Source organism: Panicum virgatum, chromosome 1N (assembly GCF_016808335.1).
Source record: "Panicum virgatum strain AP13 chromosome 1N, P.virgatum_v5, whole genome shotgun sequence".
Lineage (NCBI taxonomy): Eukaryota > Viridiplantae > Streptophyta > Magnoliopsida > Poales > Poaceae > Panicum > Panicum virgatum.
The window spans coordinates 65,694,138-65,762,794 of NC_053145.1; the positions used below are offsets into that span (position 1 = coordinate 65,694,138).

The 68,657-nt window shown below is 45.6% G+C and overlaps 6 protein-coding genes and 1 long non-coding RNA gene across 16 annotated transcripts; 4 read left to right on the forward strand and 3 right to left on the reverse strand.

Annotated features, from left to right (window-relative positions):
- The first annotated feature begins 6,075 nt into the window (after nt 1-6,075).
- LOC120657605 (CLIP-associated protein-like) lies at nt 6,076-18,318 on the forward strand. Of its 3 annotated transcripts, none has more exons than XM_039935962.1 (18): nt 6,076-6,466; nt 9,570-9,735; nt 10,127-10,288; nt 10,406-10,503; nt 10,750-10,824; nt 10,920-10,988; nt 11,065-11,150; nt 11,224-11,341; nt 13,214-13,312; nt 13,416-13,713; nt 13,829-15,600; nt 15,720-15,809; nt 15,940-16,044; nt 16,157-16,231; nt 16,320-16,388; nt 16,557-16,625; nt 16,873-16,974; nt 17,805-18,318. In XM_039935962.1, the coding sequence occupies exons 1-18, from the start codon at nt 6,173-6,175 to the stop codon at nt 17,952-17,954; spliced, it is 3,897 nt and encodes a 1,298-aa protein (XP_039791896.1). In that variant the 5' UTR covers nt 6,076-6,172; the 3' UTR covers nt 17,955-18,318. The 3 variants fall into 3 exon arrangements, with proteins under 3 accessions (XP_039791896.1, XP_039791897.1, XP_039791899.1); XM_039935963.1 differs by having other exon boundaries at nt 6,077-6,466; nt 15,750-15,809; XM_039935965.1 differs by lacking the exons at nt 6,076-6,466; nt 9,570-9,735 and having other exon boundaries at nt 10,121-10,206.
- Nucleotides 18,319-23,941: 5,623 nt separating this feature from the next.
- On the forward strand, nt 23,942-29,335 carry LOC120657606. 8 transcript variants are annotated; one of them, XM_039935970.1, is made up of 8 exons: nt 23,942-24,235; nt 24,484-24,682; nt 24,796-24,948; nt 25,884-26,050; nt 26,204-26,293; nt 26,387-28,138; nt 28,216-28,369; nt 28,457-29,335. In XM_039935970.1, the coding sequence occupies exons 4-8, from the start codon at nt 26,003-26,005 to the stop codon at nt 29,101-29,103; spliced, it is 2,691 nt and encodes an 896-aa protein (XP_039791904.1). In that variant the 5' UTR covers nt 23,942-24,235; nt 24,484-24,682; nt 24,796-24,948; nt 25,884-26,002; the 3' UTR covers nt 29,104-29,335. The 8 variants fall into 8 exon arrangements, with proteins under 8 accessions (XP_039791904.1, XP_039791903.1, XP_039791905.1 ...); XM_039935967.1 differs by having other exon boundaries at nt 23,943-24,235; nt 26,217-26,293; XM_039935969.1 differs by lacking the exon at nt 24,796-24,948.
- Nucleotides 29,336-34,612: 5,277 nt separating this feature from the next.
- On the reverse strand, nt 34,613-35,788 carry LOC120657612. Its single transcript, XR_005668245.1, has 2 exons — nt 35,654-35,788; nt 34,613-35,087 (listed from the first exon to the last, which is right to left on the reverse strand). It is a non-coding gene; the product is annotated as an uncharacterized LOC120657612 (long non-coding RNA).
- Nucleotides 35,771-37,582, forward strand: LOC120657611 (tubulin-folding cofactor A-like). The gene is made up of 4 exons (XM_039935977.1): nt 35,771-36,125; nt 36,318-36,471; nt 37,148-37,234; nt 37,314-37,582. The coding sequence occupies exons 2-4, from the start codon at nt 36,319-36,321 to the stop codon at nt 37,410-37,412; spliced, it is 339 nt and encodes a 112-aa protein (XP_039791911.1). The 5' UTR covers nt 35,771-36,125; nt 36,318; the 3' UTR covers nt 37,413-37,582.
- Nucleotides 37,583-38,163: 581 nt separating this feature from the next.
- On the reverse strand, nt 38,164-42,579 carry LOC120657607 (uncharacterized protein sll0005-like). Its single transcript, XM_039935974.1, has 13 exons — nt 42,201-42,579; nt 41,955-42,104; nt 41,597-41,773; nt 41,350-41,493; nt 41,118-41,223; nt 40,882-41,030; nt 40,672-40,797; nt 40,373-40,516; nt 40,172-40,259; nt 39,398-39,771; nt 38,875-39,201; nt 38,531-38,746; nt 38,164-38,445 (listed from the first exon to the last, which is right to left on the reverse strand). Exons 1-13 carry the CDS (start codon nt 42,399-42,401, stop codon nt 38,311-38,313), a joined length of 2,337 nt encoding a protein of 778 aa, XP_039791908.1. The 5' UTR covers nt 42,402-42,579; the 3' UTR covers nt 38,164-38,310.
- Nucleotides 42,580-43,094: 515 nt separating this feature from the next.
- On the reverse strand, nt 43,095-45,228 carry LOC120657610. Its single transcript, XM_039935976.1, has 4 exons — nt 44,952-45,228; nt 44,454-44,524; nt 44,211-44,343; nt 43,095-43,448 (listed from the first exon to the last, which is right to left on the reverse strand). Exons 1-4 carry the CDS (start codon nt 45,115-45,117, stop codon nt 43,360-43,362), a joined length of 459 nt encoding a protein of 152 aa, XP_039791910.1. The 5' UTR covers nt 45,118-45,228; the 3' UTR covers nt 43,095-43,359.
- Nucleotides 45,229-45,381: 153 nt separating this feature from the next.
- On the forward strand, nt 45,382-49,771 carry LOC120657609 (NADH dehydrogenase [ubiquinone] 1 alpha subcomplex subunit 9, mitochondrial-like). Its single transcript, XM_039935975.1, has 12 exons — nt 45,382-45,616; nt 45,682-45,790; nt 46,858-46,922; nt 47,000-47,085; nt 47,164-47,248; nt 47,331-47,401; nt 48,167-48,298; nt 48,449-48,564; nt 48,699-48,822; nt 48,918-48,986; nt 49,074-49,194; nt 49,280-49,771. The coding sequence occupies exons 1-12, from the start codon at nt 45,505-45,507 to the stop codon at nt 49,414-49,416; spliced, it is 1,227 nt and encodes a 408-aa protein (XP_039791909.1). The 5' UTR covers nt 45,382-45,504; the 3' UTR covers nt 49,417-49,771.
- Nucleotides 49,772-68,657: the final 18,886 nt, after the last annotated feature.

Here is a 68,657-nt window from a genome sequence, read left to right on the forward strand (position 1 = left end):
CGGCGATCCATCCCATTTCCACAGCATGATGCATGCTGCAGGTGGCCAACAGCGATGGGTCTCGAGGCTTCCAATCTCTGTTTTGATGGATCATCCTTTGTTTAATCGTACGACGTTGTTGCAATTGAGAGGGCAGAGGTTGATCGCGGGTCGCTGTCACTGTCACTGATCTGATCTGAGAGCGATGCCAGTCGGTGTAGCAGAAGCCTGAAGCCATCAGAGAGCGATCTGATTTGCTCTGACAAGGGGGATTAAGAGGAAGTAGCATTGATCAATGATCGATCGCCGCTGTCATGAGTTGGTGGAGGGGATTCAGTTTGTAGTACATACAGTGTCAAGCCAAGCGAGCACTTCTGAAAGTGCCTCTGATTCTGTTTCTTAAAAAGGTTAAACACTAGGGAAGCTAGCCGTGGAATTAATTAGGAGAAACTGACATGGACCTGAGGAAACAGGGCATCTTCTTTTACCTTGGCAACAAGTAAGCCTAGGTGCGTGGGGTCGTGCGTGGAGACCAGGTGCTGGTGGAAGGCGAGCGAGCATACCCGTTTCACCGGCTATTTATGGGCGGTGCCGGCGGTACGGCGGCGCGGTGAGAGTCCTGTCCTTCTCCTGCGGCCGGCGGCGAATTCTTGCCTCGCTGCTGCTGGGGCCTTGGTGCCCTGCTCTGTGCTCTGCTCCGTAGATGGATTCATCGACCCACCGGCAGCCGAGTAATTGCGGAGACACGCCGCGCCTCGGTTCGCCTCCCTCGAGTGACCACTGACCTCACACCAGGGGCCCAGTCGTCGATGAGCTGACTCCTCTCCCGGTGGTCGGTGGATGGGAAATTTTGAATCGAATCTATTTTCTAATCTATTGTATTCTTTTTCGAGAATGCCAACACTCTGACTCGAACCGAAATGCTCGAGCACCGCTTCCTAAGAGCAGCGTGTCTACCAATTTCACCATGGCGGCTAACATCAAATAATAGTTAACTTAAATGGCGAATGGCCGACACCGGTAGAAGCCATAGAATTTAGGAGCATTAGAATTTCATCATTAAGTACAAAGAATTTTATATTTTAGAAAAAATTATAGAATAAAAGGCTTTACGCTCTTATTAATATGATTTACCAGTCCTAAAGTCATTTATGGGAATTTTGGATAAAATAGGTAGAAATTGTAAGTCCTATTGCAAGAATAGTCTACTTTTGGTAGTGGGATCCTCATATTTTTTATGAGAATTCCATTACCAAAAAAAAAGTTCCTTATAGATGCCTAGATGGATCCATATGCTGGGGCCACTGCTCAGATGCAGGAAAGGCATAGTCGCGTCGCGGGCCGTCCCTGCCAAAATGATCCGGGGCGGCTTTGCCTTTTGGGCTCACATCTGAGACCAGCCCAGGTAGTTGTTGCGCCCAGCAACATATGCAGTCTGCGCATACATACTCCAATACCCCATCAACTGCAGAGCAGCAATTCCTTTTTTATATCTTTGTACATACAAGTCCAAGTATAATCAAGCACAGTGCGTATTTCTGTCCTCCTTCCCTTTACCATTATGTTGTTGCATCATTTGACTAGGAGGCGGCAGGCCGGCTTGACCTGACCCCATTTTCTAATTTCTTTTTCCACTATAAACTACAGCTGTATGTACAGCTGTGCTTCAGACTAGCTAGTTTCACCGGCGACCCAACTACATACTCCGCTCAGTTTTTAGCACTCACGAGCAGTTGGATGGATGTATGGATCATTTCTTTAATTTGGTTCCTTTAACACCAGATACCACAAAACAGAGCTGACGAGCCAGCCAAGGAGTAGACTAGCTAGCTATATACATGCAGGTACAGACGACACTGCTAGCAAACCAGTATTTATTCACCTGTATACTAGTACTGGTAGTAGCTAGCCATACATCACCTGCTCGACGCTCGGCCCCCCGGCCCGTATTATGTTTATATATACTCCATCGGTTCGGCCAAGTTGCTATATATATAACATATATATAAAGCCAATGTCAAATGCAAAATATGACTTGCAGCGGTGAAAGAAACCGCCGTTGATGTCAACATACCAACGCCATACAGGGGTACGGTGGGTGCAGAATTCTGAACTAGGGATGCTCATTACCCCCCTCTTCTACCTCCATCTTCTTCTTTTTTCTCTTCCTCCTTATTTTCTTCTTCATCTTCTCTTATCTATGGCTGAAAATTGTTAGGAAACTTTGGAGGTTTCATGGGCACGTTTGGATGCATGTTTGGATATTAATTATTTGGATGTGCTGAAGTTGAGTCCTAAATTCTAGCATCTATATATATATATTAGCGCTCGTACGTACTCTTGCTAATAAAACACTCCCGTCTGGATATACTAGTGCTAATAAACTTCAGCACTTTTGGATATTACCACTTGGATCAAACACCACATAATAAAATAAAATGTATAAATCAACTAGTGCAGTGCATGCAGGGAGATAAGTGTCACCGTCTATCATCGGATGTTATCATTCGCCCAGTGTCACCGTCCCTAAATTAACTTTATATGGGTGCTGAGAGAAGTGCTTCAATTAATCATCCTTGTACTGCTACAAAAAGAAGACAATCAAGGTTGTTAATCCATCACAAGGACGAATATATATGGAGCATATAGAACATGAGAATGTAGACTGATGACTTTTGGCTTGGCTAGCTAAGCTCTTATTACATCCATCCAACAAAATAGTAGTACATCTGATGTGCATTTTGCAACGATCGATGCATGACCGCCCATGCTGTTCTGAAAGGGACATATATACCTACCTTTAATTTCTCTAGCTAGTTTTATTTACCACCGCCCCCGCCGGGTGAAAATTATTAATTAGGTGTATGAATACTCCAGCAAATTAAATACGCTGGCAAGGGATATTATATATTATTTAGGTTTTCAGAACATTTTATCTCATTGCAGTTAATTAACTCTTCAATAAAAAGCTAGCCTTCTTAAGAGCAAGTATATATTATGGGTGGCAATGAGTTTGCCGAATCCGACGTGGAAGAGAGATAAGGGATGAGAGAGAAGGATGCGAGTTCATGGCTTTTCCTCCCGTTCCTGGCTCATATTGGTGGCTGCTGCCGCAGAGTTCATGGAAAGCATTAAATTATGACGGATCCACACCAGTCTTCTCTTACCGCCGATAGCCAGTGAAATTATAATCCTTGCTCTAATAATGCGTAGTACTCCGTATTCGATAAAAATAAGCTAGCTAGCTAGTATTCCGTCCTGGCTAAGCTACTAGTTGCTTGGTTGTTGGGGACGGAGTAGACTTGTATCACAACGTTCTGAAAACAACGCAAGGAAACCGGCAGCTAGATGTTCAATGTATTCTTCATTCGATCGTCTGGCGTATTATACAATATTGCAAAGGACAAGCAGACAATCTCATTTGGTAGCACATGACGCATAAAAATACCAGTATAAGACCCGAGACCAAAGGCCGCGCTGACGCACAGGAGCTTTCAGGCCTTGAGCTTCGTCTGTTGATCGAGGAGGATGCATCACACACAGACACTAACAAAGACAGAAGCAGCTAGCAGCTGTCCCGCCCGTGTTCCACACCACCCAACCACCGCACACTACTCTCTGAAACTGAACAGGTCGATCGATCGTAGCCGCAGCTGATGCATCGGCAGATCGATCATATCTAGCTGGCCGCCGTTGTATCGTCTTTCGTAGTACTACAAATAAAAGATCATCTATCGAATGAGATAACGAAGACGATGCAGCGCCAATGTGCCATGTATGCATGCTGCCGTGGAGCTGGTACTGTACCATCGCCGGCGACTGGGGTGGGATAGATATATCGACAAGCTAAGTGCGTGCGTGCTAGCTCTCTGCCTGTGCTCGAAAAGAATATCGTTTTGGACAAAGTTTGGGTCAAACATCGGGAACATAAATCATGAATAACTTTTAAATTATTGAGTTTCAAAATACAAAAATCATATAATTAGATTTGTCTTGAAATTCATAAAAGTATAAATATATCACTTTGCGATAAATATTTTTATAAAAATAAGAAGTCAAAGTTAAGCTTTTGAGACCGTGTCGCTGTCCAAAACGACATTCTTTTCAAGTATGAAGGGAGTATATCTGTATGGCCTTATCCTCACTGGCCAGTAGCATGCAGCATCTCGATCGAGTTACGTTGCCAACTTGCCATGGAAAATGGGATAGACTAAAGACGGCAGTAATGTAGCGATCGATCGATATGCAAGCATGACAACGCGCGTGATGAGAGTGTGTAGTCTCGTGCATCATGCATGCATGTCTCTGTGCGCGCTCTCCTGCATGCATGCATATGTGTTAGTGTGTGCATGTGCTATATCACAGGTCATATGCGTACGCCATCAGCTGATCGAGTAGAGGAACTAGCTAGCTGCTCCTCCGTTCCAAATTATAAGTCATCCCAAAAATTTTAGAGAGTTAAAATTTTTCAAGTTTGACCAAATTTATACAATAAGATAATAATATTTATGATACCAATTAAGTATCATTAGATTTTTAATTTGTTAGTTATATTTTCATAATATACCTATTTGATGTTATAAATCTTTGTGTTTCTCTCTATAATTTTGGTCAAACTTTGAGATGGTTTGACTCTCCAAGATTCTTGGAATGACTTATAATTTGGAATGGAGGGAGTACTTGCGTGCTGATCGAACGACGACTTTTTTAGGCTTCCACAGTATTATTATCTCGCTCTGCACGCTTGCACTCTCGCTCTGACCTGATGAAAGTTAGCTTGTTGCCCTCAACAAAACCAACCACAATCATGAACCGATCGAACGCGTTTTTTCCGATCCCTCTTCTGTATAGTTCCTACGTACTACCACTTTGACAAGATTCAGACTACGTGCTTTAGTTCAATTTGTAGCTACATATACACATACTGTCTCTGATGATCTGTCCCTTCATTTTAAATTCTGACGCCGGAGCTGATAAGCGTTGGATAGTTCTTTTTCTTCTTTAGTTTCATTTCCTCTTCTTCTTCAGAACGCCAAAATATTGTATCTAGAGAATAATGCTGCTCAGCTGCTGAACTACCTTCAAGCACGACGTAGCTAGCATTAGCTTCTCCGTCACGCCCCAGCTACTAGCTGGCACACATACTACTACTACACGAACAATGAGACAGCAGCCGGGCCGAATGATCGAGCTAGCAGTGCTGTGACGGATGAACAACTAAGACTAACAGACGTGTCGTCATTGCATTGTAGACGGCTTGCTCTGATGAAAGGAACAGTGAAACAACCATCATCGGAAGATCGAGTCATGTATGTGTTCCAAATTAAGGGAAAGCACTTAAGCAGGGCATCTACGGAAGATATCACACGCAGACAGATTATTCTGGGAATTTCATCGGACGAGTGGTTGCGCAGTCCGCACCACGTGTACGTTCCCGTGTCAGCCTTGTGACTACTTTATTTAATTTATTCGAGGAGAGAGAGACAGCTAGTCTGGCAGTAGAAATGACATGGGATGCATGTTTAGCTAAAAACCGGCCCAACAACACTGTATGTCTGTGTAGTAGAAGAAGACCGGCTGACTCTACTATGACACAACCTAACAGCGATGCTGCAACTAGATCTGTTGTGCAACGGCCACGAGTTGAGTTCAACTGATGAAACCAGTGGTACTTATTAACTAACCACCAGCGTTTCTACACCTTTCCATTGCTTCACACAATTTGACAAAGCTTCGTTCCATTAGTGATAGGCCATGGAGGCATTGACAAATATATAATAGCAACAATAATTTCAACCCTCAGTTTGGTTGACTAAAAATGCTAAACCAATCACATACAGTTCTTGAACCTCCATACAGCATGAGCTTGCTGCTCGCCAATGCCAAGTTAAGTTGAAATTAGAACAAATTGAATGTATACGGTGAAAATTAGATCTAATTATTATTTTTATAAAATTTCGTGAGTACATAGACACCTCTAATTTGTAACAACCTTAGCTTTGCCCTGCCAAGTAGGGGTAGAGTAGCTAATAATCCCGGTCAAAGCCATTTCCAAACCGCGCCTATAAAACCACCGCCCTCCAAAACCCGCACCTCGCTTGGTCGCTCCGCGTCCTCTCCTCCCTCGCGCCGAATCGCCGATCGCTTCTCCTCTCCTCTCCGCTCCAGAGCTCCACCACCACCCCATCAAACCATGGCTTCCTCCGCCGCGGTGGCCCGGCTGCGGGAGCTGGCGACGGCTCCCGGGACGGGGCTCGACGGCCCCGGCGCGGCCGCGCTCGCCGAGTGCTGCGCGGAACTCCTGCGCCCCGGCGGCGGCGACGCCGAGGCCGCGCGCGAGGCGCTCGAGGCGCTTTGCGCCGCAGGCGGAGGGGACGCGATGCGGCGCCACGCCGACGGGCTCGCCCCGCTGGTCGTGGCGCGCCTTGGGGACGGCGACGCGGCCGTGCGGGAGGCCGCTAGGAGGTTCCTCGTGCTGCTCATGGAGGTAACCCGTCCTGGCGTCCGATTCTGTACTGGTGCTGCTGCGACTCCCAAATGATTAATCGAGCTACTAGTTGTTTACGTTTGTAGCCGTGAGGGTTTTGGGTTAATTGTTCCAAATTAGCCCAAACTAGTAGTGATATAATATAAGCATAAACAAAGGATTTATGGGGGAAACCATTTTGGCATGGAGAATTTCGCATGGCGATAAGATTTTCGTACAGTGCCTAAACAGTACGTTATGCAATTTATTATCTTCAGGTCATACTTACAGTTAATATCTAACTATTATTTAATTCACTTATTACAATGTATCTTAGGGCATGTACAATGGTTAGACGTAGCTGCCGTCTGTATGTCTCTAGAATAGCGCACGCAGCCGACAGAATAGACAACATGTACAATGGTGTGTCTGTATGGCTGTCTGCAATCTATTTAATACATGGCTAGGCACATAAAACATGGTGATCAAACATGTGAAATGGATCTGTGTATTGGTTTGTGGCATACATGGAAGAATCATTTGTGAATGCAAATAAATCACATAGATATTCCCTTATCTATATGTATCAATCGATACAGCGGCTGAAATATGCTTAATATATTTCCTTATCTAAAAAAATAAATCACATGGATATTTTTAAGAGATGATAATATATATGCAAAATAAATCACACGCAAATAAAATCATTTGTGCCTGATAGAATGTAGTGTATTTCCTGGGATCTTTGTTTCATAGTCGAGTTGCATCCCTGCTAAAGATCAAGAATTAACAGGCAACTATCAACAGGCTGTCCAATTTCAGAATCGGCAACAGAATACTCAAACTAAACCAACACAGATACCAGTAAGTTGGTACTGATACTGCAATGTTTAAGCCTTGACTTGACCTGCAATTTGTACAGATGCTTGTGCTAGGTGACAGAACAGGAGAACCCCAGGCGGCAGGACATATGGATGCAAATTGAGATGCATACCTTTGTCATCTTTTTCAGATGCCGATGACATTTTCTTCCTTGAGTTACTTGCTTAAGATGCCGATGAGAAATAAAACACATAGGCGCCAGGATGTGCTTCTATATATATATACACAGGCGACAAGTAACTTGCCTGAGTTACTTTAGTTTCAAAATGTGAAAGTCCACATGCAGCAATTCACATTCATACAGCCCCCATTCACACTGCAGTTACCTATTCACATTTCACAAATCAGAGACCTATTCAAATAGATAGCCTGTTCACATTCACAAATAGCTTCAGTTTGAATTAGAACATGCTTGACTACTCATTTTCAGATACAACTCAATTTTTGATTAATGACATAAACAAGTCTCAATTTTTTAGCAATGACAAACTAACAACAGAGCCTCCTATCTCTTCAGGCAGTGTATCATTTTGCTCAAATTTTGCCTTCCTTCTTGTACCTGTAAGGCACATTGAATTGTTGTCAGTTCAGGAGCACAAATAATGCAACTAAAAGGTCAAGCATAGATGATGGCGATACTGACCTTGCAACAACATAAGCACCATAGGTGAAACAATATAACCTGAAAAAGGTCAGGTCAGTCAAAAGTTTAAGAAAGCATGGTTCAAATACAGATCTACCATTAAGTGAAAAGTGGTGCTTTCAGGGGGAAAAAAATTGTACACATGTCCAATATCTCTTGGGATCTGCTTATACATAATAATGCAGGAGCAAAGAAAAAAATTCAATATTCTTAGCTTTTTCCAGAAAATGTCTGTAACAGTTCAAGAGCAAAAATGCCTATAACATTTCAGGCTTATGCACATGAAAGACCTTGCAAAGCTCCAGAAATTCAGGCTGCCCAAATATTGTTCTGTGCATACAGAGCAAAAAACAGATCTTGCATTGGTCCAAATGTAGACCAATGAACTAAATCTTAGGCAATTTCACTAATATTCATGCTAGTGTCATGTACACAACATTCAGAAAATAGTTCACTGATTATACTATTTAACACTTGGCACTAACAAAATTTATACACTAACTAGATCCCACTTTCAGGCAAACAGGCAAACATCCCTGCATAGTAAGACCAAATTCCACAACAACATTCACTTAGAAAAAAAAATCAATCTCATTCAGCTTCACCCATTAATAGTTTGACAATCTCACATTCAGCTCGCATGCAAAACTAGTAGGCATCAGACAATCTCACATTCAGAAACAGGAGGGGGCAGGAATATGGCTACCATTCTCTCGGATCAGCATAAGTCAGTGATTCATGCCTGGCCATGGTTGAGGACGTCAAGCTGGGGCTGCCGGACAAGTTGATGCCGCTATTGGACCTTGGGGTGGCCGTGAAGATCCTGCCGCCGCGTGGAGGGGCCGCAAAGCTTGGGCTAGTGCTGAATCGGCCATAGGCAAGGGTAAGGCCGGCGAACCTTGGCCATAGTCACAGACTTGTCGCCGCGCACCGCTGCCGCCTTCCTCCCATGCGCCGCCATCGCAGCCGCCGTAGTCTTCTCGCCCCGCACCGCCGTCGCCTTTGTCCCGAGCTTTCGACCCCGTGCCGGTGCCGCAAGCTCCTTCTGTTCGCACGCCATGGACGCAGCCGCGGCTGCCGGTTGCTGCTCCGACCCCATGGCCCCGCTGCATCCGCCGATTGCTGCTGTTGTTGGAGGATATGTTGGGAACATATGGAAAAAAGGGGGGGGGGAAGGGAATGCGTGCCTGCGGAGTTTGCCGCCATGGGGATTTCGCGCGCGCTTCTGCCCGCCAAAACCGGCACGGGGAGCAGCGGATCAGGGCCTTCGTCGCTGAGTCGCCGCCGCGCTCGTACAGCGGTCGCCGAGGAGTTGCTTCGCGCTCGGGCCACGAGCCGAAGTCGCCCTCTCGTGAGACGACGATAGCTCCCGGTTTAGCAATAACTCTCCATCGGTAATCAAAATAAACCGTTCGTAGACGAGGAATTTATTGCCATTGTACATGCCCTTATGTTCCAAATTCATAAAAGGCAGTTTGGTCATACTAAAACAATTAATAGAAACTACAAGGACTTTCCGTAAGACCCATAAAACAGGAGTTATGCAGTGAATTGCGTGTTCAGAAATTGATGGGCCTGCTTTGGTTGTTGATGTTGCAGATGAAGGAGATGAATGCAAGAACGGAAAGTACACAACCAAATTCTTGCATGTCAGACTCAGATGACCAACACGTTCATTGTGTGACAATCAAGATGGAACCTTGCAGTCAAGTAAGAAAAGGCTCCAAAGAAAAGATTAGCACAAGAGATATCTCACTTCTTGCAGGTACTTTGGGCTTACATTCAGTTTTTTTTTCAGGCTATTCAGCGTGAAAATGTAGTTTGTTTATATATCCAATAGGAGCCTTGTATGAATTGATAAATCAGAAATTAGTATATCACATTATCCCCAAATATTTTTTTACTAAATCCATGATATTATTTGTTTCTCTGAGTAGTATTAAAGTTACAGACCCAGTGCTGGTAGCTCCCACGTGAGTGGGGTCTGAGGAAGGAATAACCAATGTTTGGTCTGTCCCTTTTTTATTAGTAGAATTAAAGTTACGGAGGATATATACCCCATGTTGGACTAACAGTGCACTTCTGTAGCTAGTTTTCTATCTTACCATATCAGTTCCTGATTATTGGGGTATCATATATCATCCTTTTTGTTGCAGGAGAAGGAGACATAACAAAGAAATTAGTTGAACCTATAAAGGTTTTCTCTGAGAAGGACCTACTAAGGGAAATAGAAAAGGTAGTATATACTTTGCAGCCAGATAATGAGTGGTCGATCCGGATAACTGCAATGCAAAGAGTGGAAGGCTTAGTGCTCGGAGGTTACTAATTGTTTCTTTTTGGCGCTGGCTAAATTTACTGCACACATTAATAAAATGTTTAAATTTCTCAGTTGAAGAAGTCTTCTGAGGGCTTTTTGTATTGGACATTTATGCCAGGTGCTGCAGACTATTCAGCCTTCCCCATGCTCCTAAAACAGCTCGTGACCCCTCTAATAACTCAGCTTCTGGATAGGAGATCAAGCGTTGCAAAACAGGTTTGGTCATTTTTGGTATCATGCTTGCAACCTAACTTCCTTTAATTGTTTGAGGAAAGAGAACTCTACTTACATGTACCGCAAATTGACAAAATTGCCATGTTGGTACCTTATTAGATTTGCGTGACCCCACAAAAAAAAGACATGATGTGTGATTGTCAAATATTCGAGTGAACAGAACATGACATATTTCGTCCATTTTTAGGAACTTGCTGAATTGCTATTTTCTATTTTGGTTACATGCAGGCATGCCATTTACTAAACTTCCTATCGAAGGAGCTACTACGTGACTTTGAACCATATGCAGAGCTGCTCATCCCGGTATGCTGTTGCTTTCTTTCTCTAAGCATCCACTGTTAACAACTATCAGTGTCAGCCTCATATATCTGAATCCACCGTATTACTTAAACCCACAGGTCCTTCTTAAGAATGTCGTAATCACCATTCTCGTTATTGCTGACTCTGCTGATAACTGTATAAAAGAGGTATACATCATGCTGGAGAGTTTGCTGTAACCATTTTGATTTCTTGTCGTTTGATAATTGCTCTCTCTGTGCACAGATGCTAAGGAACTGCAAGGTGGCTCGTATATTACCAAGGATTATTGAATTTGCAAAGAATGATAGAAGTGCCGTTCTTCGTGCCAGGTAAGAAGCACCAAACTGGTATAGCGATAGTACTTGAGGGAACCTAAGCTTAAAAAGGTTTTCCCAATTGCAGGTGTTGCGAATATGCAATACTAATGCTAGAGTACTGGGTTGATACTCCAGAAATACAGAGATCAGCTGATCTGTACGAAGACCTTATCAAGTGTTGTATAGCAGATGCAACTAGCGAGGTATTTAAATTCTGCCATTTGCACATCTACATTGCTGTTTTGTTTATGAGAAATGCCAGTTAGAATTTTTTTTCTCGAACGCGCAGGAGAACTGCACGTCGTTGTATTAATAGATAGAAAGAGCGGTCCAAATTACATTGCCGAAACCACGGCCTGGGTTAGTTTTTTTGTTACATGCGCGCCTAATAAGAGCTAAACAACCACATCCAAAACACTGCAGCATTCCAACTATGGCAGCAGCTCCCCCAACGCTTTTGCCCCCGCCAGCTTCCACAAGTTTGCCTGCTCATGTATCTCCTGCAGCACGGGACCGGCGTCCGGCTGGCAGCCATCAAACATGCACCGGTTGCGCATCTTCCAGATGGACCAAGCCGTGAGGATTACCAGGGAGTTCATGCCTTTCCTAGCAGCCTTCGGCGCCCTTCGTGCTGCCCATCTCCTCCAATCTTTGAAGGTGTCGAACTCCAAAGTGGGGGCCAGGTGCTGTAGGCCTACCCTCCCAAGGACGGTCGTCCAAACCTGTCTTGCGAAAACGCAAGATGTGAGAATGTGTTGGACTGTCTCCTCTTGATCGCAAAGGAGGCACTTGTCTGGGTGTTGGAGACCCCGACGGGCTAGCCGATCCGCTGTCCAGCACCTATTGAGCATGGCCAACCAGAGGAATATCTTGCACCGAAGGGGCGCCCAAGACTTCCATAGGCGCTTGTACGGCTCGAAACCAGAAGAGCCCACGAAGAACCTGGCATAAGCTGATCGAGCGGAGTAAGCACCCGAGCTCTCCGGTGCCCAAAGATGTTGGTCCGGCTGGTTCTCGAGCAACTGAACATTCTGCAAGGTATCCCAAAGCTCCAGGTAGTCCACGATTGCCGGCACCGACAACCCTCCTGCAATGTCGCCCACCCAGCGCAAATCCTGCATGGCCTCATTAACAGTCCTCCGAGATCACGCTCGCTTGTTCACAAAAGGAACTAGAGCCGGAGCAAGCTCCTCGATGGACTTGCCGTGCAGCCAACGATCCTTCCAGAAGAGGGTCGTTCTTCCATCTCCCACCAAGGAGGAAACCGAAATGGCGAACATGGCTGTGACGTTGGGGTGCACCTTGATGTTGAATGCCGCCCAAGGTCGCCCAGGGTCCATCTTACTAAGCCATAGCCAACGCATTCGGAGTGCCCACCCTAACTTCTCCTCAGGAGGATAGATGGGGCGATTCAGTCTTTCTCTCGAGTCCTATACTCTTCCTCTGGATGCTACCATCAGGATAGATCTGTGGGTCTCCAGGTTATGGATACCTAGCCCTCCAAGCTCCTCCGGGCGGCACGCCCGCTCCCACGCCACAGGACAGTGTCCGCCATTCACCTGGCCAGTTAGAATTTCAACTGGGATACCGGATACCACAAGGTCATTTCTTCCTCCTGTTCATTTGAAGCACGTTTTTGTGCTTTTCTTAATAAAATCATTAGATGTGGCACATAGATAATAGATTCAGTAAATTATACGGTGAACTTATGAGTAGCCTGTTGCCTTCAAGTCATATTACTGTCAATATGTGCTCTACATTGAACAGAAAAGAGGAAAAGGAAGACCTGGACCGTTACAGTTCCTTCTTAGCTGCAGATCTTCAATCACTCTACAAGAGAGAACTATTGTCTACAATTTTTGCATTTGTTCCCCTCAAAAAATAAAAAAGTGCATTTGTTTCTATGAGCTTTTTTTTATTGTCATGGGTTATGGAGATTGTCAACTTGAAGATGCCTGTGAAGAATCTATAATTCTCTGCTCTGGTTCTCAACTTCTGATTCTGGCCTGTTGGTTTCAAGTTTTCTTCTTGGTGTAGAAATCCTCTGATTTATTCAGCTCTTTTTCAATTTCAAGGTTCGGTCAAGCGCTAGGGCATGCTACAGGATGTTCTCAAGGATATGGCCTAAGCGTTCACGCCAGTTGTACTCATCTTTTGAACCATCTAGACAGAAAGTATCTCCCCGTAAAACATATCTTTCATTTGTAAGGAATTTATCAGACATATTTGTCTGATTGATCATCTAATATAACTTGATTTTTTTTAAAAAAATTGTAGATGATAAATGATGAAGATGCTGAGACACATCAAAGGCATCTGCCTCTAGCAGAAAGTGTTAAACTAAAGCAACCTCAACCTAGTTCTTGCACTCCAGCTGTAACGGACAAGGTTGTTAAGGTTGATTCTAGGACATCATTTTCTGTTGGAGACTTGCAACCATCACAGATACTATGCCTCGAGTATGATGATATGACCTCGACATGCCAAGATCAAGGCAGTAAGGATGACACTTCGGCAGTTGGAAGTTCTTGTGAAGATAAGGTCACACTGGGAAAGGAAGAAATTACAAACAGAGGTACTTGTCATTGAAAAACAATTCTGCCATTCCCTGTAAAAGGAAACATTTGTTATTTTTGTTTGTTTAACTGGAAAGATTAGGCTCCACTGACCAATTTCTTCCATAAATTCAGACAACAATGCAGGTTTCAATTCATCGTCTTGTGACCTACCATCTGGTACTCCCGTTGCAACAGGGGCACCTTCAGAGATGTCATTAAACGATGCAGCTGTTGTAACAATTGTTCAAGATAAGGCTGAATGCGTTCCAAATGATGAACAGATAACTTCTCATCAAGTTCAAGGACCAGAAGATCCTTTTGAGTTGACGGGCATGTCACCTGCCGATAGCTTTAGAGGATCAGGGAACTTGCTAGAGCAAAATCCTATTGAAGTAAGCTCTGATGCCGGATCAGGCGGAAAACTAAACCCTCAGCAGGAGTGGAAGCATTGTATTGGTACCCCTAAGAAGACTACTGTTTCTAAGGAGCCACGTAATAGTTACACTCCTAACTTCCGGCGACCACTGTTGAGTAAGCAGATGACAAATTGGTTTTACGCCAGCACCAAAAGTGATTTAGATGAGAAGAAACTCATTTTAGGTGAAATGATCAGCAACATGGATGTGCCCTCATCTCTCACAGAGGCACTTTCTTTAGGTCTTAACCCAAGGTCAGATTGGATGATGAAGGTATATGCATTTGATTTCTTAAGACAGTGTTTGTTAGAACGTGGACCAAAAGGCATTCAGGACGTTGCACAAAATTTTGAGAAGGTCATGAGGCTTGTTTGTCGATATCTGGATGATCCCCATCACAAAGTGGCACAGGCTGCTCTCTCATCACTCGCTGAGATCATGCCATCTTTTAAGAAACCTTTTGAGCATTATCTCGACAAGACACTGCCCCATATTTTCTCTCGGTTAAATGATCCAAAGGAATCAATTAAGAAGCAGTGCTTGGCAATTTTGAAACTTGCAAATGAACTTTATTCCATTGATTCTTTCTTGCCCGCCTTACTTCGTTCGCTAGATGAGCAGAAATCCCCGAAGTCAAAACTGGCAGCTCTCGAGTTTGCAAATGCCTCTTTTGTAAAATGCACAATCAATTCTGACAGCTATTCTAGCAGCAGTTTCCTTAAGCCGTGGTTTGGAAAACTTGCCCTTTTGTTTAAGGATAAAAGCAAAAAACTGAAGGAGGCTGCGCTGGTTGGTTTCTCATCAATTTATTCCCATTATGATCCTGCATCAATGTTAAGCTTTTTGGTCAGCTTGTCAATGGAAGAACAGAAGCGGCTAAGACGGGCAATGAAGCAACTAATACCAACAATAGAAAGTGATTTAGAAGAGTTCTTGCAGCAAAGGAGACATAAGCAAAATGCTTCATCTTTTGATATCTTTACTGCAAAATCACCGCTTCATCCTGCATCTCAATCTGCTAAATCACCGATGCATCCTGCATCTCGATCTGCTAAATCACCGATTCATCCCACATACCAATATGCTAAATCCCCGCTACATCCCACATACCAATCTGCTAAATCACCGATGCATCCAGCACATTCATCTAATTCTGTTAAGACTGATGATTGTTTCAGTTCTGCACTCCAGTGTCTCCCAAATATGTCTTTGGAAGTGCAGGAGCGCCGTACTGAGAGGATCGAGTTTGAATCCAGTAACGAATATTACGGTCACAAAGCTGAAATGATGGATAAGAAGTCTAGTACCATGAGGCCAAGGAACGGTATCCAGAGAAGAATTGACTTCAGTATGATATCAGATAACACATTCCAGAATGCAAGCAGGGACAGTCAGAATATGATGGTATTTGATAAACTGAATGCAAGTGAACTGAGCACGAATATCAGAAGTGATGAAATCACGGGGAATGACTGCCAGGATCATAAGGTAAGCATTTTCCAGTTAGCTTCTCTCTCCATATATAACATCATAAATTCTAACGACACCACCAATCTGCTGATGTTCTGTTGGAAAACTACTTTTGCCTTTTTTCATCTCTGCAACAGTTGGCAACAGATTTTATTTTCTATTTACAGGAGGCAGTGAGGCAATTGGAAGAAGTTTCGGAGACGAACAGACATCGTGTTCCCACCAAGGTTAGATTAGACTGCACTTTTCTTGTTTTGTATGGTGTGTCACCTTGATGGTAATTTTTCAGGGTATTTGTTGTCCACTGGTTACTTTGTTGGCTGTGACTCTGTGACCTCATCTTGAACTCATTTTCAGAATTTAGACCACATGTCTTCTTCACTTCTTGAGATGCTTGATGATCCAGATTTACCCACCAGAGAGCTAGCCCTTTCTCTATTGGTTGAAATTCTTGAAAAGCACGTAGGTGTTCCTGAAATTCCTTAACAGTGACTACTTGTTTCCTACATGTATGTGACATTATTGAATGTCATCTTCCATGAAAGTGACCCCTGTCTTGCCTTTTTCCGTCCAGAGAAAGGCAATGGAGAGCTGCGTCGAAATTCTCATAGTTAAATTACTGCATGCAACCAAAGACGCTGCCTTGAAGGTAATACACTTAATGCTTGTTTCAGCTCGCATTTGCTGATGCAACCATAATGCTGGCCTCTGAAGCCTTTAAGTCATTGTCACTGCAGGTTGTAAATCAGGCCCATATCTGCTTGACAACAGTGGTCACACAATTTGACCCACTGAGATGCCTTGGGGTACGCTTGTTTTGCATTTTTGTTATGTGTTATTATATCTGTGAATATCTTTTGAACTAAACCTGGTGGAAAAGGGCCTCGAACAACTTGTTGCTTGTCTTTTCCCCCACTTCAATTGTTCTTTTAGTTTGTTTCTAAGTATTATTGTCTCCTCTTGTAAATATGCAGGCCATATCTTCTCAATTAGCCTGCCAGGATGAGAAAATTCTTATTATCAGCATCAATAGTTTGAGCAAGGTAATCAGCCCACCAAGTTTCCTACGTTTCTCATGTCTGCAACCAGTTTAAAGCTGCACTACGCCACTACAAGCCTCAATTTGGCATTTGTATATTCATGGATAGGACTGGGAGTCAAGTAGTATTTAGCTGCACGTGTACAGCTCATTGTCTTGCTTTGACCCGTGTTATGAGTTGGGTGAGGCGTACAACTGCCTAATCTTTCCCATATCGCATAATGCTAATCTTTGTTCTTCCTTATTTGCAGCTTGTGAATCGATTGTCACAGGAAAACCTCATGGCTCATTTGTCAACATTTCTTCCTGCACTTCTGAATGCTTTTGAAAGCCACAGCCCATATGTCCGCAAGGTTGTTAATCCACTCCCCCTTTGTTCTACAGTTTTTTTAATAAGGCACTATCTTTTTTGGCACCTGTTGTTATTGTACTTCATCTCCTCGAATTTACCTATAGCAAAAGGTCGTAGGAACAATTAAGGGGTCAATTATTTAGGCCATAAAGGAGCATGATATGTAGAAGTTGGACTAACCATTAGCTTGAGCTCAAACATTTGTCAACTGGAGTCTGTTCGTTCATTGAAAGGTCCACGGTAAGAAGACCCTAACTGAACTATGCTGACGAAACATCATATAAAAATTATGGTTAGAACCTTGAGCAACTCCCAGTAGCCTTGCTAGCACACACTATTCAATGTGTTCATGGAACCAGAAAATTCAGTAGCATTTCTTCGGCACATGTTTGGTCTGTTCCCTTCAGTTAGCCGGGCCGTATCCATATTTACTGAACACAGCTCAGGCTATGGGGTAACTTTATTCGGATCCAGTCAACATAGAAGTCATGGATGTAAGCACGGAATTGGTGGACCCTGGTCATTTCTCACGCATTCAGTGTGCATCCTGACACTACTCCCACACATAAGCATGCTTTCTTCGCATACACATGACTGAACTTTGGATCTGAATCTGAATCCACCGAGAGAAGAAACAAGAGACGATCATCAACTAGGGCCCGCAGTAGCATTTACCTGTTGCAGCATTGTACTTGCTTCGAATCATACGTGCAAGTATTTGCTGGAGAGAGATGATATAAAAGAAAAGAAAAAGAAAGAAGAGCTGATGCCTACCATTCCATCCAACCGCTTACCCTGTGCTGCATTTGCATTGGCACGTCTGCCCTGCAGGCTGTGATGGTGTGCGTGGTGGACACGTACCTGAAGCTGGGGCCGTCGCTGCTGCCGTATCTGGAGGGCCTGGACAGCGCGCAGCTGCAGCTCGTAACCACCTACGCCAGCCGGCTGTCCCAGGCAAGATTCATTGCGGCGGACGGCTGATGCAGGAGGATGTCTCGCGGCACGGGCCGGCAAGGGTACCACCACTCCACTCGCCCTCTCATAAACGCCCGTGGCCGCACCACCGGAAGAAGGGGAAGAACAGCAAGCGAGGGCTTCTCTTTCCTGTCTCCTCTGCGCTCCCAATGAATTTATGAGGATAAGATTTGGGCAATAATTTCCCTGCATCCGGATGGAAATGTGCAGCGTTGTACGAGTCCTGTGCGGAGTAATGGTTGCGTTTGGTTTTTTCCTTCCCCGTGGCTGTTGTGATTTAAAGGGGGAAAATAAAGGGTGTGCATGCAGTTCCTGGGATGTACTGTGTGAGAGTGATGAACTTGCGAAGAGAAATCTGGTTGTCCAGACAGAGGCTCCTGTGCCCGTACTGCCCTCATGGTGGTCTGCCGCTGCATGTGCACCATATCTCGTCGCTGATTGATCGATCGATCAATCGATCGGGCTGGGCTGGCTCTGTTTTCTGTTCTGACCACCCTGCACGTCCGTCCGTATGTAATCTGCATATCTGATCGCCGGCCGTCAGTTGGTTATCAGGCAGCACAAATGGGCCATCATCTTTCATCTCATGTCAACTAGCAGCTGCGTTCTGAATGGATGGATCTTCAGGCATGATGTTGCGCTATGCATGTAGAGAAGAGCTTTCGCTATGCAGGTCTTTCTGTTTCTACACAAGTCAAAAATGGTAGTACTGTAATTCAATTCTTGGATTGAAATCCAAGAAGAAGCCTGCTACCACTGCTGGCTGGTCTGGGACTGGGTGGCTGCAAGTTGGAAGTCGCCGAAATGATGCCCGTACACGGCATGGCAATTGGCGAGGCAGGTAGGCGTGTGCTATGATCGGCGACGACAGCGGCGGCGGCAGGATGCATGCCCGACGGGCCATGGCTCATGAGCACGCGCACCACCCGGGCGGGGCACGGCCGGGCTGTCGAGGCAGAAAGGGTGGGCACGGCACACATCAAGGGTGATTGGTGATCAAATAAACTTTTTTTTTACAAGCAAGCACTCACTGAGCGCAGCACACGGGTGCCTGTAATTACTGTGACTGCTGTGCGTGTCCCGGACCGGCCAGGGCGGAGGTTTTTTGCTTGGGGCATCGGGCAGCAGAGGCAGCGGCCATGAATGCGCAGCGCAGGTGCTGCAGCGCCCTGTCGTGGCGCTGCTCCTGGAGCGGACGAACGACGACGTGCCGTGCCGTGCCGTGCCCATCCATCCGGAAACTCACGAGAGCAGCAAGAGAAGGAAGGTTCTCCGTGGCAACGCATGCCATGCGATGGATAAAAAGTTGTCCCTATGGAAATCTGGTGTTGGTGGAGAGGGTTGCCGGGGGAGGCCGAGGGTGATATCCGCCGGAGCGAGACATCACCGGCATCAGGGCAGGGGAGAGTGGCGACTGGATTGACTGCGGACGATCAATAGCCACCGCCGGCACGCAATGCAACGATCAATCAGTGCGTAGGGTGGACGGAGAACGTACAAAGGGAAGGTCGGTCCAGTCAGTTAGGCTTGCGGCTGGCGAGGGAGCGCACTGTGAGCGCACATGCGCGTAACGCCAAGTTGCCAGTGCCACTGCCCAGGCCCAGGCCCAGCCCATCCAAGTCTCTCGTCTCGGCTCGTGACCAAGCAGCAACCTCTGCAAGGCAAGCGCACAGCGCACTTGGTTCTGTGCCGGCACATGCGGAGGGAGCCCATGCCCATGCATGAGTCCATCCATCCATCCTCCCAGTGGATAATGAGTTAGGCCAATAAGATAATACTACTACTAAGCCTGCCTAGGATAATGAGTTAGAACAATGAGCAGATGGGATGGACGGGATCGAGGAAAAGAAAACATCCCCCCGCCCGTCCCCGAGCACGAGGCCGGCCGAGGCCCAAGGCCAGCGACCCAGCAGCAAGGCGGTTTTTTCTTTTTTATATTAAAAAAAAAATTAAAATTTCAAAAATATATGTCGGTTTTGGAAAATTTCAAAAATATACCCCGGTCGCCCTATGGGGGGCGACAGGGCTCAAATGTAATTTTTTTTCTTCAAATTTGCAACGAAGTCCCTGGAGAAAAAAAAGAGGGGGCCTGTCGCCCCCCCCAACGGGCGACAGGCCCCTGTCGCCCACCCCAGGGGCGACAGGCCAGTGGGCCCGCCAGGGGGGCCGGTCGCCCCTTCTGCGGGCGACAGGGGGGCCTGTCGCCCCCCCCCCCCCCCCACGGGCGACCGGGTCAGCCTCCCTATATAAGGCCCCCTCATTCCCTCCTCTCATTCCCTCCTCTCATTTGACCTCAAAAAATCCAAAAAAATCCAGAAAAAAGAGAGGGGTGAGAAGAAGGGAAGCGGCGAAGCTCTGCCGAATTCCGCACTTGTGATCTACCGGTAACTTTCGTATAAATTCGTTGATATTGTATAACAATTTAATTTAATTAGCAGATTAGCTGAATTAGATTTGGTGCTTTAGAACACTGGTTTAGTATTACAATTTGAGTACTATTACAGACTTTTTCAAATAAAATAATTATACATTAGAATAGAATTATGATAGTACCTTATTGATATTGTAGTATAAGACAATAGAATTATAACAGTACCTATATTTTCACGCATCGATTTGGTATACGATATGTGCATTGCTTAAATTATGGTTTGTTATTTGGCGCACCACACTATAGCGCCAATGTCTTCGTCAGGATCAACCTACATTCCGTGGAGCAAGTGTAAAGCCACCGTAACCAAAGGAATTAATGTGCCAATGTGCTTCTGCGGTTCGTTATGCAAGTTCATGCAATCTGAGGTTTTAGGAGATGACTACGGCATGAGGTTCTTTATGTGTGAGAACTACGAATATGATCCACCTAAGCGATATGGCAAAGACCCGGCCAAGGTAGCAGGATAACATACGCTATTTTTCTATATGACCTAACATTGAATTATGATTCTAACTTGTGTTGGACAAAGTCTCCTCCGCCTCTTTGTGATTTTATGCAGTGGTTCGACACCGTGCAGTCGCAGCAGGCAAAGGACATTGTGGAACAAAAAGCAAGATGGGTTGCAGAACGTTGGCGCCGAATGAAGCACGAGGAGCAGCAAGAGGAGAAGCGCAACAAAGAGCAAGAAGAGATCCGCAAGAGGATGGAGGAGGTGGATCGTAAGGCGGCAGCCGAACGTGAAGCTGACAGGGAGAGAAAGCGAGAGAGGGCACGCCGTGCGAAGGAAGCCGGGCCCGAAGCAATTAGGAAGGGCAAATATCCTAGGTGCACTCAGTAGAATAGTACCATGTAATCCCGGCATTTTACATTCCATAAGGCATGGTAGGTTTAGATGCAACAAGAAATTATCTTGTCGCGTGCACATGCCACTGCAATTAGTTGTTTATGTTTTAAGTTAAGAGCTTAACTCTGTGTGTTGTAGCCTTTACCATTAATTTGCAGTTGTAGTCGGGAGTCTATGAAATCTTTGAACTTTTCCTTAATATTTTCGGAGCTTTTCATGTCACTAGAATACTAAAAAACACACATTAATATAACGATAAGAATTAAGAACTAAGAAATACATCAGGGTCTGCTGCTAAAAAGCTCAGCACGGCGATCACAGGTTTCCCAAATGTCGCATTGTTTGCCTAGACATACGTGACAAAAGACGACAACCTAATAGCAGTGCTCTTCCAACATTTCAAAAAGATGTGACAACACGGCAACCACACCAGCTCACCTTCAAAGCATTCTCTCTGGCGAGGACGACGGACCTGTCATTCTACAGCGAAGGTCTGTGGCGTGTAGTGGGGAAGGCGGCATCTAGGCGCGATCGACCGAGCGGCAGTAATGCAGTGCTGTGAGTCTGCATGCACAGAGATGCATCGACTAGTGAAATTATGACGATTAGGCCGGTGCCCTGCAGTGTTCCGGGCGATGGGATATGTCGGGGCAGTGCAATAATCACGAGTGAGCGCTGTAGAGCGTGCAAGTGCTGAAGTCATGAGCAGTGAGACGTCGTGTCGTTGTTTAAAGTGGGAGGAGTGAGCGGTGTTGAGCTTACGAGGGTACAAATCAAGAGCAACGAGAGGTCGTGTCCGTGTTTAAAGTGGTACGAGTGAGCGCTGTGGAGCGTGCGAATACTATAGGCTTTTCATGTTCATTTACACTCCACACTCCGGTTATCAGACCTTTGTGCGCCTATAAATACTCACCAGTTTGTGAACTCCCAGCACCACTCAAACACCAAAGCTTATTGTATACCCAATGTCTGGAGGTGGGTCTAGCGGGAAGAATTACTATGGTTTTGGGAAAGGAAAAGGGGAAGAAAGGGAGACCCCATAATATGGGAGGGGCCTCTTGGACCTGATTCCTTTCCGGAACCAGTGTTTGAGTTTCCGCCACAGCACAAGAGTGAATTCACCAATGAAACTCCTCTTCGACAATACGATAACCGTAGAGAACCGTGGCCAAAATGCAGACATGGTGACGACTGCTTAGTGCAGATGTGCACCGACGGGATGGATGGCGGTCGTCGTTTCTTTAAATGTCTACACGCATGGGTAATACTTGGTTGTTTCATTTCTTTATCTTCAATGAGACACCTTATCTGGAATTTGTTTTGCAGTCTTCCGATGCTCCAGAAAACTGTGGTTTTACTAGGTGGGTAGATCCTGCACCAATTGATTCTGTTCAGGAGTTCATCGAGTACCTCCAGATAAAGATCTTTGATCTGGAATGTAAGGTGAACCATTATGAGGAAGTGAGCGAGGGTAACAAAGACGACGAAGTTGATGATACCAGCAATGCAGCCGGTTCACAGGATGAACCATGCACTATTCCTTACTGCAACTGCCCTTGTCACAAGAAGAAGGGCCATGCGCCTCCGGCACCACCGCTTGCTCCACCTGCAATGGGTGGATACTGCGGAGAAGACTCAACGCAGTTTGCTACGTGGGGGTACGGCTACTAGGACTACCCTAGTACTAGTGACATGCTGCATCATTGTGTTTATTCTGTTTTTTTAAATTACCTAAGGCATGTTAGGTTAGTCCGGAATCTGTTTACCGTAGTTTGCAATGGGTTCTGACATGCCACTGCATGTGTGTCGTGTGTTTCATTATCGTTGTATTATGATGTAAAATTTGGTGGTTCACATTATTACTTCTCGTCACCCCTCTCTTTTTTTTGAATTTTTAGTCTCAAATGACATAGGGAATGGCGGCGAATGGTGGCCAGGGTTTAAGCAATAACGAAAGCAGCAGCAATTAGTGGATTCATGTTGAGTTCCTCGTGTCAAAAAAAAAAACAGAAATGGTTAAGGATAAAATCAACCAAGAAATTATTACTTCGAACTTCTAAGCTCTATTGGTAGAAGTAACTAATAAGTACAAATAAATGATAATCGAAATCGTCTGAATTGCTTCGAGATCTCGTTTTTAGTTTCTAATCATTATAGGTTTGTGAAATCTGCATCTACCAGACATCCGCGCTGATAAAAAAGTTTATAGTTCGAAATCACATGAAAAGTAGTTTATCTAGTGTCATCCTTTAGAGGCCGCATCGCCCACCAAAATTGACAGGACCCTGTCGGCCCCCCCACGGGCGACAGGGGCCTTCGCCCCTGGGGTGGGCGACAGGGGCCTGTCGCCCGTTGGGGGGGCGACAGGCTCCCTCTTTTTTTTTCCAGGGACTTCGTTGCAAATTTGAAGAAAAAAAATTATATTTGAGCTCTGTCGCCCTCATAGGACGACCGGTGTATATTTTTGAAATTTTCCAAAACCGACATATATTTTTAAAATTTTAATTTTTTAAATATAAAAAAGAAAAAACCGCAGCAGCAAACGCCGCCGCCGCCGGCTTGAGTCCATCGGGGGCTTCACGTGAATGTGTGTGTGCCGCGGCCCATTAATGGGGCTGTACGTGACCTGCCACGCCCCCACCGCCGCCCTCCTATAACTCGCTAACCTCTTCCCCCTTCCTGCCGTGTGCTGCCGGTGCGTGCGCCATTGCGACCCGGCGTCTCACCCGTTGCTGCCTCCTCTCTCTCTCTCTCTCTCTCTCTCTCTCTCCCACATCTCCCTCTCCTCCTCGCTCACTAGCTGCCATTTGTTGCCGCCCTCTCTGCTCTACCACAGCACCTTGTCTGACGGGACGGGCGTGCTCGCCGGTTCCTGACGGTCCCGCCCCGGCCGGCTGCCGGAATCCGGCGCTGGCTGGCCGCGGCCGCGGGAGCTCCACTCGCCCTCGCCGCGGAATAGGCGCGCGGGGAATCCTAGATCCGCGCGCCTGGCTTGCCGCTGCATTGCAGGTCCGTGCTCCTGCTCCCTCTCCCTCCCTCTCCCTTTGGCGGTGGTGGGTTTTGCCATTTTTGGGTCGGGGGCGGTGGGGAGGTGACCGTTCGTTCGTCCGTTCCTTGGCTTTCGCTTTCGCCTTTTCAGCCGATGGGGAAGTGCTTTGCTCCTCCACTTTTTAATCCCATCTACTCTACGGATCGTGCCACCTCCATCCAGTGATTAATGCGCACTTACTTCTCCTAACCTTGTCGCCTAATCCCAGCCGGCCGCATCCATGGGGACCATCGCCATCTCCACCGCGCTCATTGCCATTGGCCGCCACCGTCACTCGCCACTGCCGCTGCCCCTTCTTCTCCACGCCGCGCGACGTAGAGGGGGATAACCCACGAACGACCGCGTCATTTCCTCGCGTCTCCGCCAACCCCCGATTCGGTGGTTGCCGGCTCCGTTCCGCCGACCAGGTAACATGCCGCCCGTCCCAATCACGCCATTTCTGCCGCTCGTCTCTCCCTCTCTCTTCTCTGTAATTTATTCGTTTCACCGATGGGTCTTGTTATCTTATTGCGTCCGTCAGTTCGGGCAACAAAGGCCGGTGCCTTTCTTCTGCGCCGCGCTCCTCCTGCCGTCGCAGCTTCCTTGGCGCGTTTGCGGGACAAGGGACCCTTTCGTCTGGATTTTCTCGGTTGGACTCGCACCGCAAGCCTCTGCGACACAAACCTCGATCTGGGTAGGAAATCGCCCCACCTTTCGCCGCGTGGTTGCGACATTCGCAAGCCTCTTCCCGCTGCATTTGCGTGCCAGTTCCTACTAATGCAAGTAGGAGATTGCCCGAGCTACCGCATCCAAGGTTTTTGTTTTCCTTCCTTGCAGCCGAGCGAACGAGAGAGGCACAAGGGAGAAAGAGCTTTTCTCCCCGCGCATTTTTTCTTCTTCTCTTCTTTTATCTCCGTTCGTCTCTTGCGGGCTGCTCCTGTGGCCTTTTCCGGGGCCGACGAAATGTGATGATGAGTTCTTGTGGCATCGATCTGTTCTCTGCGCTTTGTTCTCCTCGGGGGCGAGCTGGGGGATCGCGCTTCACGTGTTGATTCCTCGCTCCCCCCACTGCCGCCTCGTCGGATTTCGTGATGTGGAGGGAGCTTTTTGGACGCAGTTGTTTTTTGTTCCGTTCTTGAGCTCTTGTCCTGTCCGGTTCCTCTCTCTCCTCTCTCTTCAGGCCGTGTTTAGTTCGTGAGGCCTGTAAAGTCACAAAATTTTTTTTGCATCAGAATCTTCCCAATTTGAAGTAGTAAATGAAGTCTATTTACAAAATTTTTTGCATGGATGGACTGTAAATCTCGAGACGAATCTAATAATGCTAATCAATTCATGATTAATCAATAATTAGCAGTTGGTTACTGTAGTATCACTGTTGCAATCATGGATTAATTAGTCTCATTAGATTCGTCTTGCGATTTACAGTCCATCCATGCAAAAAGTTTTGTAAATAGACTTCATTTAGTACTTCAAATTAGCAAGATTCCTTCGCAAAATTTTGCGTTTACGGCTTTTTTGCGTTTACGGGGTGGAACTAAACAGTGCCTTAATCAAACTTTGAAACCTCTGCTTGTAAGTATGATGCTGATATGATTACGGCGTCTGATGTATTGTAGCTCTTTATGGCAGGAGGACGGTGTGAATGAAAGGGGTTCAGGATAGAAGGCACAAAACGAAGCAGGACCTCCAGGTTCTCGCCCCCTTCCCGGGATGCCTGGGGAGGATGATCAACATGTTCGACCTCAGCAATGGTGTGGTTGCGACCAAGATGCTCACGGAGAAGGCACATAGAGATGGTACATATTTCTCTTACCCTTTTCTTCTGTTCCCTGTGGGTTTCAAATCCATTAGAGTGGCTATTTTTTATGCTGGTTTGCCAAAACGTAAGGCAACCCTCCTCCTTTACCCGGGCTTTACCCGGGCTTGGGACCGGCTCTGATGCAGTGTAGCATACGTTTGCAGTTTCTCCTGCCGGGAGAGACCGGAGCAACACTTTCAAGATGGCAATTAACCCCCCAGCTCAGACTGAAGATAAACAAGTATGTCGGTAGTTTTCTTTCTTCATCGAGTGAAAGTAAAACTTGGAGTAACCTGAAGTTACACGATTTGTTTGTTCTCTAATTTACCCGCAGAGAGATAGTCAGGCAAGAAGGAGTTCACCTACTAAAAGATCAAACTCACCTACTAAAAGATCTGGTGGGACGCCGGTTAAGATGCTTATGGAACAGGACATGTGGAAAGAAGGGGTGCCTGATGAGGAGCCACTGAATGTTGTTGCACGATTAATGGGTCTACATGATGCTCCGGTTCAACAATCTAATTTCGTATTAGGAAGCCAATTGGATAAGGAATATCAGTCTGGCAGATTTGAGGAGAACTACCGGAATATCAAGACGAAGAAGGAAAGCAAATGCCATCAAAACCGAAAAGCAGGACCACGCCATCAGCATCCATGGAGTGGTTTTGGTGATCAACCTTCAAGAATCAATAGCAGCCAGAGCAGGCTCCAAGGGAATGAGCCTTGCTGTGAGAACAGAATGTCACTTGTTCGTGAAAAATTTGCTGAAGCTAAGCGTCTAGCCACAGATGAGAAGCTTCTTCATTCAAAGGAGTTCCAAGATGCACTGCAGTTTTTAAGCTCAAATAGAGACCTATTCTTGGAGTTCCTTGATGAGCCAAATCCACTGTTATCAAGCAACCGCTATGAGTTCCAACCTGCTGCACCACCTTCTGAAGTAAAGCAAATAACCATACTGAAGCCATCGGAACCAACAAAGAGAAGAGGCAGTGTTCTTGTGGGGAGACAACTATTTTCAGATGGAGATGAAATTGAACGTAACAGGTACAGACGTCATCAGAGCTTAGATGTTTCCCCAGCAAACTCAAATTTGTCTGAGCCAACGAAAATTGTAGTACTAAAGCCAGGGCTTGCAAATTCTCATGATGCCAGAATTGCAAGGTCTCCATTATCATCTGCAGAAGAAAGCGAAGATGAAAGTATGATGACAGTTGATGAAACAGTATCTTCAAGAAGGTTGGCAAAGGAGATCACTTGGCAGATGAAGATGCGGCTCAAAGACAAGCAAGACGAAGAAAGCATGCTATCATGTGAATATCCTGATTTTTATATCGGAGATGACTCTTTCAGTAAATCGGAAGTTGAGATTGCAAAAGAAATGTCTGGTGAAACAAGTGAGGATTTGGAGTTTGGCACTCCAACGTCTGGCCGTTCTTGGGATTTTCTGAGCAGGAGTGGAAGTCCTTACTCTGCATCATGCTCTAGTCAGACATCCCATAGAAGGGAACCGTCAGTAGTTAGGGAAGGGAAGAAGAAGATTTTAGAGAGATTGTCTATGGTATCATCAACAGTCAGTAGTGAGGAAGAAATGGAAGGTCGTAGAAGTATGGGCACACTAGGTGACATGCTCACGATTCAAAAAGTCAAGGTCAAGGAAGAAATAGAGGGTGAAACACTGGAGAGCCAAGCATCTGAGCTGGAAGCTGAAGAACCTTTCTCATGTTTGCCAAGGTCTCGATCTCTTCCAGTTTCTTTGTCAGGCGTCGAGTCAAATGGTGTAGCCTCTGGCACTCAGGTAGCTCAAAAGGAAAGAATCAGGAAGTCATCATCATTTAGGGAAAAAGTTTCTAGCCTGTTCTATAAAAATAAGAAATCAACTCGGGAGAAGGTAGATCCACCTGCCAACAACAGACTCCAGCATGGAGGTGCTGTGACTAATGGTGATGTGAGGGAAGGCTGGAACCATCTTGTGCTAGACAATTGTCAGAAACAAAATATTTGCCTTAAGACAGATGAGAAGAACACTATGCAAGGACTAGTGACTAGTTCTTGTCATACTAACGGTACAGCTAACATCCCTTCCAAGGTAATTTAAAATTTTGTGCAACTAATTGTTTCGCCTGGTGAAGTTCAAAATATGAATAGTTATCTTTACTTCCTCAGGATATTTCTTCTATGTCAAGTCTTAGCACCCCAGGAATCATTGGTGACCCTCAGGACCAACCAAGTCCTGTATCTGTACTAGACGGACCATTTATATCTGATACCAATAGGAGGCTACTATACTCATGTGAAAATTTCATCGCTTCATCCCCACGTAAGCCTGGAAACCCATTTCATCAAACTTTTACCAGATGAAACTTTTGTCATCTATATGCAATGACATTTCTACATGTATGTGCAGAAGCTTTGTCGAGGTCTCCCCTTATTGGATCATTTTCATGGTCCCTATCATGGGAGGATCCGCCGCTGGAAGTCATGTCGCCGAATTCTTTGAGACTCTCAAGGCTTTTCTCAAAGGCTGATGAAGATCTAGATTCGCTAACGTTTATCCAAAAGCTGGTCCACTCTTGTAGCATGGATAGAGAAGGCTGCATATTAGCTGAACCTTTGGACCCAAAATTGCTTGAGCAGTTTTCAGATTACCAAGAGGAGGGAGTTAAGTTGGGGAAAAGGCGGTCAAAACAGAGGCTTCTTTTTGACGCCGTAAATGAAGCACTCACTGAGCTTGCTTCGATGGCAGAACTGGCTGCATACCCTTGGGGTAGATCTTGCTCTTTGGAGCAAAGGGATTGCAAGAATGGTTCCAGTAGTTCAGCGGCTGAGGAAATTTGGCGAGTCATAAGAAACTGGTCGATACTTGAGAAGTATCCTCCGGGCGAAGCTATTGAAAGAAATATATTGCTGGAAATGATACTCAAGAGGGAGGTGGCAGAGGCTGCCAGCACTGACACGACTCGGTTAGAGATATTTGAGCTCAACACGACAGTTTGCACAATGGTTTTGGAGGACCTGGTTGAGGAGACATTATTAGATCTGACTAACAACTAGTGAGGTACCTCTGCCCTCTAACCAATAATTTTACCTCTGCTCCCTAGTGTTGGTGTTCAAGTGATACTTGCTGCTGTAACTATTTGTTCGTGTTACTTGCAGAAATGTGATGCCATGTGCCTTTGCCTTGTTTGCGTTTCTCTTTATCTCTTCTCTGATATTTGCCCTCTCTTGTAATTAGTAAATAGCTTTTCATTTTTTTGGTAATAAAATTACGCCCATGTTATGTCTATAACTGTTTCACATACAACAGAAAGACAAAAACAATGAATTGCATGGCTCCACTAGGTTGTTGATGTTGCCTGTAGTTGAGATTGTCTCACCCAAAGAATGGAGAAAAGGAGAGTAGACACAAGAGAAAATAGCAGTGCACTGTCTCCTTTGTGGGGGAGAGGGGGACCTATTTTCTTGGACCCATAATCAGTTGAATTGCATGATCTGATGCAAAAGACATGAAACCATGCACATGGCATCTTGGAGCCTGTCCTGTCCACACAACTCACAAGGCAGCAAGATGATCATGTTAGGATGCATGTCAACTGCCATTCGTTTATTTATTTGCTTGTTTTGAGGACCCCTTTTGCTTAGTTTAATCCAATCTTAGAGCCTATGGCACTAGCCTTAAACTTAGTACACGTTTAGCAGTAAGACAAATGTTGCCTGCCCATTGGCATGATTTGGTGGAGGAATCAGATAGACAAACTACCCTGTCATGGCCTCGAGATTAGCACATTTCTGGGGTCTTGCATAAACAAAAGCTACCATGAGATTCTGGTGATGCTGGATATCAATGTTACAAGTGGGGAAGAGCAGTTTTGAGGTGAATCTGAAAGCACGGCGTCAAACATGGAGCCGTGCCCTGGTGTCTCGTGCCATTCCACCAGTTAAACAATTTGACCCCCAGCATGTTACTTCTACTTGTTGCTGTAACTTTAAGAAAGGATATGTGCTGCTGCTGCCGTCTTGGATAAATTGGATTGGGTTTTGTGCCTGCGGGTCGGCTTGTCACTGCCATGTGGGGCCACAGTAGCTCCAAGTGGGCATGCCACGGGGGGGGGGCCACATGCCAGGCAGATATTGGCTGATAGATACCGGGGGCGGGTCTGCTACAGGTGACTGGGGACCTGGAGGAGGGCCAAGCTGCCAACACCCAACAACAGGCCATGGCCAAAGCCGGCCAGGTCTGCTGCCGGCTTAGCCCTGTTTATCTTTTCAGGTCCAGCATGCATGTGAATTTCTCTGGGGCATCAGCAGTGAAAGTTCGCCATCCTCCTGAGACACCCTGCTTTGGCTGGCCTGGCCCCAAGCAGTCGCCACTGCTTTCTCAGTTGCTCCCTACAGGAACAGCCCTCTTTGACCGTGTTTGGTTTTTTTTCGTGGAATTACTGTAGTATCACTGTAGCAAATCATCGATTAATTATCGTCATTAGATTCGTTTCGAAAAATTATACTCATTCCTGAAAAATTTTGCAAATAGACTTCATTTAGTACTCCATGCATGCGAGATTCTCTTCTCGGAAATCGTGCCGGTAAAAAACCAAACACGGCCTTTATTTGTTTTCTAGGGCGAGCTGTGACTGTTGTTGCATTGTCCTGTCTCTGCAGTAACAATTTATTAGTGGCAGTTGCATTGCACAGGAGCTGTAGTTGCAGGGTGGTAATTGGTAAAGAAATGCAGTGTTGTGCCTGTGGCTCTCTGCTTCAGGATGCAATCAGACTCGTGCCTTTTCCGCTTGCCAGTATCAACTTTTTCTGGTGCCTGTGTGTGAACGATAGCAGTTGATTGATGCAGAGTATTGCATACTGATTCCACACACCCACGGGGGAAAAAAAGAAATAATAATCAAGATAGGAGTTGTTGTGCTACCAAGAGCTGAGGTGGTGCGTGTGAAGCTATGAACAGTGGTGAGGTGGTGCTGGGAGATGCGTGATCATGCTATGCGTTTGCAGTTGTCTCTTGCCCATGCCATTCGCTGGGTTTGGCGAGCAAGCAGGGAATGCGTGAGTTGCGACGCGACGGGCGATGAGGATGAGGACAATAAATGCGGCTGCAGGAGCAGGTTGTGTTTGATATCGGCCATTCCTTATTTCAAAAGAAAAAATAGAAGAAAATAAAAAAAAAATCTGTCCTTTCCCTTCATCCGCTGGTGCCAAAATTGCTGCAATAGGTTTTGTGTGATGAATATTAATGATGGAAGCCTCATGCATGGCCCCCCTCGAGCTGCTTGTTGATGAGCAGGGTAGGTGTTTGCAGCTGCTGCGTGCTGGTTGGTTCTTTCTTTCTTTCTTCAAATTGCAGTGTATACAGTGTACAGTGATTTACAGGTGTGAAGAAACAGGGCATGCATCATGCATGGCAGGTTTATTTTTCAAAAAAAAATATATATCATGCATGGCAGGCCGTTGGAAGGCTGGTTCTCATTTATTGGGGCTGGTCTGGCCTGCCACAACGGTCACTGGCCAGGCTCTCAAAAGTGCGATTGCTTTTGCGATCTGGCAATGCATGCAGTCGGCAGTACGGGGCAGTGTAGTGCAACCCCCATGCATGTTGTTTAACTAGTGATTTCCCTAGCTGTTGGTAGTAACAGTGATTTCCCTATCGTTATTCCTGGCGATGATGCAATATGCAAGCTTCATCATCTCATCTGTGAGCAATTGAGCATCAGTATGTACACGTATGTATCTACACATGGCATGCATCATGCATAAGTGCATGTAGCTGCACGTATGAGCAGTAGTACTTTACAGCTAGCTAGCTATGTGCATCTCGTGAGCGCAGTCGATCGATGTCTACAACGGAAGGTAGTACAAGCAAAAGTACGCATGCAGCGGAGTTGGCTGCATGCCACGCCAAAGGTTAATAAGAGAGGGGCTAGCACCTGAAATGCATGTAGTCTCAACGACGTTTAAGGTCAATCTCAATGGAAGTGTTATAGGAGTGTCACGAGCATTAAATTTGTTGACTTGACAGAAGAGAGAAGGAAGAGTGTCATAGGATGTGAGAGGAGTGTCATCACCAGGACACTCGGTTGTTATCTAGTTCACAGTCTTGATAATTGTATGTGCGATAATACTCCCCACTGAGATTGGCATTATTAGCAGAGGGCAGCTTAATTAGCACGGCAGAAGCTAACATAAAGACACATCTAGATATATATATCATGTCTAGGTACATAGTAAAATCAATGAATCTAGAAAAGTCAAAACAACTAACATATCTTTATTTGCTGCTAAAGCACCTGCTTCTGGTCGATGCAGCATGTGCATGCTTTGCGTATCGCACCAAATAAAACATGTCACGTGTGAGATGAGTAAATGAACAGGTGTGCGTGCATGTAAACAATCATTCATGCATGCATGCGTTAGTTATATGTGGTACGGTAGCAGCAGCAGCACGTACCCACCGTCCCCCACCCTTGCGTTGCGCCCACTACTGTAGTAGTAGCAGAGCAGCACAGCCAGCTAGCTACTGCAAGGACTCCTAGATAGTCGCCCCCCACACACGCAGACACGGCGACACATGCCTACGTACGGAGCAACGACTTGGCTGTCCCGTCGTATCACAGTCACATATCTATCTCAAGTCCAATTCTAATAAGTAGTGTCAACGTATGTAAAAGCTAGACTAAGGCCCTGTTTGGTTGCGCGTTTGGTTGTGCGTTGTAAAATTTTTGAAAAGACATCTTTCTACATTTAAAATATTAAACATACACTAATTATAAAAATAATTACAGAACTCGTCTGTAAATCGCGAGACGAATCTAATGATCCTAATTAATACGTCATTAGAGGTTATTTACTGTAGCAATTTAGCATCTAATTACAGCCTAATTAGGTTCATTAGATTCGTCTCGCCATTTACAGGCAGCAGTTGCAATGCGTTTTTTATTTCATCTAGATTTAAGTCTCCATGCAGGTGCCGGAAATTTTTTTGGAATTTTGATTTTTGCATCTAAACACGGGCTAAGGCCGTGTTTCGTTTGGGGGTGTAAAAAATTTCGCGGAAACTTTTGGCACCTTTGACCGTTAATTTAGAGTATTAAATAAACTCTAATTACAAAACAACCTCAACAACTCCCCGTGTAAATCGCGAGACGAATCTAATGAGGCCTTTGACCGCATAATTAGAGGATAATTGCTGTAGCATCACTGTAGTACATCATGAATTAATTACTGTCATTAGACTCGTCCCGAAAAGTTACACCCATCTCTGAAAAGTTTTTGCAAATAGACTTCATTTAGTACTCCATGCGGACAAGATTCTCTTTTCGCGAAATAGTTACTGTTGTAACCAAACACGACCTAAATGTGTTAATTAGTTTGCCTCAGCTCGCAAGAGCTAGCAACAACAAGCTTCAACGACTTCGTTCAAACACTAGTACATACAAGATGAATAGAAAAAAAAATAGCTTGGATGCATATAGGTCTGCGAGATGCACTTTACCTCGTCAATTCGTCATCAGTTAAGGTAGTTCGGAGATATATTAATTGTTTGCATCTTAATTGGTGGTAGGTCTTGGCCTGCTCTTATTCAACAATGTCTACTAAGTACTACCTCAATGTGCAACTGTCCAATGAATCACGTATATTATTAGCCGCAATCTTAGAGCACCAAGCAATGCAAGCGGACAGATCGATATATATATATATATATATATATATATATATATATATATATATATATGTGTGTGTGTGTGTGTGTGTGTGTGTGTGTGTGTGTGTGTGTGTGTGTGTGTGTGTGTGTGTGTGTGTGTGGGGTCTCAATCTCAATAATGCAGATGCAGGCACACACACTTGCATTGGGCGCTACTACTGTAGGTACTCCATGCATCTACAGAGGCAGCCACATCAGATCACTACGTATGTACGCTATTATTACACAGCTAGCAGGACCACACCACTGCTCATACCAAACCTTATTCACGAGCCTGGCTATAGCTACTTTGCTTCTATACACAAGCAAGCAAGCAAGCTACTTGCATGCATCTCGATCGGTACACAGCAATGCATCATATATATGGAGTGGTAGGTAATAATATATAATACACCAATTGATCGAGCTCATAATTATATTCCAGGCTCTTAGTGCGCATGCTATCTGGTGTCTGCCAAAATGAGCACTGTTTTCTTTCATAATTTTTCGCAACACACATGCACGGCCCTGAACCCAAGACAGCATGGCAGAGTGGTGGTGGCATAAAGCAGATTGCTATAGGTTACGACGACCATTCAGAGAGATGGCGCAAGCCCCTGTGATTTATTATATTAATTAGTTAGGTGATACCGGCCGGCAACATGGCAGATTTTCCTAAGCAGCAGCCACATGAACTAATAAGATCTTTAAATACTCCAACTGCCTGTCTGTCAGATAGGATGGAATCCTTTCCGCCTATTTGGGCCATTTTTAACAATATATGCATGCACTCTAATAACAAATCAGCACTGGCAGAAACGATCGAATCAATACGAAGAAAGAAGCTGACAGGCCTCTCTGACAGGGAATCAGGGATATACTAGTATTATTGTCAAATTTCGGTTAAAATTAAAATTATGTCATGCAAATATGTATACAAAACTAGCTTGTGAGCTGATACTGGGTTTAATAATTTGTCATGCGGCCTATATATAATTGTCGGTACCTCAGCTCACGCAGGCGCGATGTGAGGTCCTGGATCTTGATTAATTGTCCTCGATCATCACCAAGATAGCCTAGCTAGTAGCTCAGTACAATGCCTACTTAAGCTATGGCTTTACGGATACATATAGCTACATACATGTGATGGGCGAAAATTAACCTACATGAACGAATTAATAGCAGGCTGACATGCATTCTGAACTGACTCGATCTGCTGTCTCGATCTGCATGAATAAGCCAAACATGCATGTACAATTTGCTAGCTGCTAAAGCAATGTTCCAAAGCTATAAATGGTATCAACAAATAAATGGATCGGATACACTCGCCGGCATAAAACTTCGTACGCCCCTGGACCAATAGTTATTAGCAGCAAAGTTCAGTTGTTAATATATATACAAAGTTGTAAAAAAAAGATTATTATATATATTTATGCCGACACACAACAGCAGGCTGAATAAATTCAGGTCCCATGCATAGGAGACTACTAGCTTGCTGTTGGATTTAAAGTACACCCAAGTGAGCAGACCAACCACCCCCTGGCTGAATCGGCGGGTACCTGCTGATGATTCACGGGCGGAGCCATCGCATCGCATGCAGCACCAGAGATTCATAATTAACTCGCTTGCGATTACTTGTGAACAGTGGTCTAAACCCCAATGGTCATGCGCAGGCACATGTGAGACAGCATCCCCCCGTACTCAACCGTTAACATGAATCAATTCAGACATGCTTACGACCAACAACCGATTCACTGATTAAGCAGACAACTAGGCCTCATACCAACCAAAAATCAGGGAGCTAGGCCACGAACCAAGCAGACCGCAAATGCATACCAACCATCGAAAGGAAAGGAACGGATAGGAAGAGAAGGCGTGGCTGTGCGGCCCATGTAGTGCTTGAGTTAGGCTGCTCACCTCCCTGCCGCTGCTGCTCTTTCCGCCACTCCAGTAGCCCCGTACGCCGCCGCGAGACGGATAGGAGAGAAGGCACGGGGGGTACCGGAGCCGCACTTGGACGCCAAGCCGGGGAGAGTGGAGGAGGCAGCGCCACCGCCGCCGTGGCCGCCCGAGTCTCGGAGACCAACGCCAAAAGGGAGACGACGAGGAAGGCGGCGTTTAGCATATTCGGCCCATGAGCTCAACCGGCCCAGTCAGGTCAGAAGAAGACGTGGCTGTCTGGCCCATGTAGTACTTGGGTTGGAATGGGCCGAGCGGGAGAGGGAATCACTGGCCCGACGGGTGGTATCCTTTCCACCAACCAACCCAAGTAGCCGCCCTCCTCTCTCCGCCACTCCAGTAGGCAGCGCCCCCCGCACGCCGCCGCCGCGAGACGTCGCCGGAGAAGAATCCGCCGCCGCCGCGAGACGTCGCAGGAAAGTACCCTTAGGTATGCAGTTCATCGCCTTTCTGACCCCTCAGTCTTAATCTTCGCCTCTTCCTTGCCCCGATCTCACGATCAACAAGGATCAGATCCATTTCAGATTCACTGTGTCTCTTAGCTAGGGTTGTCCTCGCGGTCCTGTTTCCCGGATCCCCATGCTTCGAGTGCCTCATATTATTTCAATTTGTTGCATCCTAGGATGGCGACCCTGAGGAACTTGAAGATCAAGACGTCGACGTGCAAGAGGATGGTCAAGGAGCTGCGCTCGTACGAGAAGGAGGTGGAGAAGGAGGCGGCAAAGACCGCCGACATGAAGGACAAGGGCGCCGATCCCTACGATCTCAAGCAGCAGGTGACAATGCTCAAAGTTTTCTTCCTTTTCTCGACCAAGTTATTAACCTCCATGCGACCCTGCACTACCGAGATTAACTTGGGATTATAAAATGTTGTACTCTTTGTTCACTAAGATCATAAAATGTTTCGATATTTTTTTTTTAAAAATAGTTGCAGTATCATTGTTCGCTGGTTTTTGAATGAGGCATCGAGTTTGCTTGCTTACAATTGTTATGCGATAATTGGTTCAGTTTAGACTTGGGAAAATAGGAAGGTTCATTACTGAGAATTTTTGTGTCTTTCTACTGAGAGGAGATATTTTGTTTGATTATAATGAAGTGTTTCTGAAAATTATATTTTGATCAAAGTATATGAGCATCTGTTCCCTTTGAGGCTGTAAGGATAGGAGGATTAATTTGACTGTTGACTGATGCGTTGCTCTTTTTTTTCTTTGTTCTTGGACGGGAGAAGATTCATTGAGATTAAATTTCATCCTAGTTTGTCTTTTGGTGGCCTAGAATTAAAATCTTGCACTAAACAGATTTTCCATTTCTAAACTGCATTGCATTTGTCAGGCCACATGAAGTGGCTGAAGTGTTTTTCCCCATTTCCATGTAATTGAGGTTGTGAAAGGCCATGTTGAAATTGTCTGATGGTCTAAAGAAATCACTGAATCTCAAACTTCACCTCTGCAGGAGAATGTTTTAGCCGAGTCAAGGATGATGGTCCCAGACTGCCACAAGCGCCTTGAAACTGCACTGGCAGACTTGAAAGCAACGCTGGTACTCTAAAAAATATCCATATCTGGATCCAGAAATTGTGCAGCTTTGTCCATCTATTGCTACAATTGTTTCATTGCAGGCTGAACTGAAGGAGTCAAATGAACAAGGCGCTGAGATCGGAGAAGCCGAGAGTACAATTGCAGAGGTCGAAGCTGTGGTCAAGCCAACAGAAGAATGAATTCTGAACTCCCAAGTCTCAATTGCTGAACTACTAGCAAGCATCCTTATTGATCTCGTTGAGACCTTGTGAGCTCGTTAGTAAGATGTGTTTGATGTAAACTCATGTACCAGTATCTTGACTTGGAAATTCTAAGACTGCGCACGGAATTGTGTTTGCTCATATGCTTATACGTGGGATGGCCCAGGAGAGCACCTTCTTTTGACCGAACAGCAAGGGTGAGGCCCTGCTCAGATTTTTATATTTATACAAAAAAATAAAATGAAATGGAAAGACTATGTACAAGTGCATGGTCCTGGACCAAAGAAAAACTCTAATACACGTACTATGAGAAATTGCTCGGCCAATTTTCTGGAGGCACCTGCACTGATGGTGTTACCCTTGAACAAGTAGGGCAATGCCTTTGAACGATCTCTTCCTCTATAGACAAGAAAAGAGTTCCAGGATGAAAGATGATACTGTTACGGTGGCACCAAATGGTCCAGCTTGCCAGGATGATGGATGATGACACCCTCTCTGAAGATGGTGGAACCAAATCTGCAAATAGCACAATGTTTCCTCCATATACGCTGGCAAATAACACGATAGTGGTCATCTAACACGCGCTTGGCAAAGAAAAGCAGTCATCTACAACGGGTCTTCTTCAGGATGTTCCTTGTGTTCACCTCAACAAGGTCTCTACATCCATTTGAAGAGTAAATCTTGTGTGCAAGAAAAAAAAAAGCGAAACAGTACAGCAGCAGAGACAGAATTGCCGGCTAAACTTTGGTTAATTTGCATAGATATAAATTATATACATCGTACTGCTGTACAATTTTCTATCATTATGTGTGTGTTGTTTGGGTAGGTAGGTATAACTAATTATACTTTGCTGTTAGAAAGAAAAAGAACCAAAACTTCACAAAAATGCATCTCTGATCAACCGTGCAAATACTCTTGATGACAACCGGCTCAAGACATCCGGTAGGATCTTCGATGAGATGCCCGGCAACACAGGAAGAAGTTCTTGGACTACAGACACCATGTTTACATCCTGCCAACAACGAAATGATATCAGAAACCTTCAACATCCTTTCTTTGTTGATACACAAAAATAAAAGGCAGCTTAGGACCCATACCCCGTTCATGGTTGTAGTTGCAGTCCCAGATGTTAGGAATTTCACAACCTTCTCGACATTGTTCAAGATGACTCTGTCTTCCTCTGTGATTGTTGGAAGCAATGCTCTGGCCCTAACAGGAACCATGCTAAAAACAGGGGTTGCATTCCCTACCCCGAAAGATGCAGCAATCTGTATTAATTGCTCCCTTGAAACTGCATCAATGGCTTTGACAATCTGCAAGGAACAGAATAAGGTTTTATATGTTAGAAGTTCTTCTAAGCACATCTATCCATATCTAGTAAATTAATGTGCCAAGTACAAGTCCTGGTTCTTGCTGTGTAACTTTCAACACGAGAGCTCACCTCATCAAGAATGAACTCCCGAAAGAAGTTCCCCCTCTCAGAGAGTAGAAAAGCAAGAGCTGCACGGGTTTTAACTGGCTGCTCAGGCTGGGCTATGGCCATTGGAAATACAGGAACCAAACTGGTGCTAGGTTGAGCTCCTATATCAGCCAGCTCGGCCATGTTTCCCTTCAAGTTCTCCCCACCACCGCTCTTTGCTGCACGAATAAAATTCTCGAAGGCTTGCATAACATCAATGAACCTTTCTGCATCGAAAACACCAGTTTTGCCATATATTGTGTAACGCAAGGCACTCCTTAGCCGAGGTGATTCATCTGTTAGTAGCCTCTAATATCATCAAATAAAAACCACATATTAGTAATATAGAACCTTAAAATCAAACTCCCATTAGAACATCTATGTGCATCTTTTTTGAGTTTCTTTGATAGAAAATGAGGAAAATTTTAGTTGTGATTGCAATAGTGTCCACGCATAGACTATAGAGTAGAAAAATATGAGGAGGATGTGCAGGTTGAATGCTGACCTGTGCAATATATGGGTATGCTTCATCCACAATGGCAAATTCAGGATCTCCCACCAAAGCTATACCTTCAAGTACCCCAATTGCTCTAATAATCAAAGCAAAGTACGGAGGTATCCTGAATGGATAATCAAAAGTTATCTGTGCAAGATCCGCTGCCAATTCTTGAAAGTTAATATTCTTAGCACCGCCTCCTTCAAGTGCCTGATCAAAAACCTTGGCCAGTACAGGCAAGATTGGATCCAAGTTAACTCCCTCAGGGATGAAACCAAGCTTCACAAAGTCCTTCACAATTGCATCATAATCACGATGAATAAGGTGAGCAATTGCTTCGATCATTCCATACTTCTGATCATCTGTCAGTTTTGTTACAAGCCCTAGAAAGAAAAAGGATACAATTTTTATTGGATGTTCATGAGCACAGGCTGGTAGAGAAGCTAATGACACAACTAATTATTTTTAAATTTCAGTCAGCAGAGTTCTTGCTAAAAAGCAATACAAACGACCTATTAAATGATACTGAAAAGGAGGATTGCACTTGTCATGGTTTAATCTAGTGTGCGCGGCGGTAGTTAGTAATGCATAGTTACAGAAAACTGCCAGAATGCACGCGATTGTACGAATAGTAAAGCATAGCCATCTGCACCACAGATTAGGTATGGAGCATTTGTTACAATTTTATTGAAGTAATATAATGTAGCTTTTAGTTTTTTTAGTAGCAAAATAACATAGTTGAACGTGAGAGTCATCTATGGATTTCCAAGCAAGTTGACTAACCAAAATCAAGAATGGCCAGCTTTCCATCAGGTGTTCTAATCATATTGCCTGGATGTGGATCAGCGTGGAAGAATCCGGTATCAAGCAACTGCAAATAACAAAAAATATAACATGAAAAGTGACTCAAGCAAAGAACGCAATTGAAAAACTATCCTGGGAATAGTATGGATAAGATGTACATAAAATGATTGACAAACTAACCTGTTTCAGATAGCATATGACACCAACACTGACCAATGATCCAACATCATCCTCTGTACTTTGTGACAGCTTCTCTCCCTCTATCCATTGTGTGGTAAGAACTTTTCTAGATGTGTATTTATGGTATGTCTTTGGTACAACAACCTGGAAGAATGTTGATAAATTGTAAATCCATAAGTGAACAGATTGACAGAGAAATTAACATGTACATGCTGTATTCAGTAACATTATAAAGTCATAAACCATATTGATAGTTTGTTACACCACACGCTCCTACAAGGCAAATACAAAGCAATTACCTGTGGCAGATCTTCTTTCATCATTTCAGCAAAGTAGGTGCCATTTTCCCCTTCATTTACATAATCAAGTTCTTCAAAAAATCGAGCAGCCCACTCATCTACCAGGCCAACAACATCAATGGAGACCTGACAGTATTCAGCAGTGTTTCAGTTAAAATTAACAAAGGTAATATCGCCATCTATTCTTCTCAAGTAGATGAAAATCTATACCTGTGGAAATCTCCTGAGTACCAAACCCAAGTTTCTAATGATGAATAAATCGATGGTGACAGTCTCAAGTACAAATGGTCTCTGCACTTTGACAGCTACCAGTTCTCCAGTTTCTTTCAAGCGGCCTTTATATACCTGTCCCAGAGATGCTGCAATACAATGCATAAGACAAGTTTAGTCCAGGAACAGCGATTAGTGCAGCACACAGAGAATACATAGTCCTTTAGTATAATTACCTGCAGCAATTGGGGAGGGGGATAACTCAGAGTAGATTGCTTGCCAAGGCTGACCAAGCTCTTCTTCCAGAAGAGCCATTGCTATATCATCTGGGAATGAAGGAACCTTGACATAGAAGTAGAAAGCCCAATTCAGTTAAAAAATTAGAAAGCCCAATCAGCAAATAGGTATGCGTTACATGTCATAGCAAGGGAAACGTAATGAACTTAAAGATAGCAATATTTACTTTACCTTATCACATAATTTTTGCAACTCAGTCATTGCTGCAGGGGACAGAATATCCGGCCGTATACTTAGCGCTTGCCCAAGCTTGATGTAAGCAGGACCCAGAGATGTTACAATTTCCCTCAGTTCGATAGCGCGAGCTACTTCATTCTACAGATGAATGTTTGACAGCAATGGAAGAATATATTGTGGTTAGCGAATGCATTTCGTAGTTCTAGAGAAGGCAACGCAGGTGCAGGAATATGGTACCAACCTCCTTGAGTTTCTTGTTAATAAGATCGGATATGAGAGAAGAGATGAAACCACCAGCAACAGACAGTAATTGCACCACACGAGTGGCGACAGCCCTTGGACGCTTTCCCCAGTATGCTGATATGATTTCAGGACTATAAACAAGAGGCAGCCCCTCATTGTTATCCGCAGATTCTACCTTGAACCGAGGAAGAAAAACAACAGAATCAATAACAACCTACTATATATTAATGTTCGGCAGGAAGCGATTGTGCTTTTATCGGGGAAAAACATTTGTTCTGCTGGAAACGTTTGTGTCATCAGCGATCAGCGTGTGTGAGAGGTTAACGGAAGTGGATCAAGGGGGTTGCAGTTTGGACCTCGACGAGGCGAAGGCGGACATTGTCATCAGCGAACTGCTCGTCGCGGAGGTTCTGGCCGCGGAGGCCACGCATGAGCGTGGAGAGCTGCTCGTCCTGCTCCATCTGCTTGCGCACGCGCTGGATCTCCTTGGACACTCCTCCGAACCTCTGCGCCATCCACAGGCAAGCAAACCATATCAGCAAGGTCACAGCGACAGTTGGGGGGGGGGGGGGGGGAGCAACGCTGGAGTGGCCTGAACTTACGGTGTTGGAGAGATCATTACGGCTCCTGGGCCTGGGGCGAGAGGAGGAGGAGGTGGACGGCTTCGGCTCTGTGGCGACGGCGCGGACGCGGGGGAGCTGCTGTCCTCGGCGGCGGCGGCGACCGGGGAGCGCCGGGAGGTGCGCGACGCGGCCAAAGCCGCCGCAGTGCAGGAGATGCGGCGCCGCCGCCGCGGCCTCCATGCTCAGCTGCGCTAATGAAGGGCCCCGAGGGCTTGGCCGCAGCTGGAACCCGCCGCCGCGTCTCTGGTGGGTTGTGAAGCGAAGCCGGGCAGCCGGCGTAGGACGCGTGCAGAGGGAAATTAAGGCGGGGAAGAAGGTAACTGTACCGAGCGAACAAGTGCGAAGTGGTGGTTGGGGAAGAAGTGTTGGGGCCGGTCGGTCAATGGGTGGTGGGAGCGGAGGCAGGCAGGCGGCACCCACCCAGCGCCGGGGAGTGGGGCGGCTGGCTCGCGCGCGGCCACGAGTGCGAGGCGCCTGTGCTTGACTGCTTGTGGTTGGTGCTCGCGCTCCCGCCGCATGAGGCCCGCGTGCGCGGGAGCGCATGGGCGGCGCCGAGGCGGACACCGCGGCCGACGACGACGACCCCATCGTGTGCAGAGTGGGCGGGCCTCACGCTTGCGATGGTGCGATGTGTCCGCGCCCCATTCGAACGTTCAGCCAACCACAAAGCTACCAAGCTGCCTGCTGATCGATAGCATTCGCCCAGTGAACGGGTGACCGGCAATTCAACGACAGATGAAGATAGCTGCAGGATCAAACAGGGTCACTCGTCTGAACTGTTCTTTTTTTTTCTTATTGATATGTGTGGTGGGAATTGTTTCAGATGAAAACAGTTCAACTCTGCCAAAGTTTGATTTCCCATAACTACAAGGATACAGTGTGAAGCAATTTTTTGCACCTCTTCACACGACTTGAAACAATAAAATCTTGCTGTATATCTTTAATTATTACGTGAGCAGGGGAAAGGAAGCCATTTTTTACAACGAAAATCGATACTGATACATTGTAATTTACAAGCATGGGAGACACGGAGACCACAGCTTCTCTCAACTAGGCTGAACAGACAGAGTTGAATGCATACCACAGCAACTCCAAACCTCTAACATAATCCCTTGTGCTGAATAATACTTCTCTTGCTTCATAGTGTTTTTGCACTGGATGTCCCATTCTTTTCTATTGCTCGCTGCCTTGCACGCTCCATCTTCCGTTTACGCCATTCTTCAAGAGCTGAAGATGTTGATAAAACATCACGTTAGATAACTTCACAGGAAGAGCGACAGGGAGAAAAATCTGCCAGCTGCTGTAGCAAAGGACTAACACCACTTACAAATCACCATTCAAGAGCAACAAGTTACAAACTGCATTCTGTTGCATACACTGGAAACAAAAGCTTATTTTCCACATATGCTGACTTCAGAGCTGACAACGCTATCATTTCTTTTTTTTTCTGCTCTATCCGTGTGCTGACATACATGTTCAAGTTAGTTGACTCTACCTACATCTGGTGTTCTGTTCCTGGGAGGATATTCTTAAACCATAGAACAAAACTACGGGCAATCGATTACAGCTGCCACGGTATGCAACATTGAGTTGTAAATACATCTAGATATATTTCAGCAAGATGTTCGAGTAAAATATATTTCGACAAGAAAAGAATCATCTTTTTCTGCCAATCCAGTTGAAACAAAACAACTGGTTAAATTGTTTTCACAAGTGAGGAAGTAGTAGTAGAATCTGTCAGCCTTGATAATGTATTCATTTAAAAACTGTGGGCCACAAATTGACAGTAGTATGGCATCATTACAAAGATTATGATGCTTTAGCCATGTATGAAAGCAAATGGTGACAGATTATCTATGATTTGTTCTGATAAATGTACCATGTTTATCAAATCCTCACACATACTGCAGAAAATAAATAAATTGATCCAATTATGCTTTCCCCAAAATCTGCAGGAAGTAAAGGACTGAGCAGTGGGTGGAAGAAAACCTTTTTGGCTGCTGCCATCGTTCCCTGCCCTTAAATCTTTCAGCCTATTTGATAAATCAACAGCAGCAGTCTGCTTAGGATCTTGTGTTGCCATGCCGTGGTCACCATAAGCTTCTTGCTCAATTTCCTTCACCTATGTAACAATCAATGAGAATTGTCAAAAATAAAATTTTCTATGCAGCAACTGGTGTGCATCCCCATTTCTTTCTCAAATCACTATAAGCAAAGCGCGTGGAAACATACTCTTCTAATCAAATCCACTGGTTCCATAGCACGACGCAACTCTTCTGATTCCCATATATACCGAAGCTGAGCTGCATAATAGTAGTATCCAGTACTTAGGATGAATTCAGTTATCAAAGAATGGAAGTGAAGTGCACCACCTCAATCCAAGAAGGACCCTGGTAAAATTGCAACATTTATATACTGATACAGACCACACAGGCAGACACAGCAGCGAAATGGCTACAAGGACTAACAGTTGAGCAGAGAATGCTAAACACAGGGTAACAGATAACCTTAACAGCGTCCTTTCTTGACAAAGCATGATCTTAGGTTCATGTGGATTCTCTAGATTTAGTTCGCTAACCAGAAAAGGACGCTTGTGCTGGGCTGTATAATCAGAAGTTCGCACCCCACGTTTACTAAAATGGGAGCAAACCGAACACATCTCTCCATCGAAATAACCATAGTAAAACAAAAACTTAGGGCGAGTACGAGCAAGAGATTACGGTAGCATACCAGAATCGAACTGGTCGCCGCCTGGGATGCCCGCCCAGGACGAGTAGTTGTTGTGAAGGAGGAGGGCAGAAACGAGAAGGTTAAAGGCGCACACGGCGATGGTGGCGTTCTTGTACGAGATCCTCGACGCCGCCATCCCCGCTCTCCAATTAGACTGGGCGTCCATCCCCTCGACGGCGCCGCCGTAGAGCTCGCCGGAGAAGACGATGAAGCCGACGAGCAAATCAGCCAGGGTGAGCCGGATCTGCCCAGCTGCAACCTGCAGCGTGCAGCCTGACCAGCAGCCCAGTCCATATCATCTGAACCGTCCACCTCCTCTCATCCAACGGACCAGATTAACGTCCGAAGCTCGCATGGAAATGGGCCTGGCCCAGTAATGGGCTGGCATTGATTTGGGCCTCGGGTTGGCAGATTCGGACACCCCCAAGGCCAAGGGCCCCCAACCCTACCTTCCTTTCTCTCTGTCTCGCCGTGCTCGTCGTCGTTGTCGCCACCACCACTCGCCTCCCCCGCCGACCACCACCACCGTCCACCGGCGACAAGGACAGCGACGATGCAGTCGGCGGCGTGGAGGCGTCACCTCCTCGACCACCACCTCTCCCCTTCCACCTCGGCCGCCATCGCTGCCTTCAGATCCGCCTCACAGCCCGGGCTCACTCCCCAAGGTAGCTACCATTTCCCTCGGCGCGCGTGCCCCTCCGGGTAGATCTTAGAGGCAATTTCCTTCCAGGGTTGTGTGGAGCGGATGGCGCGAGGTACATGTCGTCCGCGAGGGCGCCGGCGGTCAAGGGATCGGGGCATCTCGTCCGCAAGGGCACCGGAGGGAGGTCTTCTGTCAGGTGAAGAATCATCTCCTTTTTCTCTCTCTCAATTGATTGTTCTTAAATTGAATGGCCACAAGTGTTGCGGCAGTGTATCCGGGTCTGTCCTTGAAGGCGATTTAGTCTATTGTGAGTGAGATTCATCTAATGTCGTGATCTGTTTGAACTGCCAAACATTGATGGGGTGCCTAGACATGACCTTTCTGATGCTCATACATGTAATTCATACTGTTAAAACACTTGGCAATATGTGCATCAAAATTTAGTTAATTGATTGATTGGTGTAGTAGCTGTTGTTTGAAACGTGTGTCCCATTAACTTTTCCTGCTATGAAACATACTGATGACTCTATAATGTGTAACCTGGAAAATTCTGAAGTACAGTTTTGCTCATTATTAGAGTTGCCAAAGCTTGCGGTGTGATATATATATTAAAACTTGAGACAATCTTAGGAGTGCTACTTGCAGATTTGTTATGCTTTTTTTGTTGATTTTTCTTCGCAAATGTTTGGCTACTGAAAAATTATGGCTTTAGCTTCTTGGTCTACTTCATGCGCCAAATTAGCAACCCCTTTTCGCATTTCGATTTTCGAGTGCTCTGCTAGCACTGTCTCACCAGCAGGTGGATACTTATGTTAATATGTGAACATAGCTTTACCTTGTTTGTTATACTGTTAGCCTCTATAAGCATGTGCGAGACTATGTAGATGCATTGATCCATGTAGCTTTTGAAGTTTTGGGAATTTTTAGTCTGGATCCTAACATTGTAGATGGATCCTAACATTGCTTGGTTTGGTTTCGCACAGAATCTGAACAGTTGCAATATAGTCTGGGCTGCTTTTCATATTTTGCAATGCTACAGTGACATTCATCTTGTGCACTGCAATGCAGTAAAGACTTGAATTAGGGATTCAGGTTAGAGTATGTATGTGCGATGTGCTGATATAATTTGGTCCAGCACGATTACTCCATCATTGCATCTGCCATATCGGCAGGCGAAGGCCAGAGTTTTTCAGTCATAGTTTGAAGCTGCCTTAATCATAATCTTTGTTTGTACTGAGCAGATGTTATTTTGGCCTTTTACAGTGGGATTGTAGCTACGGTGTTCGGAGCTACTGGGTTTCTTGGGCGTTATCTTGTGCACCAGCTTGGTGAGATGATAAGACTATGATGCTATATAAATTGAGTTATAAATTGAGGGGTTACTCAAACACTAAATTTTATTCAGCCAAGATGGGTTCTCAAGTGCTTGTCCCATTCAGAGGTTCTGAGGATTGTCACCGGCACCTGAAGATTATGGGTGACTTGGGTCAGGTAAAATATTAATAAGTAGCTTCAGCAATTAACTCATTTTTCTATATATTTATTTTCCATCATTTTAACCTCTGGCAGATTGTGCCGATGAAATACCATCCAAGAGATGTTGATTCTATTAAGGCTGTTATGGCCAAGTCAAATGTGGTTGTTAACCTCATAGGTTTGTTTTACTTGAGATGCATATTGTATTCAGCTTTTCATGATCAAATCTTATTCTGACTTTGTTAACTCCACGTTAACAGGACGAGAGTATGAAACAAGAAACTACAGCTTCGAAGAAGTAAACCATCATATGGCTGAACAGCTTGCTATGGTATGCTCTGTATACACATCCATTTTACTTCCTGCGCAGCTCTCTAAACATGCTGCCTATTTTTTGTAGAAATATTTTTTGGGGGAAAGAAAAACTATGTAGGCTGTTTTCTGCAAGGGATGCTGAAAACTAGGATTTGGTGCCCAGCTGTAGTGAAAAACTTTAGTGGTGGGCCTTCTGGCTCTGGCTCACACACAGAGATCATGTCACAAGGCAGCCAATCTCATTATTTTGCATATTGCTAAAAGGTTTGCACCTGGCAGGATTCATAACCCATGGTTATTGATTTCCAATTGTACCTGCTTAGTTAACTTAGGTAAGGTTGCTTCCAGATCTAGCATGATCCATGCCAAATCAAAGTTATGTTAGCTTTGTATTGTCATTTTCTGACTGGGTAATTGTAGCTGGCCTTTTTGTTAATATCAGTTTGTATATCTCTTATTATCTTCCTTGTATAGCTTTACTCCTTTCGAAAGTGAAGAATCTATCTCTCCTCACACTGAGCCACGCCATTGCCTTGTTGGTCTGTTAGTTTAGGGCCATATAGGCAGGTTCTGGTATGGAATCTAACCGCTACTTGTGCAAGAGTTTTGCCCTGAGGATATCCTTATTACATAATTTCTTAAAGCCACTAACTATTCATGTTGCACAAACAATTGAAAATTGTCCTATCATTTATGGTACTTCTGTTTTCAATATGAAAACTGGACTCCTGTTAAGACTCCGGTGCCTTGCTAGTAACCTGATGCTCTGGATTCTGCACAGATTGCTAAGGAGCATGGGGGTATCATGAGATTTATCCAGGTTTCATGCCTAGGGGCATCACCCTCTTCGGAATCTAGAATGTTGAGGACAAAAGCTGCAGGAGAGGAATCAATCTTGAATGAATTTCCTGAGGTGATCGCCTGCTCTCAACTTTAGTCACACCGCAGAGGATGATAAGCTCTTGTTTCAGAACCATCCAAAGGCCAATGTCAATAGTAAATAATATCCCCCTTTCCTGTAAGCAATGAGTTTAACTGGAATCTTGTTTCTATGCATTAACAGGCTACAATCATGAGGCCTGCAACCATGATTGGCACAGAAGATCGAATTTTGAACAGATGGGCACAATTCGCGAAGAATTGGGGTTTCCTCCCGCTTGTTGGCGGAGGAACTGCAAAGTAATCGAGTTTACCTGTTGCCTGTTCTCGAAATGCCTGACCTGAAAATTAGTTTAGAGAATGAAAATCTACTCTCATACATTTTAGAAGTTCTTTACCAGCAGGTAAGTTACATGGATGCTATCTTTTTGCAGGATTCAGCCTGTTTATGTGATTGATGTTGCTGCTGCTATTGTCAACTCCCTCAAGGATGATGGTACTAGCATGGGGAAGATATATGAGCTTGGGGGACCTGAGATATACACTGTCCATGAGCTGGTAATTATTACTCCAACCTTTGTTGTGCCGATGGATAAAATTTAAATTTGGATTTGAGAAGGAAAAGGAGATGTGACTGTGATTGGGTATAACAGGCTGAGCTGATGTATGAGACAATCCGTGAATGGCCGCGATATGTCAATGTTCCGCTTCCTGTTGCAAGGGTATGAATTTATTTACCAGCACATGTTCACCAGAAAACTGGGCATTTTTAAGACTCCCCTGTTGAATTGTATAGTTCTGAAATGCAGGCTATTGCTTCTCCAAGGGAAATGTTGCTAAACAAAGTACCATTTCCCCTGCCAACCCCTTCTATTTTCAACCTAGATCAGATCAATGCATTCTCTGTGGATAACCTCGTGTCTGAAGATGGTGAGGATATCATCTGAAACCAAGTAACATTCAATTTTACTTTATTCACTGCATCTTGCTCATACTGTTCCAACACATCTTGCAGCTCTCACTTTCGAGGACCTGGGCATCATGCCTCAGAAGCTGAAGGGGTACCCTGTGGAGTACCTCATGTCTTACCGGAAGGGCGGGCCTTCTTTCGGTTCAACTGTGAGCGAGAAGATGAGGAGCTCTGAGATGTAGCCTCCTTCCGTCCCTGAAGGCACTGTAGATTCATAATCATTTAGTTGCAGATGCATTGTTGTGTTTGTTGTCTGGCGATCTGTCGCCGCTGCAGCTGCTCCCGCCGGCTGCCTCACCCGTGGGCAGGACCCAAATTCCATGCATGGCTCCTGCTCCTTGTTTGTTTTTACATCAATAAGAACGCTCGGATGCTTCTTTTGTCAAAATTTTTGAGCTGGATGCAACAAGTGAAGAGAGGAACCGTTCCAACGATGACACGATTGTGGGGAGGCCTCAGTGTTAGATGTTCTAGGATCTTTAGCTCAAAATGGAACCACATAAGGACATGAAATGCATATTTTGATCTTTAGAGCCACTCTTCTTCTTCTCATTCTTGTTCTCTTGCCTCTGTGTATGTGTGTGTGTTTGAGCTGGTCACAAAACCCCGGTGATGGCCTCGATAGTTGATCGGGTATCTCAATGGGGTTTCACCCCTTTTCCTTTTATAACCGAGGCTCACTGGGGAGACCGACATCTCTAGGTTGGTTCCTGATCAGAACGGGACAGGAACGTTCATTCCTGTTCTTTAGTTTTCTTCCATTAGTTTATCTTATCGTTTACTATAGATCATTTAATGAACCACTGTTTAAGTTTTACAGATCACACAGTTTTCTAACATTCTCTCCCTTGATCATAAGGCTTAAACTTATAAGTCCACTTTTCAACGAAATGACGCACCAAGACAAAATGATTACAATGGTGAATCATAAATACCATTGAACCCAGTTGCTATAGTACGTCACTTCATATCAAATGAACTTCTTTAACTTAGGAGCTCCAAAACTTATTCCTTATGCTTATAGAAAACTTACGGACTCACTTTTCAAAAGATGGTACACCAGATCAATCAATCACTGCAGTCAATTAAGTACCACAGGACTAAGTGACCATGGTTCCCATTCAAAATCAAAGTGACTCCTCTTAGGCTTATGAGGAGATGGGGTTATAATAGTTCCGGAGTGCAGTTGGTTTTCCTTTTATATATATAAAACATATACATTTATCCTCATATATTTATTCTTATGTGCATGCACCTTTTAAAAGAGGAAAGAAAACCAACATATTTCCAGAATCATAACTTGTCCCTTAGTAATAGGCTGCCTTTTATTTCTTATGCCGACAATTTATTAGGCAAGCCTCTAAACATGATGCTCAATCTTTAGGACTTATGTCACATCACTTAATGCTTACATATTGAGCACCATAATCTTAGAACTTATTTGATGCTCAACACTTATGACATACTTAATTTGTCAAGCACCACTTAGTCTTAAACATAGTTTATGTAGGCCTTGAATATTCATATTTGATTCTGGATTCAATCTTTCACAATGTCTTAGGTCTGGGAATTCCTCTCGACATCTTACTCGATCCAAAATTGCACTATTTCATTTAATAATTTTCGGGATAAATTGCTTAAAGTAATTTCTTATCTTTAAAATGATATGGATCAGGGACACAAATCCATATTTGACGGTGTATAATTCAAAACATGCCACAATTTAACTTGCATCTTTAATGATGCCTTTATGGAAAGTATTGGTTGAAGCCTTTCACATATGACTCCTCCCACAAGAGTGTTGATAATACTTTATGTGGAATTTTTCTTAGTATCAACACTTCTTGTAGCATGATTGTCCAAAATATTGGACTCTTTACTTGTGGGCATGTAACATAACACCTTTGCATTTATGCCAATAAGGTAAAGTGATCTTAATTGGTTTTTCCAGGGGTCCAGTCCTGGACTTATTTCCCAGATATCCCAGTCCTTTTAAGGATACTTAGGGCCTTTTATAAATTAATTAAACACATAATATTTACGTCTGCCACAACATAAGCAAACTTATTGCCCTTAATGGGAATCAACCCATTTTCTGGACCTTTATCTTGGTGAACATTATTGTTCAAAACTTAAGAGATATCACCAAGACAATCTTAGTATCCAGATAAAAGAAAATCTAGATTTTATGTACACAATATCCCTATTGTTTAAAACTTAATTAAATAACTTATTTCTCATTGTACTTATGTATCACTTATGGACTTCAATAGTTTTTCAAATGATGAGCAACAAATGTCATCAATTCTTTATATCTTATATAACATAATCAATCCCTTTCATTTTAAATGGGATTGATCAAAGATCTTCATGTGGGCTCAAAAGCACCACAAGGAGCTAAAGCAAGTATTCATAAGTGAGCTTAGGTAATTTTCTTTTAATATTATTTTTCCTTGCTTTAGAGCTCCCTTCTAATTTTCAACTTAGTGACATTAGTGGTGAGATATGATACTGAAATAGTATCCAGTTCTAAGGCTAACATATAGCTCATGGTAAGAATAACATTGTTAATTAAATGATACATAAGAAACTAACACATGATAAACTTATTTTAATATTTTATCAATATTTAATTCTTACCTGACATAAAGAAGTGGAAAATACTTTCTTAATGAAAGTTCCACTCTCCTCCTCGAAATGTGGACTATGCAATAGTACCATATTTCGAAGAACTTTCATAGCCTTTTTGTTAATATATATTCTAAGTAAAGATCCCTATTCCAACATATAAGAACAATATGAATATATACATAGGGAATAAACATAATTTTATACTAATAGAATCTAATGACATTATCTTCCTTTTCATAAATACAATTCTTTAGAACTTAGGATTTTTATTACTTAGAGACTCATCTTATTACCTTAGTCTCATTTTCTTTGATTTTAATTATGCCCAGAGGCATATTACATTATCTTATCCTTATTGATAAACAATAAAGGAAATAACTCACCATTAATGTCAAATGTGCTCTTTAATATAACTTATCTTGAGGATTGCTCCCCATGATTCTTGCATTTATCTAGAATTGAGGGATTGCTCCCTTTATTCTGATATTTGTCCATAAGTAACTGTCGGTACCCCAGGACTGGGGTACCCCCTCTTGCTGTGACTAGGCAAGAGCCTTAGTAGTCATCCTTGACTACAACCAAACAGCCGGACCCCTGCAGTCCGAGGTCCTGTCCTCCCGACAAAGGTCCGAACCTGTTCCACGGCCGGGGAAGGTCTGGGAACGCCACGTGTCCCAGGAAAAACAGGCGCTCAAGCGCAAGCAGCCGGGGCTCCGGACCTCCCAAGGAATCCAGACCCCCGCGGGGTCCCGGACCCCTCATAGGGTCCTGGATAGCAACCGGACCCCTCTCAAAGGGAAAGTTTGGACGCCCCGCCTCAGGGTGGTCCGGGGCCGACACGTGTATGAGGCCCTTGGTCTCATATTGAGGTCCACCTACATTCGCATTCATTGCAGTAGGTGGACGTCCACTTTGATATAGTGGAAGCCGAGGCGTTTGACTGACCAGGGGGCACTATTGATCGCGTATTACCAAGGCAGTGGAGCCGATGGCGCCGCCCATGCCGCGTCTGCCAGTCTGCCGTAACAGTCGGATACGACGGCTCGGCTTCACCCATTATGACGCTACATAATAGCCTCAGCAGGCCACGCCGCAAGCTACGCTACTCCAACGGGCGCCTCGCTGACGGGACAAGAGAAGGCCCCCTGTGTCAGAAGAGCAGCAGTACGCATATCGAAGGAAAGATTCGCTACCACTGTAGCCACAGTCACGTTGGGCCCACCTGTCGGGGCATCAACGTTCTATGTATCCGCCCCCCCCTTGATCTATAAAAGGGGAGAGCGCCGTTAGAAAACCTCAGGCTGGGTAAGTGCCAAGACCAGCAGAGGATAGGTTCATACACACCACCAAGAACAATACATCTCCCAGTGGACGTAGGGTATTACGCTCCGGCGGCCCGAACCACTCTAAATCGTGTGTTCTTGAGTCCTTGTCTCAGCATAGATTCAGCCCCATCGCCTAGTACTTCCCGAGTACTCCCTCACGGGGAATAGGCGGGTGCGCTCCGCCACCCGGCTGTGGGTACCCCTAGAAACCCCACGACATTTTGGCGCCGTCCGTGGGATGACAGGCGTTGGCTGGATCTTCAGGCCTCTGGGCTGCGTTCTCCCTCTGCAACGGCAAACTTGAAGATGAAGGAAAGCACACTCACTCTGCATGCTATGGCACCGGCGCTCCGACGACCTCGGTGCGGCGGCGCACGGCAGCGGCGTCTGCTGTGTGTCGCCACCGCGACACCTCAGAGCCGGCGTAGCAGCGTACAGCGGAGGCGCCGCTGCGCGCCGCCGCTCCTACGTCGACTCAAGGTTTTCTCTCAAGCAACGGCCACGCCCCCTCTGCGATGGCATGACGTCGGCTCAAGGCTTTCTCTCAACTTGGAGCCTAGAGCCGACAGCCATCCCGGAGGAAGTTGACCGAGACCTCCTGCCGCCGCAGCACCGGAGATCCACCTCAGCGTTGCTCGGTGTTGCTGCAGGCAGGACCCCGCCACCTCGCGCGGGGGCCCTTGGCGCTAGCACCAAGGACAAGCCGGCGAACGACCGCACTTCTCCATGCGTCGCACCGGTCCATCTGCTGCGCAAGGGTTCTGGTTTCCATCGGCAACGGCGACGGCAGGGGGAGGGGGCCTTTTCCATTCAAGGCCAAAGAATTTGTCTCATGCCATGTAAGCATGTGACAGCTCTTAGGCAAGGAGGGGCCCCCCGAGCTCCCGAGGTGATCCTGGATGATGCGGTTCAGGCACGTCCAAGGCGCCTTCACCTCCGAAGAACACGCTGTATAGCATGCAGCCGTAGGTTACTCCTAAGAAAGGAATGAGAGAATTTCCCCTTTGTAATAGCGTGGTGTCTATGTGTGTGTCCAGAGCGGTCAAGGTCCGACCTTGTAAACCCGGCCTCTGGCCCTATCACACAAACAGGCAAAAGCGGTCCGGAGCGGTGGAGGTCCGACCTCGTAATCCCGACCTCTGATGTATACCGTGATAACCACAATGATAAAGGAGATTTTCTTTCTTGACCTTATCTAGGCTCCACCCCGGTTACATTCATTCATTCTGGATGGCTGTTTTTTCGGCTGACCATTTCTTCCTCCCAAACAGAGTCTTTACCTTTGTTGCTAACAATCCAAGTTGAGTTGCTGGCTTGTGGTCAGGTGAAGACACCCCTTCTAGCTGGAAGGCAGTCCGGACCCCTAGGGACCTGCTCTGGAGAAGTGGTATTTGTATCCTGGGGTAGAGAAGCTCCGCGTGGCTTAGCCTGGTAATGTACCCTAAGTTTACGTACTTCACTACCCTGTTACAAGTACTCTAGTATCCAGGACTGCTGACTTTAGAGGTCCCGGGCTCTCTTCTAGTATAAGGCTTGGTTTCTTTGCACCTTACTATGAGGTCCGGTAACATGCTTCATCGGATTGTCAGCAACGGTCGCTCCAAGTCCACTCCGGTGGCCCGCTCCGGCGGAGACCGCTCGCCACGGTCGCTCCAAGTCCACTCCGGTGGCCCGCTCCGGCGGAGACCGCTCGCCCCGGTCGCTCCAAGTCCACTCCGGTGGCCCGCTCCGGCGGAGACCGCTCGCCACGGTCGCTCCAAGTCCACTCCGGTGGCCCGCTCCGGCGGAGACCGCTCGCCCCGGTCGCTCCAAGTCCACTCCGGTGGCCCGCTCCGGCGGAGACCGCTCGCCACGGTCGCTCCAAGTCCACTCCGGTGGCCCGCTCCGGCGGAGACCGCTCGCCCCGGTCGCTCCAAGTCCACTCCGGTGGCCCGCTCCGGCGGAGACCGCTCGCCACGGTCGCTCCAAGTCCACTCCGGTGGCCCGCTCCGGCGGAGACCGCTCGCCCCGGTCGCTCCAAGTCCACTCCGGTGGCCCGCTCCGGCGGAGACCGCTCGCCACGGTCGCTCCAAGTCCACTCCGGTGGCCCGCTCCGGCGGAGACCGCTCGCCCCGGTCGCTCCAAGTCCACTCCGGTGGCCCGCTCCGGCGGAGACCGCTCGCCCCGGTCGCTCCAAGTCCACTCCGGTGGCCCGCTCCGGCGGAGACCGCTCGCCACGGTCGACAAAAGCCGGGTCCGGGAAGTAGTGCTACCCCCTGAGCGATCCGAAGTCCGTGTAGTCGCTTAGCTTGGTTCCGTACCCTAAGCCTACACCTTCGTCGCCCTGTGGAGAGCACTCTAGTACCTAAACCAGGCAACAAGCATACCGGCCTCAGGGGTCCGGGATGCCCACTCTCTCCAAGAGCACACCAACGCAATCAAGTTGCGTAGGAACACATCACGGTGGTGGCCCCACCCGCGGGTTCGTACCTCTCCCGAGGTGGGCCCGGGGGCCACTGTCGGTACCCCAGGACTGGGGTACCCCCTCTTGCTGTGACTAGGCAAGAGCCTTAGTAGTCATCCTTGACTACAACCAAACAGCCGGACCCCTGCAGTCCGAGGTCCTGTCCTCCCGACAAAGGTCCGAACCTGTTCCACGGCCGGGGAAGGTCTGGGAACGCCACGTGTCCCAGGAAAAACAGGCGCTCAAGCGCAAGCAGCCGGGGCTCCGGACCTCCCAAGGAATCCAGACCCCCGCGGGGTCCCGGACCCCTCATAGGGTCCTGGATAGCAACCGGACCCCTCTCAAAGGGAAAGTTTGGACGCCCCGCCTCAGGGTGGTCCGGGGCCGACACGTGTATGAGGCCCTTGGTCTCATATTGAGGTCCACCTACCTTCGCATTCATTGCAGTAGGTGGACGTCCACTTTGATATAGTGGAAGCCGAGGCGTTTGACTGACCAGGGGGCACTATTGATCGCGTATTACCAAGGCAGTGGAGCCGATGGCGCCGCCCATGCCGCGTCTGCCAGTCTGCCGTAACAGTCGGATACGACGGCTCGGCTTCACCCATTATGACGCTACATAATAGCCTCAGCAGGCCACGCCGCAAGCTACGCTACTCCAACGGGCGCCTCGCTGACGGGACAAGAGAAGGCCCCCTGTGTCAGAAGAGCAGCAGTACGCATATCGAAGGAAAGATTCGCTACCACTGTAGCCACAGTCACGTTGGGCCCACCTGTCGGGGCATCAACGTTCTATGTATCCGCCCCCCCTTGATCTATAAAAGGGGAGAGCGCCGTTAGAAAACCTCAGGCTGGGTAAGTGCCAAGACCAGCAGAGGATAGGTTCATACACACCACCAAGAACAATACATCTCCCAGTGGACGTAGGGTATTACGCTCCGGCGGCCCGAACCACTCTAAATCGTGTGTTCTTGAGTCCTTGTCTCAGCATAGATTCAGCCCCATCGCCTAGTACTTCCCGAGTACTCCCTCACGGGGAATAGGCGGGTGCGCTCCGCCACCCGGCTGTGGGTACCCCTAGAAACCCCACGACAGTAACTTATCTTAATATTTTTCCATTAGGTATTGATGATCGATAAAATCATTAGTTTATCATCAATATCCTTAGTATTGAACTTTTTTAATGGGAACTGCACCTCTTATGACACTTGTATGTGCCATCTTAGTTATGATCTTAAGAACCAATGAGATGCAGGTAAAAGCGCTTCACTTCTAATAGTGGTATTTAAAACAATCTTATTAGAAACTTATGATTTAATTAATACTTATCATCAATAGAGATAATTTATTAGTTTGATTTTGCATCCATAAACGGATGTTCTTTCCATGAGGCATAGTTACTCTCATTTAATTGCTTAGTGTCACTCAATAGTTTTTTTTACCTTTAGAGGCTTTATTGAATACTTTAGCAAGCATCAGCACAAACTTCTTCTATTGAACCAGTCCAAGTCAGCTTTGGCCAGAAATAGAAAATAACAATAGAATTTTGTGAACAAGTACTTATTCATCAGCTTTGGCCCAGAAGGATAAGTACAATCCACACTTAATATCATGTGCATGAAACTTCTTTTGTTGAATCATAACCCAAATCAGCTTTGGCCAGAAGTGGATTAAGACTAACAAAAGTATTGTGGACAGATATTTATCAATCAGCTTTGGCCAAAATGATAAATACAAGCCACACTTAATTTTAGATATAAACTTCTTTTATTATTCCAGTTCAAAGTCAGCTTTGGCCAGAAGATGAACCAAAATAACAAAATTTTGCAGTCACACATTAATCAGAGTGTTATTTCTTTTGCAGCGGAAACTTTATTGAAAATGACCCATATGACTTGACATAATTTCTTATTATTCATATCAGTCAGCATTAGCTTAATCTGATAAAACTCAGTTTATGATTATGCCCAATATTGCTCAAGAGCTGACAACTTAGTTACTCAACCAATCTCAGTGACATATGACCATATACAACTTTGGTCAGTATATAGTCATGAGTCACAAAATTAATCATAATCTTCAGACTGAAAATGACATGTGGCTACAAACAACTTTGTGTCAGTATGTAGTCACAAGTCATATAATTGGTTACGTTATGCCAATATTATTTTGAGCAAATATTCACTTATCAGAGAAAACTTAGTGTTTCCCTGACATTCTTATCAACGTTATTTGTGGCTCAACTAAGAAAATATTCAAAAGCCACCTTTAAGATTTATGTCCAAAATTGGACTCAATGCATGGCTTAAGAATAATATACTTTATTAATAGATTAAATCATGATAATTCATGATTGTAAACAACTTTGGTTAGAATACAATCACGAATCACCATTGAAAATTCTGATCTTGAATCAAAATATCCCGTTGGATTGATTCCAAAATGGGATAAAATTATAAAATAGAGCCACTCAGTCATTAGAATTTGTGCATCCAATCTTTATAATATATGATTCCTTAATGAACTTATCTATAGGATGCACATTTTTCAAATGTAAGTAAAAGTATTAATGACATCAAATAAATATTTCCCATTATTTAATTTTCTTAGGTAATTGGCCATTAAAGATGTCGTTATTTGATTTTTCCCAAAATGAGTCTTAAGCTTCATGCTTAACTTACGGGCATATCAATTCTTGTGAGTAAAATATGCTCACATAATTGATAATATTTATGGGTCATAAGATGCTTCATAATTAAGCCTCAATTCAAGTGGCACATAAGTATGTGGCAGATAAATTAATTTCATAATGAAAGTAATTTATCATCATAATTGAGACATAAATCTTACAAATAAATGTCTCAAATAGATTTTAAAACTGAATCTAAAACTTCACTAAAAATAATTCCAATTTTAAATGGAGATTATTTCTTAATTTTTAATGATAACATAAATTGTACTAGGGCAGAACATAAACATAATAAAATACTTTAGAAATAAAGTGAAGTATTAAAACATAATGAGAATGCTTAATCATAAACATAAGAAAATACTTAATCATTAATGGAGAAAATTTCCATAAAGTTTGGCCAAAAACAATTATTTAAGCAAAAAGACCAATTATCCATGACCATATAAATTTACCATAATGTTGCGTAATTTTGGCCTTACTTAAAAATGAGAATTACTTACAACACATAAAATAATAACTTCAAGTAATAGCCATACTTTAATTATCACAAAATTTAAATAAACATAAGAAAAGTTCATCACTTAACAAGTCTAGTCATAATCCTTATTATTATTTGCTAAAGTATAATAAAAGGTCTTAAAAAAGGTTCATAATCACAATGCTTAAAGGTCAAAATTAGAGGAGAAAAACATTCTAAATTTTGACATTATTTTCAGCCCTTCATTGAATTTAGCCTATTATTATTTGGCCCATCACTATTGTCGTGGGCTTTTGGGGGTACCCACAGCCGGGTGGCGGAACGCACCCGCCTATTCCCCGAGGGGAGTACTCGGGGAAGTGCTAAGTGATTAGGCCGATCTAGCTCGGGGGCTAGAACACAAGAACTCTAAAGATTTAGAGTGGTTCGGGCCGCCGGAGCGTAATACCCTACATCCACTGTGTGGTGTATTATTCTTAGTATGAATGAGTCTATCCTCTGCCCAGCCCGGGCTTCTTTCGGGCCTGGGTCCTTTTCTAACGGGCGTCTCCTTTTATAGAGCAAGGAGGACGCGTACACAGGCGTTGGACCCCGACAGGTGGGCCCAACAAGGATGTATACTATACTAGATAGATACTAATGGGTTACAGTGATGGAGAATCTCTTGCCGGATACGTTTCATCGTCCTGTAGACTCCCTGACCGAGGGGGGTATTCTCCTGTCCCATCGGCGAGGCGCCCGTTGAGATAGTGTAGCTTGCGGCGTAGTCTGTCGAGGCTACCGTGCAGGCGTTATAATGGGCGAAACCGAGCCGTTGTGTCCAACTGGCATTGTAGACTGACATACGCGGCGTGGGTGGCACCAGCGGTTGCACTGTGCGCCTTGGTAACGCGCGGTCAACAGTACATCCTCGCAAAAGTCACCTCGGGCTCTACAGCAGAGCGCACCTTCGTTATCGTGTTGAATGCGGTAGGTGGGCGAGCCTTCCCGGGGAAGTGTCGCGGCCACGCGCGCGCGTGCCGCCACCTGCGTGACACGTGGTGGCTCCGGACCCCCCGGGTGGGGTGCCTATTTCCTCCCCGCTGACGGGTCCGGATAGTATGGGGGTCCGGGACCCCGTGGGAGGTCCGGGGCCCCCGGCCGCTTTGCCCTGAGGGCTTTCTTCACCGGGACACGTGGCGACACCGGACCTGCCCCGGGAGGGAAGCGGGTTCGGTGCCGTTGGTCTGGTGAGATGGAGCTGGAGCCCGGGGGTCCGGCTGCCCAGCTCTTTAGGGCGTAGTTACTGACAAATACCCGAGCCTTGACACGGCAAGAGGGGGTACCCCAGTTCTGAGGTACCGACAGTGGCCCCCGGGCCCACCTCGGGAGAGGTACGAACCCGCAGGTGGGGCCATTATCGTGACGCAAAGCTGATTGCATTGGCGTGCTTATGTCGAGAGCGGGTGCTCCGGACCCCTTCAAAGCCGTAGCACTTATTGGCAGGTTCTGGTACTAGAGTGCTTTCCACAAGGCAGCGAGGGTGCTGGCTTAAGGTACGGAACTGAGCTAAGCAGACCTCGAGCTGCTAAGGAACAGCCACCATTTCCCGGACCCGGCCTTAAGCGACCGTGGCGAGCGGTCTCCGCCGGAGCGGGCCACCGGAGTGGACTTGGAGCGACCGTGGCGAGCGGTCTCCGCCGGAGCGGGCCACCGGAGTGGACTTGGAGCGACCATGGTGAGCGGCCTCCGCCGGAGCGGGCCACCGGAGTGGACTTGGAGCGACCGTGGCGAGCGGTCTCCGCGCGGAGCGGGCCACCGGAGTGGACTTGGAGCTACTGTGGCGAGCGGTCTCCGCCGGAGCAGGCCACCGGAGTGGACTTGGAGCGACCGTGGCGAGTGGTCTCCGCCGGAGCGGGCCACCGGAGTGGACTTGGAGCGACCGTGGCGAGCGGTCTCCGCCGGAGCGGGCCACCGGAGTGGACTTGGAGCGACCGTGGCGAGCGGTCTCCGCCGGAGCGGGCCACCGGAGTGGACTTGGAGCGTTGCTGACGATCCCATGAATTTCATCACCGGGCCTTGCAGGAAGGTGTAGGAAACCAGGCCTTATAATAGAAAGGAGCCTGGGACCTCTAGGGACAGCAGACTCGGATACTAGGGGACTCGTAACCGGGCAGTAAAGTACGTAGGCTTAGGGTACATTACCAGGCTAAACTACGCAGAACTTCTCTACCCCAGGATACGGGCACCACTTCTCCTGAGCAGGTGTTGGCGCTCCTTAAGTATCTATTTTATCCCCTGTTTAACTTTGATAATTGCATGAATTTAATATCAAAATCACTAACCATCCTAACCTCGGCCCAATTATTGGTCGTTTTCACGTTTGCACATATATTTTGGAGGTACTTCGTTTTTGCAGGTTTTTGACCAATTTTGGAGCATGAAATGGCGAGGTCCACGATCACGCGATGACACGAAGAATGACGAAGGCCAAAGCCCGAACAAAGGGTCGAAGGCCATGATGATTGGAGGCCCATTCATGCACATCCACCCTCCAATAAAGCCCAAAAGACAAAGCCCACAAGATAAGATTGAGATACTTCGGAGCTAAGCAAAGCAAAGAGATATTTAAGGAAGGATTTTCCATCCTATCCTTCTCCTCGAAGAAATCTCGAAGATAACGACGTCTAAAGGGGTGCAATCGTAAAAGACATAAACTCTAGAAGATTCCAGGAGGCTTGGGGAGAAAGTTGAGCGCGAGCCGGCGAAGGAAAGTGCTAGGCCGGCCGGCCTAGGCTCATTGGGCCGGCCGGCCCAGGCCTTTTTTAGGTCGGTTCGACCTCCCCTTTGACCGAGGGTTCCCTGAGGCTATTTAAAGACCCCTTCCCAAGGTTCATGCAGAGAGCAATTCGGGAGACGACGCCAAGGAGCAGAGAAGATAGAGGGACACCTCTCGGAGAGCCGAGGGTCGTGCTAGTTGTCTAGGGTTTGCCCTAGCCGACGTGGGAACCTTGCAAGGAAGACCACGTCGGAGTTCTGGAGCTAGGATCATCAAGATCAAGGTAGGGGCCCGGTTGTGATCTTGTGATGTACTATCATTCATGGTGAAGTTATTTGTGTTTCCGAATGTTTAGCGACCATGTTCTCCTCTTTCGATTTCGTTCTTTTCTTTGGGTTCGCTTCATCTTAGATCTATTATCGAGATAGATCACTTAGCATGATCTTGTAGTCATGGTGGCTAGAGGTTCATGGCGGAACTACCAAAGTGAGTTCGACTTGCTTCAGGGTATCCCGTTGAAAAGGGGGGCGTCGTGACAGGCCGTCTCCACAGAGTAGGTTGGGTATCGAGGGATCGGATTGGAGATTTTGAGTTTAAAGAGGCTTTTCATTGAGATTCACATCTATCTTACTTCACTTTATCTAGCTGGAACTACAACATATGCATGATCTAGGTGATCTAGATTGGTTATCTCTAACTTTCTCTTGCTACCTTCGGTGTTTGTCGTGTTTTTAGTAGATTAGATTCATTTTCACCATCTCACACAAAGGAATCTCTATGCTAGTAGATTGTTTCTTGTCTCTTTGGTTCCGTGGATTGATAAATCTTGGGGGAATACTCTGAGGGAAAAGCTACACGAAACCGTGCGCTTGCGGTATATAAATCGGGGGCGCTAAGGAGCGTCAACAAGCTTTTCTGGCGCCGTTGCCGGGGAACCATCGATTTAAGATCAATCTTACTTGCATTCGTAAATATTTCTTGATTTTTCTTTTTGACCTTTTTAGATCTCTTAATTTTTCTGACCTAACTAAAAAAAACAGATCTATTCCACGAAAATCAATCTAATCTAGAGTTTGTTTTATTTTTCCTTTATGTTTTAGATCTTGTATATTCATCTTTTAGATCTCATATATATTTTTCTTTTTCACTAACCCCTAACAAGAGATGGACGGGAGCCTCTCCAACAAACCCGAAAATTTTGTGGATGATCCAGAAAAAATTTACAGGCAAAGGAGACGAGAAGCACGATCAAGGAAGCCGGAACTAGTAGATCCAGAAGTTGAAGCCGACGATTCATCGTCTTCACCTCAAGCAACTCCACCAACAAGTCCAAAGGAGACACCACTTCACCAAGGGATGGCGCTACCGGAGCCAGAGCGTACGATCGGGGAGCTATGCACTCCGGACGTTCGGGACTTGCCGATCCAAAATCTCGACAACATCGGAGTTCCGTTCGAGATCAAGACTTCAATCATAAGGATGGTGCAAAGCTCGCCCTTCACTGGAAAAGAAGACGCTAATCTACATCTTCAAGCGTTCCTCCAACTCTGCCGCACCTTCGACATGCAAGGGATGACTCAAGATCAAATAAGAGCGAGGCTCTTTCCATTCTCTCTACTTGGGAGAGCGCTGCAATGGTTTCATTCTCTACCACCGCACACGGTGCAAAATTGGGAGTCCTTGATGAAAGAGTTTATGACGGAGTTCTACTCGCCGGGCAAGACCCAGATTCTGCGCAACAAGATTGCAACATTCGCGCAAGCCCCGACAGAGACTATTGCCGAAGCCTATGAGCGCTTCAACGACTACATTCGCGCCATACCTCATCACAAGTTCTCAAGGGAGGATGTGGTCCAGAAGTTCTATCAAGGCCTCACTACTGCATCAAGGGGGATCATTGACGCATCGGCCAGAGGTTCTATCATTGAGCTCACGCCTACTCAAGTTTTCAAACTATTCAAGAAGGTGGCGGACAATGACGCATGGGCATCATCGGGGCGCCTGCAACCACTCCAAGCCGTGGGCGTTGCGAAGAGTGTATTACAAGTGGAACGCGAAGAAGTGCTAGAAGGAAAGATCGACTCGCTCATGAGAAGGTTGGAGAAGATGGAAGTGGAAAAGAGAGAAGCCCAAGCTATCGATTTGAAGGCGGCCGAAGCAAGGTCTACATGTGAAGAATGTGGAGAGTACGGCCATGTGCAAAAGAATTGCCCGGAGGAAGCCAAGATGCTCGACTACATGAAGAAGGGAGAATGGATTCCGCCGACCGATTTCTGCTACGGGCAAGGTAGACCCCAATTTAATGCAAGCTCTTCCATTCAAAACTCGGTACCTCTTCGTATACAATTGAAGGAGTTTATGGAGGAGCAAGGCAAGATCAACAAGGACACCGTCACCAAGTTCAAGGCTATGGACAAGATCTTGGAGAACATTGATGGCAAGGTGATGGCGGTCGGGAGCTCTAACCTTCAAGTACTCAACATGATGAAGATGCTAGAAACACAAGTAGCCCAGCTCGCCGGACGCCTATCTAGCAACGAAGGAAAATTGCCCGGGCAACCTCAAAGTCCGGAGACGGCTAAGGCAATTCAAACTCGCTCGGGAAAGGAGACCGAAGAACCCGAACATGCAGCGGGAGCAAGGAAGCCTAAGCCAAGAGTTGAAGTGGAGACCATCATCAAGGAGAGGGCACCTACTCCTATGCCAGAGATAGTCACTGAAGAGCCGGAGTTTGAGCTAGATGATATAGACACCAAGATTCTACCGCCAAGGCCACGATACCGGAAAGGTAAACACAAAGATGAGCAATTCAACAAATTTGTTGAGATGGTACGCAGGTTGAGCATCAATATGCCGCTCTTGGACGTTCTACAAGTTCCGACGTATTCTCGCTACTTCAAAGACATCATGGGAAACAAGCGCGAGATACCGCCAAGCACTGTCAAGCTAACTGAGGAATGTAGCGCGGCAATCGCTAATGAAGCTCCAGAAAAGAAGAGGGACCCCGGATGTCCTACCATCCCGTGTTCCATTGGATCTCTTATGTTCGAAAGAGCACTTTATGATCTCGGTGCAAGTGTGAGCGTCATGCCAAAGAATGTGTTCGAGAAGCTATGCTTACCGGAGCCGGAACCCACCGCCATGTGCCTAGAGTTAGCGGACAATTCTGTTCGCTATCCTTTGGGAATCGCCGAAGACGTGCCCGTGAAGATTGGTGAACACTTAGTCCCCGTTGACTTTGTGATTCTCGATATGGGAGAAGGGAGCAAGGCGCCTCTCATACTTGGGAGGCCTTTCCTCAAGACCGCAAGGGCAAACATCGACGTTGGCAAGGGGGAGATAAAGTTCGACATCAATGGCACCACAAGCGAATTCAAGTTTCGTCCACGCCTCGAGGTATGCAACATGATCAATGTTAAATATGTTCCGCCTCACCACCGTGTCACAGAGGAGAAGCCAAAGAAAGAAGAGGAGCTGTGCAAGAAGGAAGCGAAGAAGGAAATAGAAGTCGTCGCGTCCATCGCGACAAAGAAGATCGTTGCACCCGTCAAGAAGAAAGCAAAAAGCCCGCCTGTGAAGACCAAAAAGACGACTAACGTAGAAGACAAACCCGCACCAAGGATTGTGCGGAAGTGGGTACCCAAGACTGCAGCGCCATCATCGAGCGTTGGTCCGAAGTGAAGAAGAAGAAAGTCTAGCTATAGACTATAAACGAAGCGCTTTGCGGGAGGCAACCCGTTCGTCGAGTCAAGAATAAGCTGCCGGGAGGACAACCCGCGAAAGGTTTAGGTAAGTGAGTCGAGAATTTTGCTACGCAGGAACATGATATACTTTTGAACAATTGGTAATTGGGTCAATCAATTCGATTTGGATTTTATTCGCTCAGTCATTCCGATGTTATTTCTTATTTTAAACCAATGACATGAGCCATCCTATGATTTATTTGCCTCTTCTTGAGAAAGCCACATCCAAAATTCCATACCTATTTTTGGCGACCGTCCTCTCCATGACGGCCGGACCAAGTTGAGTTAAAACACACGAGTAGAGCCGCGCTATGTTACTTAAATTCTTGATGCGTAGGTTCACACAAACACAGAGAGAATTTTCAGTTTCATTACCATAGGACTAGAATTTTCCTAACCTTAATTATTCTCTTTTTCAAAATTCTCTCTCTCATTTTGGCAAAAATTAGAACCTAAACCCAAGACCCACGGTTGAATTCGAGATTGTTCGCTATCAATTCATGAAAGTGAACGGTTCCGGTGCAACCAAAATTAATGTAGTTGGGAAATATTTTTCGACTTACAAATGTAAAGATGTTTCAATTCCCCTCTAATTATTCATTTAAACTCATTGCATGCTTTGAGTCAATTCTAAAATTTCGAAGTTAGAGGAGGATTAAACATCTAAGCATCATTTGGAAAGGGTTTATGTGCTTGGTTAACATCCATTGATCAAAGTGAGTTCACGGGAAAGAGTTGTGCTCTCTACCTACCACCACATGCAAATAATTCAAAGGAGGGAGCAGCCATGCATGGGAAGGACAAGTGATTTTCAGCAAAGATGGCACCATGTGATGAATGATTAAGCATGGGACAAGGTGAATGACACAAAGTGGAGAAATAATGTTGCAAGTGGACATCAAAGGCAAAGAAGGAGTGGTTCACATGATTTGGGCGGTGCAAAGCATACAAGATGTACTGGACAGAAGCAAATAATTGCACCAGAAAGCCACCAGAGAAAATTGAAGCGGAGAAGAGGGAGAAACACCCTAGGCCGGCCGGCCCCAAGGCCCTAGGCCGGCCGGCCTGGCCCCTATTTATGCCCTCTGGTGCTCCCCTTTGGCAGGTATACTCCTCACTCATTTCCTTGCTTATGTTCTTCAAGTTCTTTGCCCAGAAACATCAGTTAGAGCCCTGAAAAATTCGTCCACCAAAATCTACTCCAAAAAATCTCAGAAAATTCACCACAATTCCTAGTTTGTTCCACTCTTCGATATATTGTTCTCCCGAAGGCAAGAAACCCCCAGTGTGTTTTTGAGTGTGTGCAGCAAGGAGTCACCATGAGTGGCCTCATGAAGTTCATCACCGGGAGGAGAAGGACACGTTCATCAACATCCGACGCATCAGCAAGTTCTTCGCGGAGGCACTCGGTCTCCGAGTCTCCGCGGAGCATGGAGGAAGACAACCCCACACCGAGGAGCGACATGTTGCTCCTTGGTGGGATGAGAGACCCGAGAAGCTCCTCCATGAGATTCACCGAAGGGATGCCACCTCCTCCATGGCGTTCGACAAGGTCATCCGCACCACCACCATACAAGCCCAAGAATTCAGAATATGGGTTTATTATCTTGTCGAAGGAAGAAGAAGAAAGGCTAAAGTTCATGAAGGGAAGACTACGAGCAAATTATGATTTTGATGATGAAGCATTGGTGAAGCTGGGATTTCATCATGACATCTATGAGCTATTGGAAAACATCGGTTGGAAGTTATTTTCCGATGGTGTCACGGTTGATATGCAAGAAGAAGTGGCTCTTGAGATGTTCATGACATTAGAAAAATCAACGGAAATGGTGGATGGTGAAGAAGTTTCATATCTGAAATTTAGGCTCAAGAATGAAGAGAAAGTAATCACCTATGGTGAAATAGGAAGCTTGCTCGGATTCAAAAATAATGTATATGAAATGGTGCAAGTTGAAGATGGAGAGCTTGATGAATTTTGGACAAAAATAGCAAAAGATGTCAACCGCCAAAGAAAGAATATAAGTAATGTTACCCTCCAAATATTCCACTCTTGGTTGAGCAAGAGAATTCTCGGGAGGATGAGAGAATCAAAGGTCACCGACCAGAAATTAAGTTGGATGTATGCTGCATTGGTGAAGAAGCAAGTAATTGATCCCACCAACATCATGGTTGAAAGGTGGCTTTGTGAAGCATCATCCGGCACGGGAGAAGTTGGTTCGGGATGTTATCTCACAATGATAGCCCGAGCAATGAATCCGAGGTTACGAGTGATCCAAAAATTTTATGTCCCGGGAAGAGACATTGGGATTGATCATTTGAGGCAAGGCCATTATATCGGAGGAGATGAAAAGAAGGGATTTACTATTTCTGAGATGGATATTTCCCTCCCCGATCAAAGGCTGAAATTATTTGCAAGAGGGAGGACTGATTGGCGAGTTGAAAATATTGGAAAAAAGGTGAAGAAATCAAAAAGAGGAAGGTTAATTGAAGGGACATCGGCATCGGCACAACAAGAAGACTTGGAAGTAAATCTTCCACCGCCAAGTTCTGCTTATTGGAGAAATGAATTTCAAGGTGCATCAAGTGGACAGGGATACCCGCAAGGATGGATGAGACAATGGGAAGGAAGCCAAGAACAAGCATGGGGGCACGCTGCGGCGGCACCCCCACCATTTAGCAACTACGGATGCCCACCCTCGTCATATCAAGGAGAGATGCCCAACCCGTCATTTGGAGCACAATATTTTGACCTCCCTCAACCAGAACAAGGAATGAGAATTATGGGTGCTTATGCAAGAAGAAATATGGAAGATATAGATGCCATCCGGAGGCATACAACCCAACTAGAAGATGGAACTGCATGAATTGCATATCAAATGGGACTTCTAGGTCTGGCGCCACCGGAACAATTTAATGGAGGAGCATTTCAGCAGTATTATGATCAAGGATACAACGCAAGAGCCAATCAAGGAGATTGATCGACGGCATGACCAAGAATAAAATGCTCGCACGTGTGGTTTGGATTTTCTATTTCTTTTCATTTATTTTCAGCATGTGTGCAAGCTTGTGTGTGCATAGCGATTTTCTATTTTATTTATTTCAGCATATGTGCAATTTGTTTTCTTTTGTCTTCATCACCATGATAAATAAATGCATCACCCACGCTTTAATGTTATGGTTAGTAATGATGATAGAAAGTTTGTGCCATGTTAAAATATGATGATCGTTGCCGCTTTGTCTACTTTCTTGTGCTTGGTTTATGCATGATTAAACTAATGCTCTCTTTAACATGATCTGAAAATTAATTAAATACCGGCTAATTCAATTGTGGAGGTTATGATAAATTAGGACCC

Bases quoted from the DNA above. Each gene is read 5' to 3' on its own strand.
- LOC120657610 (XM_039935976.1), bottom strand. From the start codon at position 45,117: ATGGACGCCCAGTCTAATTGGAGAGCGGGGATGGCGGCGTCGAGGATC. The intron at 44,344-44,453 runs GTATGTTTCCAC...ATTGTTACATAG, and splicing joins CAGTGGATTTGATTAGAAGA to GTGAAGGAAATTGAGCAAGA. The intron at 43,449-44,210 runs GTTTTCTTCCAC...CAACATCTTCAG, and splicing joins CGATGGCAGCAGCCAAAAAG to CTCTTGAAGAATGGCGTAAA.
- LOC120657609 (XM_039935975.1), top strand. From the start codon at position 45,505: ATGCAGTCGGCGGCGTGGAGGCGTCACCTCCTCGACCACCACCTCTCC. The intron at 47,086-47,163 runs GTAAAATATTAA...AACCTCTGGCAG, and splicing joins TTATGGGTGACTTGGGTCAG to ATTGTGCCGATGAAATACCA. The intron at 48,565-48,698 runs GTAATCGAGTTT...ATCTTTTTGCAG, and splicing joins GTTGGCGGAGGAACTGCAAA to GATTCAGCCTGTTTATGTGA.
- LOC120657606 (XM_039935967.1), top strand. From the start codon at position 25,897: ATGAAAGGGGTTCAGGATAGAAGGCACAAAACGAAGCAGGACCTCCAG. The intron at 26,294-26,386 runs GTATGTCGGTAG...ATTTACCCGCAG, and splicing joins CTCAGACTGAAGATAAACAA to AGAGATAGTCAGGCAAGAAG. The intron at 28,139-28,215 runs GTAATTTAAAAT...TTACTTCCTCAG, and splicing joins CAGCTAACATCCCTTCCAAG to GATATTTCTTCTATGTCAAG.
- LOC120657611 (XM_039935977.1), top strand. From the start codon at position 36,319: ATGGCGACCCTGAGGAACTTGAAGATCAAGACGTCGACGTGCAAGAGG. The intron at 36,472-37,147 runs GTGACAATGCTC...TCACCTCTGCAG, and splicing joins CCTACGATCTCAAGCAGCAG to GAGAATGTTTTAGCCGAGTC. The intron at 37,235-37,313 runs GTACTCTAAAAA...GTTTCATTGCAG, and splicing joins CAGACTTGAAAGCAACGCTG to GCTGAACTGAAGGAGTCAAA.
- LOC120657607 (XM_039935974.1), bottom strand. From the start codon at position 42,401: ATGGAGGCCGCGGCGGCGGCGCCGCATCTCCTGCACTGCGGCGGCTTT. The intron at 41,774-41,954 runs GTCCAAACTGCA...CCTCGGTTCAAG, and splicing joins TCCGCCTTCGCCTCGTCGAG to GTAGAATCTGCGGATAACAA. The intron at 39,202-39,397 runs GTCAGCATTCAA...TGATGATATTAG, and splicing joins CATACCCATATATTGCACAG to AGGCTACTAACAGATGAATC.
- LOC120657605 (XM_039935962.1), top strand. From the start codon at position 6,173: ATGGCTTCCTCCGCCGCGGTGGCCCGGCTGCGGGAGCTGGCGACGGCT. The intron at 15,810-15,939 runs GTTAGATTAGAC...ACTCATTTTCAG, and splicing joins GACATCGTGTTCCCACCAAG to AATTTAGACCACATGTCTTC. The intron at 16,389-16,556 runs GTACGCTTGTTT...GTAAATATGCAG, and splicing joins ACCCACTGAGATGCCTTGGG to GCCATATCTTCTCAATTAGC.